This window comes from Hylaeus anthracinus, unplaced genomic scaffold (genome assembly GCF_026225885.1).
Source record: "Hylaeus anthracinus isolate JK02 unplaced genomic scaffold, UHH_iyHylAnth1.0_haploid 5, whole genome shotgun sequence".
Lineage (NCBI taxonomy): Eukaryota > Metazoa > Arthropoda > Insecta > Hymenoptera > Colletidae > Hylaeus > Hylaeus anthracinus.
In genome coordinates, this window is record NW_026535322.1 from 4,060,753 (window position 1) to 4,132,073 (window position 71,321).

Consider the following 71,321-nt stretch of genomic DNA (forward strand, 5'->3'; position numbering starts at 1 on the left):
TACCGTTTACGAGCATTTACAGGTGGCAAACGATCCCTTGACCGAGTTTACGATAATAGGTACAGTCTCCTTCTTTTCGTTGCTCTATAGTTTGAATACTGTTTACATTTGTATATCTGTTCGAACCCAGTGGCCTACAGCTCGGGTACCTCGGGATCGCTAATCTCGTACTGTGGCTGCGTATGCGCATGCTACAGCCCCTGAGGGCTAAAAATTAGGGATTGGCAAGGCTGAACGTCGTCAAAGCTAGAGAAATTGGGATATTATGCCGCAAAGACATTCGAGAACGGTTTGGCAATACGACGAATCCCATGGAAATGAAAGGGAATAAAAATGGAGAAACGCGAGGATGCAATCGAATAAACATCGCGGTCTCTCGTCACGTTGGCGAGTTGAAACCAGGAGAAGCGATGACATTGACAGCGATGAATGGTGTGTCGTGACTTGTTTCTCGATCGTCGCGCATGCATCTTTGCGCGCCATTTCCTCTACAAGAAAAGTATCCTTGTTACGGACACGTATACACTCTAACCGCTCGCTGGCGACCTCTCTGTGTTCTAAATCGATAAACTATAGTTCGAGGCATGACGTTATTTACGTATTTAAATTTACCGAGAGGGAGGCTGGATTTTGATAGACACGTCGTACTCCATTGGTACGTTTGAACGCGAGGACAAGCTTCTAGAGCCTAGTAGCTAGAGCTCTCTACGCATCCAGGCTGAGGACTTGGTAATGACAGCCAGCGAGTACACGCTCTATGGATCCTCGAGCGCGTGAGACTGAACAGCCGGTGGATTCGTTCAAGACACTCTATACCAGGGGTGCACAACTTAAACGACGCCACGGAACGAATCAAGCAACTACACCTCAGAAGCAAGCTATCAGTATTATAATAGAAGATCTAAAAAAAGCTGAACAAAGTGTCGACGAATGAAGGAATTAATAGAACGTTTAAGATTAGGGGAGATCACGAACTTTGAAGAGAAGGGAGTTGTAATGAGGCTTGGCACCCTTTGCACTCCTCGCCATTTCGTTGCAAAATGTGCGAACATCCGAGTACAAAGGGATAAAATTGACGTTTGTATCTAACGGTCCAGCCCAGGCCAAGCCACAACAAACAGAATTTTCTTACTCGAATAAGTTCGCCACATTAAATCATTCGATGGATCGTGTGTTGTGCGTCCCTGCTCGGACGCCTAAAGTACTCTACGACGCCCACGGAAGCAATGAATCGACGTTTTGCGTCGTATCTGCTGACGATGCGAGCAGTTTTTTTTTCCAGCCAGAGCTGAGAAACCGTTGCGTCCTCGTTTCGAACTCGATCGACGTAAAGGGATTTATGCGGACGCTTTTTCGTCGCATGATTCGCGTTCGGTTATCTGCTCGTTCAAGAATAGTGGCGTTCAGGGCTTGAGATAACGATAAACCAATCTATCCTTCCCTCGCGGAAACCATTCTAAAGTAAACATCGAGGGATACGGAAGCCTAAACAAATCTTTCGCCTTGTACGCGTGACGTTTCCTCGACGACCCGCTGAAGTCATCGATCTTATTTCCAACTATCTGCTCCAGGGTTTGCATTCAGTAGCAAATTTTATTTCACCTTCGACATCCTCTGATTCCTTTTCAATTTGATTCACCGTATTCTCACAGAACCGTCTCGAGTCCCTGTGAACCTAGACGAAAACGAGATTTAGTATTACGCAAGAGTGTTCACAGAAATTGCGTTTGTGTTTCTGCAAGCATATCGTGCGGTGACGTTGTTGGATATATACTAGGTCTCCTAGGTGATCCAGTCCATTAAAAGATCAAGCTGTTCCCGCGCCTCGTACCGGTGAATTCCGATCCATTCTTCGAGAAACTGACCTAAATGCCCAAAGAACGTGCTCGATTTAACCCCCTCTGTTGCGGAACAATATCAAGCGATCTTACCACAATAGCAAGCCCCCTAGAATGATTTAAAAGAGCATCGTTTCGGTCTGGTCCGCGTAATTCATCGAAATAATCTCTGAACAAGTTCGATAACGCGGGCGTCAGGGCATCGATCGTTGAATTATGATTTGGCAAGCAGAAACGGCCGCAAGGGAGGCGAGCGTGAATCGCGGTAACGTTCCTGCCGTACGTATCCAAATATTGGTCCATTACGAGATCATAATGCTCCCTCGCCTCACGTATCAAACTCTCCTTCCAGCCTCCGGAGAGTTTGCCCAGGGATGAATAAGGTAGATTGTGTGTACACGCCGCTCCAAGTGCATTCTGATCTAGGCCACGTTTCCTTTTGTGTCCTGTTATCGGCTCTTGCACCTCGTACAATGGGACCCGAACATTGTGCTCCGAGTTCAACTTCTGTTAGCTGTCTCTGTTATATTATTCGTTTTTCGACGCCGACTACCTTGCCTGAATTGCCTGCTGGATTGCCATTTCACCGGAAAAAATCGTAAAAGTTTCTTATCCGGCGTCTCTCATCCTGCGACACTCGACGGATAAGAACGAGTCTTCTCTTTTATTTCCAATAATATACAGAAGAAATATTTGTATCCTTTCAAAGCACTGCCTTCAGAGCCACTTCTCTTTCGACTGTGCACGGGATATCGTGTCCTTCGAACCAGTCTTCTTTTCCCTTCGGATGCTGCACACTCTAGATACTTTCTATTCATTGTTACCCAGACCTTCTATGTCAAGACGGACTTTTTCATAGCATCTTTCATCACTGTATGTGCTCTAGTTTCCAAAAATATTGCCTTTCCGAAGTAATAGAGGGGTTTCAACGGTAAGTAAAAATAACACATCAAGAACGGGGGCCGATCGATCGAAACGATCAGCGTCGTCTAGTCGCGAATCAGTGACTCGTTTCGGTCTCCCATGAATTGGCTCCGGAATGAATAAGATCGCACGTACACGTACACGTAGCCCAGTATTCGTATTCCAATTTAGGCCGTGTTTCCTCCCGTACCGTATTATTGATTTCCGCCCTTTGTGTCGCGTGATCAAGAAAATTGCCGTCGCGCTGGCGAGGAAGCACATCAATGCCGGGAAACGAGCCCGCCCGAAGGAGGGGATGGCGGTGCACCTACCCCAAGACTAGTAATGCACCATCACACAGCGATAGAGAAACTGCACGCTGAAGTCTCTACCGAGCAGTTCTGCTTTACGACCTTCTCGTTTACATTAGCCAATGATCGACGAACCACTCCGTAATTTGTTAGTATCGTCAGGAATTACTTAAATCACCGAAAGATATCGAGTCATTCATTTATTCATTTAATGTTTTTACTACATAGCTACCGATGTAAGGGTTCTTTCATTCTTGTACGGTTCCTACCGCTACATTATATCATTCAGAAGAAGACAGGAAAGAGTCGTGCAAGAAGATGACCAGTTCGTGGAGAACGAATAATCAGAGATGATATTTTCTAAACACAAGTATTAGAGATCTTTCGACCGTGGAGTGGATCGGATTCTAAAAGATTACGCGAGAAGAGGAGATCCGGTGGAGGGTTGTTTCGGTGAAAGTATAGCGACTTAGGGGGTGACTCAAAGGGACAGTACAGTACAAACTGAGCTCTTACGTTTCAACAAAGAGGAGTTACTCGTTCGGTATATTACACTCGGATGACACGTTGATAGTACAGTCGTTCGTGAAACAAAAGGCACGCCTCACGGCCTCTGCCTAGCAATCTAATTGCTTCCTACAATTACAGTCAGGAACTATGGGCGAAATATACTGTTCGACGATAATTCGAGAATTTCATTTCCTGTAGGTATTACCTGGCAGCATGGACCAGTTAGGAACGACGGAAATAACTTTCTATTTAACAAATTGAGCGGGCAGCTTCATTGCGTTACGCGCAATAAGAGAACTGGACAATATTTTACATTCAATCGTGTAACAAAACATGCCTTTTTTATTGCAATTTAAAGACCGTATTGGCCAATGGTCGATATAAAATAAAATTTCTTTAAAAATGGAGGCTTTGAATTCTTTTAAAGAGGGCTGAAATTCTTTTTATCGGGATAGAATTTTGTTGTATAAAGTGGTTATTTAAACGAGTCGATGGCGCAACGAGTTGTTCGGCATCGATGGATCGGTCAAAAGAGCGATCTTCGAAAAACTAACCACCGTGGCAGGGGAGAAACGGCGTCGCAGGCAAATCGACAACGGCAAGAAGAGTAAGCAGGGATGAAACGCGGAATGGGAAGAGAAGGGAGGAAGAAAAAAGGGAAAACAGAACGCGCCGTCCCGTGGGATCTGTTGGGTATTGTTGAGGGGGTTGTTTGGTTCGTCGCCCGTCGTTGGAGGGCGCCACCGTGTTTCCCTCTCTCGCGCTGCCTCCCTATCCTTCCGACCCTTCTCCGCCACCTCTGTCCATTCCTCTTGCTCGTGACGGGGAGGGGGCACCTTTTCACGGGGGGGTTGGCTCGGGTCTGTCACTTGGTGATGGATGATTCTACCCCAACGCGATCAATTCGCCTACCGCGCGTGTACATGCCTCGGGGGTGAAACTCACCCTCGGCTACGGGAATCGCACTGCTTCCGACCGATCTAGCAGAAAGACGAATTTCTTTCACGCGTTGCCGACTTGGATGCGAAAAAAATTGCACGTATCGAAGAGGTTATGCTAAGAAATGACGTAAGAGGACGCAGGGCGAGGGTTGGTAACCCTTTCGTAACGAAATATTTGTATCACCCTTCATCGAACCTCGAGAGAAGAGCGTCCGTGACCGTTTTCATCTTCGAGACTTTCATCTCCACTTTGAAATTTGTTGAACCAACGAACCAACCTAATCCTTAACAGAATAACTAATTCAAGTGACCTACTCTGTTATCCTAGACTGAAAAACGATATGTCGACGACGGTTCGCGTCTCTCCTTTCGAAGGAAATTGATGGGAGACTCACGGGTTCAGGGACGCGAAAATCATAAGGCTGCGTGACGCAGATACGATACACACCGGTATCGACTAGCCCCGGTGATACCTCGTTGGCATCCAGAGTGATCTAGTGGGTTGCACGAGCGATAACACTGACGTGGCCCTGTCAATGCTGAAAATGCTAATGATAACGATTCATCTTTTCAGAGGGGCGACCCGTCTTCCATCTACTCCTCCTTCCCAACGTCGCTCCGCAGCGCAATCTGATTTGCATAGTAAATTTTAATCAATCTAACCGCGAACAGCGACGCACACATGTGCGTACATGTACGAGCACGCGTGTATGTGTTTGTATTTCTCGCTCGTGGATACGCGGTGAGGGCCAGGTACCAGCGCGATCCTACGAGGTCGGGAGCTTGCGCCTCGCGCTCACCACCCCGTAATTACTTTCCTCTGCCGACACACGTCAATTCAAATTGCTTTCGAATTATCTAACGCTGCGCGTTAGAGCCGTGGCGATAGGCGTAGACAGAGACCGTGGAATAAAAAGAAGCGAAATGAACACAGAAAAACGACATACTCTGGGACGAGACGAGAAGGGAGCAAAGAAGCGGAGTAACTTGGGAAAAAGTGGCGAAGCTCCCATGTTTGCGTTGCGATAGGTTTGACATACTCTCAAAACACGTCCTGAGAAACTCCTGAATTCATGTATAACTGGTACGATACGGTACCGTATAGGTAGTATGGAGTATTCTGTCGGTGTTTTATATTGTCCAGAGACCGATATGTCTTATCTAACGAATGTTCTACCTGTCATCCATTCTAGAATCCAAAACAAGGTTCACTCGCAAACAATGTCCAAAACGAACAAATTCCTCCTACACCGACGAGATCGAGGCGTCGTTAGCGCGACGAGCAACGATTCGAATTGTCCAACGTCGTGTCGAGGGACACAGTCAAAGCAATAAGCGCAGACAGGGACCACGGAATAAAGAGGGAAAAAAAAATAGAAGAACTAGAGACTCCCCGAGTAGACGAGACTGGAGAAAAGGGGTAGACGGAAGAGAAAACGACGAAGCTCCCGTATTCGCCCGTTGCTCCTCGTAACAAGCTCGAGAATTACTCGTGCGACGTTATGTTCTCGGTTACATAGCCACAGGCGTTTAGTTTCATCGGCGTTGGCTGCCAGTCGACCCGGCCAAAGAACTGAAACGACGGTTCTTCGGATTATCGTGCGCGACAAAAGATAACGGGCGCTTATCGCGCCAAAAGGGGGAGAAAAATTCTGTGAAAACGCGGCAGCCGTATTGTCGAGCAACGCTCGCTGGCTTACGCCTTCTATTCCGAGTGGCTCACGAGTAACCGGATTTATGTAGGCAAACGTTGCGCGACGGCGATAAGTCGTATTGTGTGCGCTTCAGCCCGCGTGGAATTCACTGATTTTCAGCGGGCAATAAAGCGCCGCCTTGTTGGATGACATTGCCGATTCTTATCGGGCGCGATGCCAAAGATCGACCCCCGCGACTCGTGGAGTCTTCGACTTTTCGCCGATCAGCGGCGGATAGCGTCCCCAGGCTTTCTTTTATTGTCCCTTGCGTAAGTGGAACGACCGTAGTTATCGGTGACAGTAATTGTTTCGTCGCGTGTTCAAGTGATGCTCGATAAATTTCAACTCGAATTCCAAGGGGCTGTTTCGTTTGGACTGTGCGACTGATTCTTTTGCGGTAGGGGTCGGTGACCTTTAGCTTACTTGTTAACTCGTATTACTTGTCATATTATTTTTATCAACGATAAAATTACGTAAGTTCACCGGCAATTTTCACATGCGTAACTTTGTAAGTACGTAGAAAAATAAATATAGCCAAAGTCTAAATGAAGAAGTTCACGTACAGGGAAGTGTGCCACGAGTCATGACGCGGGCAGGTCGCGGAATTATAAAAGAAACATTTACTATCGAAGGAAACTATACCTTGCGACGTAACAGCGTTATTTTTCAAAATAGCGTAAGGACGACTCCGATGAGCCAGAAATAAGAACGTATGTCTCGATTCGGATGAGTGTGAAAGTTTTAAATAAGAAAACCTAAAAGTGACAGAGAGTAACAAAGAAAGAACAATAAGCTATATTTCGTTTTTCCCACCTAACGGTAGTAGTCGACGTGTCAACTTGGCGTATTTTACCCCGGTTCGCCTCTCAAGAATATTTAAGTATCAAAGCACGAGGGAGGACTTTGCGTTCGCGTGATATCACTGGTATCCCAGATCGATTGTTCATTTACACGAAATTACGTTGGCTATAGAATGCCTATCGCCAGAGTTCGATGAAACTCGAAGGAAACGGCAGCCTTCATTGGCGATCCGACAAATTAGACCGTCGCTTAATCGTCATCGTACGTCATTGCACCTCTATTCATGGAATCATCGAAGCTTCTCGACGCTATTTATTCTGCCAGCGTTGCGGTCCTAACGACAGCAGATGCTTGAGGAAATAGCACATTGAATTCTGATAAACACCGTCGGCTGAAATTATCCGTCGCGACGCTTCACGGGCAATTGCCACTCGCGCTACGACACTGAATGCTCCGATTGAAAACACTATTGAAAAACGAGAAACCGAGGCAAGAAACTCAATTCAAGGAAAATTAGTAGCATCTGGTAGTTCCGAGAATCGAAGGTTTTTCCACAGTACGAACTGAAGCTACCTGTAATGAAAACATTGCGTCACTCGTGCCCGTAAACACTGTGTTGTCTTAACTTTCCTGTCTTTCACGAAACTTCCCAATTCTTGTCTTATAACTTCCCTACTTTGAACATTTTTCAAATCATGTGTATTTCCCCAACACAATCAACTTGCACATCGAATTTTACCTATCGCGATCACTCGCGATCAGAATTTCTATCTACCTAAGCAGATCTCTAGGCAGAACGGAGTTATGAAATTCATCTAAGGCGTCAAAATCGTCGCCTCGTTTGTTTACTTAATTCCTTAAAATACCATACTACTCACCAGTAGAAGAGAAGAGAACTCAACCGAGGATGAACCTGAGAGAGTGGAGGTCTCTTTCTGTTACCGATCTTTCAAAATCACCGGAGTCCGATTTTCGGTTTCACCGAGTCCGATTATCGCGCGCGCACGCACACACTGTCGAGATTGGCGAGAAATCGCGATTAGGGGATGACACTCAAGACGGGGCGACCGGCACTTTTGGCGGTGATAGTGTTCGTTGCGTATATATACGTGTCGGTTAACCTTGAAAAGGCAACCCGGTTGCGACGATACGCGAGGCTGTTTTGGGTGGCGTGCCGGTGCAGCGAGAGCGCGACTCTGGTTACGCCTCCTCGTGACTACCATGCGAACCAGGGAAATCGATAGAATGACCCTGGCACATGCGTGGAATCGTGTCCCCTTGCTCAGGGACCCGCGTAGCAGACCGTAGGAGGAAGTGGAAGAAACGGACGGGGACGACGCCGATGGTGGAGAAAGACGACGCAGGGCAAGGAAGATGAAGAAGAAGAAGAAGAAGAAGAAGGGTACTAGACGATGTCTCTCCCCCAAAGTAATGGGAATTTCTTTTCCATTTGCCGTCCCTGTCCTTTTCACGAGTCCCTGCCTCTGTTTCCATCCTCGAACCCTCTGTCCCCCGCAAGCCCCCCCCCCCCCCCCCTTACAGCCCTTCTGTGCGTCCTATCTCCAGTAGGGCTCTTTGCCCGCTGTTGGAACGCCCTTGCGAAGACTCGTCTCTTCCTCGGTCCGCGCGCGCGTATCGCCTAACAAAGCCTAAGAAGGTCTAGGAAACGTCGAGTTTATCTTTGGCGATGAGAATGGCCGCGGTTACTGCCACCTAATCGTCGAAGTGGTTCGAGGCAATGAGCGCTGTTGCTGCTCTCGAACGTTTCATGAACCGTCGCGATACATTCTGTTTCGCGAATCTCTCATGTTTGCTATGCCATTCAGCTCTGGTTATTGGAATTGTCCTACATACTGGCCATCTAATAGATGCTGTACGCAATCCTTCCGATCGCTGATTGTATCATATTAGAGAATATTATTATTACCTTTATGTTCGTAATCGATAATAGAGTAAAAAATTTCTTAGATGTTCCAAGTAATTGTTTATAAAAAATTGCACAAATGAGCATCGCAGAACCTCCGAAACGTTCGGGCTCTTTATCAGCCGGCTAAGAAGCGCTAACGAGCTTGTTTTATTTCGCGTTTACCCCACCTCCTGGAAGACGCCGGCCGCGGAAAAGGGTCGAGGAGAAAGATCTCGAATCGTCGAGCAGCGCGTTTGCACACCTTCGCTCGCGTTTACCTTTCGCGGTGCGAAACCGACCGAATCGTCGCGACGATCAAAGCGAGGCATAATCCTGAAACTTATTCTCGGTTAATTAAACGCGACGCTGAACGAAACGGCCCTCCCCGTGACGAAGAAGAGCTTTAGGTGTCTAGCACCCCCTCCGTCGACTGGCTGGAGGGCTAGACGATGTTTAAACGTAAGACAAACACGAATAAACGTGGCTGGACGAAGTCCAAGAAATTTATCGTTCGGAAAGGCTAGCTGGCCGAGCGAGGCTGGAGCTTGTAAACTCAACCCCCGATAAATCCACCCCTACACAACAGTAAATTTTCATAAGGGCGGAAAGCTGAAACGCGGATTTCTTCCATTATCAATAGCGCGTAGTTCTCTGGGACTTCCATTCGTTCGTAATCCTTGAGATAAAAATTATATCGGAATTTAATGTAATGATACTTATATTATATTTACGACAAAAGTGTCTACACGATCTCGCTAGCATTATTTCTCTTCCATTCGATCCACCCTTCGTGAAATTTCAATTTGAAATGACCATCAACAGAAATCGTCTTAGTGGTTGGTAATAGCAACCAGTCGCGATTTTAGTGATTATTTTGTGTTTGACATCGGTTAGTCGCATTAAAAAAACAGAGTAACCTCTTCACTGTGGGAAGGTTTTCAAGAGTAGGGACGGGTAACCGTGAAATGTGCAGAAAGGCAGGATGTACGACATCGGAAGACGCGGCGTCAAAGGGGAAGGGACTAAAGGAGAGAGAGCAGGACGCTTGGATCGGTGCCAGGCTACATTTCGGAATAGGTAGGGATGTTGCGAGTCCTTGCCAGAAAGAGATTTTGCATCGTGGCTTTAAGCTCTGCAAGCGTAATGGCGCGGAATCGTGTACGCTAGTAAAATTCTCGATGGGAAACGCTCGTATAACATTTCATACACGGTGCTTGTTTTTCTGCTGCAAGAAAGGACCCTGGACCGTGTCGTAAAAGTCCTTTTTCTAGCCGATCCTTCCGAGGGAACAGCTTCCTTACGAATAAATACACTATTGACCGTGGAGCGACATGGCTCACCTTTATATCTCAAACTCTAGCAAAAAGTTCAATTTTATATTGGCCTCAAAGTATTTGATAATAATACTTTGAACACTAACGGAGTGGATAAAATTCTATTAAACTAAAGCGAAACATTTCTTATTAATTCCACCTAAAATCTCATGTCGTTGTACGATTCTTATCGGCCAAATAACAGATCAGATGCTGTTCATCCGTCCCTCCATTCGCTATTAGAAATTTTTATCTAGAGGAGCGTTGCCCATCTTCCAACGAGACTGGCTGATCGACGTCGCGGGTACCGTTTAAGATGAAATCGTGCATTCTATGGCCCGAGTATAATTTCTCTCGGCGCTCCTTATCGGTTTTCCAATATGCCCGGGCAGATGCTACCGTTTCTCTGATAAGATGACCGTGCACGAATAGTGAGCTGCCCCTGGATAGGGATGGGGGACATCGATCGCAGGGCCGATTCTCCTTTTGAAGGAGCCGCCGTTAACCTCGTACGGGCTCCTCCGACGCCGCGATACGTTCACGTTCCGCGACAGTGTGCGTCCGCCGGTGCAAAAGGGGGCCAAAGGCGTTCTCTATCGCGGCGGGTGTTGCCATGACACCATGAAACCTCCACCCTGCTTCTAAATCTTTCTCTCCCGCAACCCTCTTGCCCCTCATGCACGTACACCCACGGGCAACTAGAATTTCTTGCTTCAAATTTGCTGGATTCTCTCGTAAAATACCGTGCGAGTCCATGCGATGCGCACGGTGCCCGAACCTGGGGTATTTATTGCACCTCCGACGTCCATCTTTCAAGTTTCGATTGAGCATCGTTCACCATGTGTCAGGATTTTTATAGTTTGACCGGAGTTATCGGCGAGGTTGATGGTCAGCGATGGCGGTGTCGTTGCCTGATAGGATATGCTCCGTGTGTCGACTATTTGTGTCTCGCGAAAGAGGTGTTCTATGGATTGCCGTATGCAAAGGAGAAGCTTAGCTTGTAACAAGTAACAAAACAGTACAAAAATCATTCTCATCGTTAAATTAATATTTGATTAGGGCTTTACGCCCCGTTGTAATGACACTATAATAGGGCGTGTAACATGACGAAACACGACGTTGCGCATAAAAGTAAACTTCGTACAGCGAGTCACACGCACCGGGGTCTTAAAGTTGCCCGATCGATGCATACATTACGTGTACGAAATTTCATTACCGGGTCTTAATTTCTCGTTACATCGCTCGTAAAATAAACAGCCGAAGACTTTAACGGCACCGTAAAAACAATTTTTAAAGAATCCCTTTACGTGCGAATAAATGGAAATTACTCGTGGACAGAGAGGCGCCTAAAGCGAGGACCTAACTTTACTGGGCGTCGACGGTTAAAAGCCATTAGGTCTGCAAAATTGCGCAGGCCGCAATTAGACTTCAGATGATATAACGCCGCCGCAAAATATGGCCAATGCCCAATTATCGACTTGCGAATGTTGATTCGCTTCAATCTTTGACCCAAACTAAAATTCGTGTTTTATTGTGGAAATTAGGAATTTGTTCTTTTTTTTTTTTTATCGATGGCTGGCGGGAGAAATCGAATTTTCGTCGACACGTGGCGATCGTCAAACAACTTTCGGGATGCGTGAGCGAGGATTATTTCGTCTTCCGTTGGCACTCGAGCGAATTTCGAATTTCGGATATATGCAAGAGTCAGACGGCGTCCTGCGCCTGGGAAATCTGAATTGCAAATCTGGACGCAATTAAAAGTGTATCGCGCAGGAGTTGCAGGGCCAGCCGGTGTACGGGACCTACGGGACCCGTCGGGGTTCGAATCCGCAATTAAGGCGAAACATTATATAACGATCGCAGTCGAGGGGTCGAGGGTCGCCGCTGGCTTCGCGACTCTTGTCCGCAGAAATTAGCGTCCGCTTAAAAATCGCGACACGGGCAATTAATCGTCGCGTAGTGCGGCAAAACCCAAGTAATAGAACTCCGTGTACTTGACGTGTGGCTACGGTCGAGATAAAATCTACTGGCCTCTCAAAACCCCGAGCCTAATCGGGGTAGCATTCGTGCTCTGCCAGTTTTTCTTTCCGCGTCTAATTCATTTCCTGAGACGCCATAAAGGCAGAATGTTCCGATAAAATATTCGTGCAGCGCGGCATTTGATCAAAAGTGGAACTTTATAGCAAAAAAATAATTTCAGTTTCCAAGAAAACTCCGTTGATATCAGCAAGAAAATTTGGCTCGATTGGCGCGGAAGCCACGCTACTAAATTAAATCGGGACATGAAAAAGATACGTGTAGAATGACCTAGATGAATTACAAGTTCCCCTCGAATAGCCGCTCGGAGCACACAAATAGAAGCGTTGTTACGCGAGGGAAGCAATCTTACGTAACTATGTAGTGTCTCTCGTGTCACAGCTTGCAGCAGGAGCACGCTAACTTTAAGCTGTAATTTCGTTTTGCACCGTTAATTGCGCTGAACGCAGACCCGCGAAACAAACTTTCTCAGAGGATTTATGTCGCTATAAATACGAAGCTTATGATGTGAGCCAGCCAAGCGACGAATTCCATTAGTCCGGAAAATTTTCGTTAAGCCGACGTTAATCTAGGCTACGCGTTACCTTTTAACCGGATATTAGGGCGCGAGGATCGATTACGTGAATTCCGGAATTCGTTACACAAGCGATTAGGTTTTCCGGAAAGGATAGAATTTTCGATCCGTAGGTGAACCATCCGCGTCACCTTGCACCGACCACAATTATTCCAGAGCAATCCAGGGGTAAATTTGCGCTGGCCGGCCAATTAAAATCGATCAGAAGTCTGGTGCGAGACGGACCGAGAGGGGGCCGAGTAATTGAGGAGAATTCGATTCCACGTATACCGTAATGACGGTTTCGATGTTCGAAAGTTGTCATCCGACTTCTGGTCGGCCGTCCCGCTAGCCTGATTCACAGTCGCCGTCTCTTTTAATTAATCTATCGTACCCCCACCCTTAGCGTGTTAGCTATCTCAACAGGACCTGGACATTCTTGACGAATAATTTGTAGTCGACAAGTGCTAGAATGTATCCCAGTAACATTATCCTTTAGTTACAGAACATATTACCTCGAATTCGTTATAAAATTGTTCGAATAGTCGACGTTGAAACGTCGAGTAAGCATTCGCGACTGAAAAAATTTAATATCGGTTGGTTATTACTCTCTTTAAAGTATGCGTTGACTGCAGAGTTATTTTTATTTCAGCCGTGGTGTTAAAATCTTTTTGTTCCGTTTTATTTTCACGCGTTTTTCGGGACAGAGTCCAGTAATTATTGAAATTTCTGCGTCGAGTCAGCGGCGGTGCACGGGTCGAGCAATCAATGCGACCCCCGCATCCACGATTGTACGTAGCATATACCGCGAATGATTTCCAAAAAAGTGGAGGTACAATTCGATGGGAGAGGAAGAGAAATGAACGGCTCGACGAGTGGGAATCATCGCGAAAAATTCGCGGCCTTTCCAGTTCAGCGTATCGCGTAGCGTCACTATCGAATGTACATCGTTGTTGAAAGAGCAGCCGGAAACATCGCGACTCGTATTTTCGGCCAGTCGGGTTTTTCAGCGACGCGTAATTTTCCAACAAAATTGTGCCACCAATTGAATCGGCCGCAGAGATGCGCAATGAATTTCGCCGACTGCGATTTATCGTTGAGTTTTTAAACGAACGATGGAAAAAGTCAAAAGCAGAGGGTGGTAGAGGGGTCGAAAGCGATGGACAAACTGTTATTTTTACTTTCATCGAGGACAATGCCAGATTTGCGACTGAAAAGCGTAGGTACACAGGCTATCGAAAGGTTCTGTTAAAATTTTGTAGGTGCAGCGCCAATTTGTGGTGGAATTTTGGATGATTTTTAAAAAAATTTATTTTATTTCCATGACGGTGTAACTCTTTAACACTGCCTCTGCTTCCGGTCTACGTAACTTGGCTTGGATTTGCCCCTGGCTCGTAGTTTCTTTCAAGAAGCCTTAATGGTAGGGTGAATTTCCTATAAATCAGCTGTTTTAACAACCAAGATTGCAGTACCAAGTCGAATGTTTCTCCACAGTCGATGCACGCGGTAAATATATAGCGCTGTTTATTAAAATCTTCACCAAGTACCGTCATTACAACAATACTGAATACCCTTTCTATCCATGGATTGCGAAACAACTTTGTAAAATATGTGCAGTTTTTTGGCAAGTACTTCCGTCTGATTAGGAATGTTCGTGCATGGGTGTCGCGCCAAGGAAATTGCGAAAGTAAAATGAACGACCGAGGTCTTCCATGGAAACACTCTGCAATTCTAGCTGGAACGTGAACTGGAGTTGGCTTTGCCAAAAATACGTCAGACATTCTTTCCACCGAATTATCATTATTTTTCACGTATCCATAGAGACTTCTACGAAGTTGGCGAAACGATACTGACAGTCGATATCCTTTCATCGATCATTTGCTCGCTCGAATCATTGGAGACTCATCGACGCGATAAAAGTTTTTCCACGTTTCTCGTTTCTCGAAAAATGCACGTATTCTTCCTTATTGCGGCTCGTTTCCGCAAAGTTTATACCAGTGAGAGGAAATATGACATTTTGGATGGCGTGTTTACGATCGCAAGTGACGATGGCTAGACGATGTTCCTGACAGCTTTATGACGACGCCTGGAAAATAATCCGCGTTCCCAGATTGGTTTCGCTAAGCTGTTTATTATTCCAACCGAGTTTCAGTGACAGACCTGCGAATAAAGGCTGTATCCCCGAATACGTTTTTAGACTACGAATTAAACTCGAAAGCGATTCGCGTTCTCCTCGACGCTGCGATGGAAATCTTGACGGAAAGTTGAATCACTGAACAATTTGCTTCTGATTTCGCGAGGTTTCTCTCGAGGATCGATAATGCGACGGATAATTCAATTGGTGAAACGAACTCTGGCGGACACTGCTTTTCGCTATAATTACAAGTTGAAAGTTTGTAGCTGTTTAAGACCTAGTGAATTACGTTCGAGTAATCGTGACTTGTGAGAATAAATTTTTAGTTGGGACACTTCAAGACCTCGTTTCTTGGAAGATACTGGGAGAATTAATTGAATTTATAATACAGGAAGAGTGAATTTCATTGAAAACACTGTGAGAGTTAATTTAATTTAAAACATTGGAAGAAGTAATTTAATTTGTGGCAGTGGCGTTAAAGAGTTTGACTGGGATATATTTTTTATCCTGGGTTCTGGATGCTTGGACCGCAGACACGAGGGATGTTTGAGAATTTATCGAGAGAGCTTCTGGAAAAAAGGGCAGCGATTAACTGGAAACCTTAGACGAAGGGTGGTAACCGAAAACCGTGAAACACGTGTTCGATTCTCACCGCTTCGTTTTTTCAAGGTTGATAACACGAAGTCGCACAGTCTGGTGGTAGTATGTACACGGCTTGAAGCGTTTGTCTACAAACACAATCCGTATGGCACACCGCGACCAAAACGCTGCGGTATTAATTTCGACGGGGTTGGAGCAGCAGCATCTGTACGATGTTAAACTGGAAGGAGCAAATTGAAGTTACGATAGAATCTACCAGAATGAAATTATCTCGAGACTTAAGGGATGTACGCCACAGCGAGTTGAGAATGTAAGATTCCATAAGGTATTCCAAAACGCAGGTGTAATTCTAATATCTTGCATTTGAAAACTTGTAAATAACTATTCAGCGATTGACTACCGAGGCAGCTAAATTTTATTTTCTATGATGGGATCAGAAAGCTTCCTATCTGATTGAGTATAAAAAAAAAACCGGTTCATATTCGAATGACCTTCGTATCTCATGCATAACAGTGTCCCGCAATCCACTGTCTCGCGAGAGTAGATTAATATTGGACGGGGAAAAGTTGAGTGCTTCCCATTACCAGACGTTAATCGCTCGATCCTACTTAGGCTCGAGCGCGAAATTGGTAGTCTACGAAGGAATTAGAATTCCTGCGCGGAAAATCAGGAAAGATTATCGCCCAGGCTCTGTTCCTCCGTCGAAGAACGGAAAGAAAGAGCGGAGGGCATGAATGAAACTGCAAGAGAAGGTGGACGGGGTGGGCGAGTAAGGCGCACGGTGAACGAGGGAAATAGGCACTAACTTTGTCGCGTCTTTTTGCAAGGCCAAAGGGCACGGCGGTGAATATATTAACGAAGCCGCGCGCTTTGACGCACACGGACCGACCGCGGCGCATAATTTTTAATTACTAAAAAGAACCATGCCTCCGCTCAACGGTCTTCCTCCACGGGTCCGCATTCACGGATACCGCCAGCACCGACTGTGCCCTCGTATTTATCGCGTCCCGCGTGGTCTCGCCTTTAAATATATGTTCACCGGTAATACCCAAAGCGAATGTACGCGGTCTCGACTTTTTTTCTGTGATCCGCTGTCGAACATACCGTGCACGAGCTTCCGCCTGTCTGCTCGTGTGATAACCAAATGCCCCGCTGAATATAACACCGTTCCCCCTCCCCCTTCGCACGTCCTCATGTGCGGAATACCGTAATTGATGCGGCTAATTCATCACGTCGGTGGCCACGTACCGCTCAAAATTCGAACCGTGGAAATAAAGCGTGAACGCGTGGATATTATTTTTTTTAATTTCCTTGTACATAGACGGGCTCCCGAAGGATGATCAAAGTCACGGATAGAAAAGCTTAGCGTAATGGCGGTTTGAGGAAGATATATAGACAATAAGTTTGTTTCGATTTGGAAAATCCATCGATTCGCCACGTGAGATCTTCTTTGAAACAGTCATTTGTCCCATCGCAGTAGAAATAGTTACAAGTGAGCGTCGATAGGTTTAGTGGTAAATACTTGATTGAATAATCAATTACAGTTGGAATCGAAAATCAGGATTCGGAAACTTGAAGATGGCGTCGGTAAGGTTTTCGTTGACATAGGATGCGGACGATGCAAAACAAGATCGAGTTGAAACAGAAGTATGTACCTAGGTAAATTGCACACTCGAAACGACAGGACTGGAGACACTTTCCAGAAAGCCGACAGTAAACGCCCGTTAAACCGATCCAACGACTTGTTTGCTTTGATTCAATGCAACTCCGTTTGTCGGGGGGCGAGCGTTCGCCAGGAGCCGAGTTCTCGTGTCTCTCAGTGTTTCCACGAATATAGCCGTCGAGGAAAGTTTTCCTTTCCGTGCCTCGTAACCGGACATAAAAGCCGCCAACCATCGATCCGTCGTCGCGTTCTCTCCTCCCCCGATTTGTCCCTGCGCTCTTCGTTTCGGTGTACAGAGAGCCCCGTCGCGAAATCGATTATGAAAATACGGGAAGATTTGATTGATTTCGGGGGTAGTCGGTGCTGACATCCCGCTGTACACAAACGACGAGGAAATCGTCAGATTCTGATTTAAGGAAATTTTTTCTATTTTCATTGAGGCTTACTGGGCTTCTATAGCTCGGGCACCTCGGGATCGCTAGACCCGTACTGTAGCTATGGTGAAGCATAACTACAGTCCCTGAGGGCAGATTAACTCTTTGAATGCCAGAGGAAATTTTCATTCGTATTCGATAAATGCCAGACAATTTCAAGCAAAGATGCACGATTGTAAACAAAAATGATTCAGTTTTTAAATGGAATTTCTGGAAGAAAAAATTGACAGAAGATACATTTTCAGCTCGGAAATCTTCAGCTCAAAGTCTTCAGCTCTTGGGATAGTTTCTTCGAGCGCGAGTCACTCTTCGAATCATAATGGCGTCCCGTTTTTCATCATCGAAGCGAGGCGAGATATCTCGGAGCGAAAAACCGGCGTTTCGCGTGCATCGGTTACAAAGCGGAATGGAAAATTCTGGGTTCAAGCGGTGGGTGTGACGTTCACCTATATTGCCTGGGCGTCCCTCGATCGGGCTCGATTCATATGTGCCGAGCAACATAATACCGGGTAGCTTTATTTGCAGAGTGTGTCAGAAAAGCCCTCGGAGATTTCGCCTTTCATATCAGGTCCGCGGGCGCAATATAGCATTCCGGGAAAGGAGAAAACAGAGGGTGGGAAGCCGGAAGAGGTGGCAAGTGTAGGGGAGACTCGCGAAAATCGTACCACTTAGAGTATTTTATCTTATATTTCCCAGCGATACTCGTTTGCACGCAGATCGGTACTGGGAATTGTAGCTGGAAATTTCGAATTGATACATTGATAAATTTACGCAACACTAAAAGTACCGATGTTCATTTGTAACCATTTGGAAAATATTCTAGACCAGATGGAAAATATTTTAGACAATTTTCACGTAAGGAGGAAAAGTTGCGAAAATTATCCCAGCTTTCCACAGTGCTATAACTCCGTAAGCAGCTCTCCCTAATTCAAAGCAGAGGTAGTCCAAAAGCAAAATAGTAAGAAGCGGTTGCAACGTGAAATTCGTGTAATTTTTGGAAAGCGAAGGCGTCGACCGTACCGAAGGAAAAATTCGCATCGCCGCGGAATATCTTGAAGAACCTTTGGCGCGGGTCTATACGATTTTTCTTCTCTGTGTCCGACCAGGTGTGTGTAGGTGCGCGAACCCTTTGCCCTGGCGCCCTTGCTTTAATTTCAAACAGCGTGTCGGTAATTCCCGCATCGCGGATGCCTGAAAAGTCTGAACCGTGAAATGTCTCTTTCCTTTTTCACCTTCTCGGCTCATTCCCTCTCTTTTTTTTCACCACCACCGCCCCAACCCACAGGCCGCCGTCGCTCTTTCTCGCCGGTTGCAGCGACGCGCCGTTGCGCCGGCGGATCTTGAAAATTCACAGTTCCGGTGTCGAAGAGAGAATTCTCGCAAGGCAACGGTGGATTAAGGGATTAAAGGATGCGTGGCAGGCTTTGACGTTCTCGTTTCTCACTTCTCTCAGCGTTTTACGACAGGAGCATCGCTTTCCCGAATACCTCTTTCCTTTCTTCGCTCGCTATCCCCGATCTCCTCTCGCGGCCCTCATCCATCCTTCCCCCGTTAACCCCTCAGTTTTCCCTAGTTCCTCCACCTTTCGGCCCCGCGACGTTCCTTCGTTCCCCTTTGAGCCCGCTTTTTCTCGAATTGCCTTTGCTCGTTTCGCGTTAATGTTCGCCCCGAAATGGGATGCGCCCAGGAGGCGAGTTTCAAGCCCCGATTCAACGCGCGTCAGCTAGTACTGCTTGTCGGTCGATGAAGGGATCGACGATCGGATGAAAGGCCGAATCGTTTGAGACCGCTAGCGAGTCGACGAACCGATGCTCTCTACTTGCAAAGCGATTGCTGATCGCGCCAGCAGACGCTAAAGGAATCGCAGACTTTATATGCATTGAGAAAGACATCAAATAAGTTTTTTTAAACATGGCGCTTGGGGTAGCCTCCCGCGAATGCGGATTTGGTTAACGAAGACTAATTAAAGGTTATCGAGGATCAACGTTATATTTAGAAACATATACTACTTGTTAATGTTTAATTCGATAACTACGTAAATCGTAAATCGACGTATTTACTTTTTCTGATAGGATAGGTAATTTGAGCTGCGAGGTTTTCCTCGTAATCGATTCTTTTTTAATAGGTACATTGTTCTCTATCTCGGAAGCCCCGTGTGCTAAAGCGATTGCTAATCGCGCTAACAAACGCGAAAGGAATTGCAGATTCGCAGACACGCGACATCTCTCTGGCTCCTCTTTCGACGTGTCCGCCGTGACAAGGGCCAACAAGCCGCTACTGTGCAAGGCGTCGCTTGTGAAACTTTCCCGTCGAATCTTTTCAATAAGATTAATCAATTCGCGGACGAGTGGCCCTGATGTGCAAGGTTTCCAGGACGTCAAAGTCTCTCTGGCCATCCGCGACACTTCTTACGCGACATCTTCTCCGCTAACAATCGCCCCTTCCTTTCATCCTCGATAATTACCCCTGTTAATTACCACCCCCGTCACTGAACTTTCCAATCAGCAATCCTGGACACTGGGATATTGCGGCCGGAATATGGAAACCGATCTTACGAATACGACTTCACAGAGGATCGACGTTCCGCGATCAAAGGCACGGTAAACGCGACGGACACGGATTCAATTCTGTTAACGAAGCGCAAATTGCTGTTATTCTTTTCGATATTGCAGTTCTATCGAGAAGAAAGGCGGAAGCAAAGGCGGATTTAAAAGTATTTCAACGCCATCGTTGATACGTTCCCTTTGCAGCTGGGAGATAAAAGTGACAAAGTTCACCGAGGGATAGTTACAGATGGACCGAAGGAACGACTGACTTGAGAGATCTTCCTCTATTCCCCGATGGAGGAAATGTTTCTCTCGGTTCATCGAAGAATGGAGGGCAAGGAAATAACATCGAAACTTGATCGAAAAGCGTTTGGTTGCTGCCGGACAGTTGCCTATTATACTACTAACAATATCTGTTTTAAACTTGAAGACTCACGCTCTTTTCTCTCGAGACGAAAGGCGACCAACAACTGAGCGACTAATCGAGTTCGATCGAGACGAAGGATCGACAACGAGAGAATTGAGCATGAAATAATTAGGAAATTCATTCGATTGATTCAATGACACGAAATTTGCTTCGGCTGATCACGCAATTAGACGTTTAATCGCGTTTACACGATTGCGAATCTAGACGAACCTTTTCGAAGCTCTAGCTGTTTCCGACTGAGAAATATTTCATCTGGATTTTCCAGCATTCGATAAATTCGCTTCTTCCACGAGCTGGAAGGCAAAGGTGAGAAAGTTAACCGAGAGATAATTAGCGAACGGTTCCAGTCAGCCGTCGAGGCGAACTCGTATTAACGGTCGGTTGGCTAAATACCTGGCTTTGTCGAGCGTGGTAGGAAACGTGTGCGTCTGTACGTGCACAGGTCGTATTACTATCTGCGGTCTGGGAATAGTGGTAGATGTGGGATCCAATCGGGACGTGGCCTGGGGGTAACGAGGGGATCCCCTCGATCGAGGAGGCGTCAGTCGTGAACCGTTTCATTGGTTCCTGACACACGTGCAGACGCGTGCATATGCGATACACGCGGATCGATTCCCGCGTTTGTGCGGAAAGCCATCTCGCCAAGTATCGAACGCGTTTTATGGGGTCTTCTAATTTGGAAGATCAAAAAATTCATAACTCGTTTAACCCACACGAAATACCTCCCAATAAGCTAGAAAGAGAGGTCAAAGAGGTCCCTTCGATGCGGCAACTGGCGAGATGTCTGGCAAATGGATTCGCTTCACTTGCCATGCCTTAGCTACATTGCATATTCGGAATAACAGAATGACATTAGGTCGGTAAGAAATGAATGTCGGTTTTCAAACTTTCGATGATGGAAAGATGATCGAAGAAGTTTCTCGTGTTAGACGAGGCACAAATACGCGCGAGAGCAGCGGTCAACTTTGACGCAATGAATATGAATGAGAGGGCAGCGACGCGCGACGACGTTCTTGAAATTGCAACGGTGAAATTTGAACGCCGCTAGGGGTGGCTCCGTGTCGACGAGCCCCTGGTTTGCGAGTGCTCATGGGAGAGGGTGCTTGTCGAACGCCTCATACCTTCGCCGATATGCCAAATCGAATGTGACGTTATAATGGAACCGGCATTAGCGGTTTTGCCGGCACGATCCAGACTTGAGTCGCCCTGGGAAAACGTCGCTGGAAATTGCTGAACTGGTTTCGTGCGAAAACGAGCGGGAGAACATGGTCGACAGTTCCTTGGAAAAGCGTGAGAATTCTGTCAGGACATCTCGGGGGTGAGCTGCGGGATTTCGATAGACTTGCTGGAAGAATTTTCAAAGGAATCGAGTATGGACGATCATGCGTGTTGTAAGTTACAACTTGTAACATCAACTCGCTAACCATAAGACATACATTTTGAGCGAGATGTGCGACAATTAAAACCCCGCTAGAGTCTATGCCGCGAACTCAGACTGCGAGGGAATTACCGAAAGGGTTGCCTGACTATTTACACAAGGGTGAAAGCAGCAATTCCATGGAAGGAACCGAACGAAAATTTCATGCTCCGCTGCGGAATAATGAAATCCGTAACGAACGATGGGCTCATCCTCTGCGAACACGAGACGATCGCCACGAGAGCACCGGCGGAATATTGGAGTATTAAGAAGAGAATAAACGTTCCCATTACCACCGTCGGGGATCATAATTGTGCCGGTATTCAGCGTAGTCGCGGAAGTACGTTCGAAATCGACAAGAAATAACGATCTTGTAGACACAATGCATCCGCGGGAACCCCTGAGAGAAATTCTTTCGATTCTCCCCTCGGGTAATTGGTCGCCGCGGGTGGTGAACTTGCTCTTCGTTACCGTTCCGACTAGTCGTTACACGTTTCGACGACTCGAGGACCGACAGGACCACGTAGGTCGAGCAGTTGCCAGCTACCAGCGGCGAGAACGATTTCCCTCGGCCTTTATGACGTTAGTTGGCAATCGGATCGAGCGCGAAACACAACCGTTCGCAGAGGCGATGACAACGTAGGGGAAAGCGACGGACGCACGTGTGAGCAGTCGCAAATTAAAAGAAAGCAATAAGAGTCACTTTAGCCCCGGAGACGGGGCACGATTGAAGCTTCCAGAGGACTGGCAGGCTAGGGGACAGGCGACCAACTCGACAAAAATCCAATTCTCCGCTGTTAGGAATCAAATGACTCATTTGTCGCTCGATTCGTCACGACGTGTCTAATCCTCTTCATCGTTCCCAATAAATTCTTTCGTACGAGGTGACAGGAGCCCCCCTTCGTTGCGTCGTCGATGTCGAGACACTGCAATGACTGTTTTCGGGGGAACATCTGCCGAGAACGTTAAGATACCATTCGAGTAATTTATCGAGGGATCTGGGCTCTGGGTGTTTTCTAAGTTTCTGTCGATCATGAGCACTGCCACAATCTCAGCGCTTTGTGTTTGATAGCGATTGATGAGCTTGGACTAAAAAACTATACCTAACTACAGTTCTATTGACCCAAGTTCTCTCATTCGAGATAGGTATTCGACCAGGGTGAACGCGAAGTTGCCTAGTTGCGGTGGTTATTTCATCGCAGGCCATCGATATATCCGTTTTTTGTACGAGTGCGTGTCACGGAGTGACACAACCGGCCACGGACGAGGAAAAAAACGCAGAGCCAGTGGCTCGTCTACGCGGCGCGAGTTTCCATTGTCGTGAAACGTTCGTTCCCGTGTCTCGCTCGCTTCTCTCCATTGACAGTTCGAACAGAGGCGAAGTGTCGGCGATGGTCGGGGCGGCGATTCGAATCTCGTACTCAAACGCGGACCCCATTCATGGAAGCATAATGGGGTACGAAGGAGAATGGAGGGACCACGCACACAGCGTACGCGTTCGTGACAGTGGAGGCTCTTGCACCAGCCTCGCCACGGGATAGCTCAGCAGATACAGCCGTCCGCGAACGTGACTGTGTACGCGAGAAAACGGAAACCTGCGCCGATACACGCTCGCGTTCCGTGCATTGAATTTCCTGTTTACGTCTGCTGATAAATCCTTCATTGAACGTCGCGAATAGGTGATGCGGCTTTCGCGCCGAAAATTAAGCCATTCAGTCAACGTCTAACCAATGAGTCACTCAATTTTAGTTTCTTCTCGTGGAATAATGAAAATAAAAGAAGCGTAGATGCAACGAACGCATGTGCAACGACTTTCAGTTCTATTTCAGTTCGCGGAAAATGTAAAATGATTGAAACTGTTTTCCTGAAAATGGAAACGCATCCAATCAGCGCGAAACGGAATAAAATTTACTGGGTTTGATAAACAACAAGTAACGAGCACGCTGCACGGGCGATTGTTTTGCTAAAAAATTACACGAATAACGGTTGTCGACTGTTTGCTCGCCTATAATAAACGCGTTCGTCAGTCGCGAGAACAAGTTATTATTCATCGTTTTTAGCCGTCGCGCATTATCCGCGCAATATTTTCCCCAGGTGACGCTTTACACGTCGCGATCCGTTCGTACGCTAATGAAATAAAATCCTGTATTCCCGTAAAATTAATTTCACTCTTTTCCTCCGTTCGTTCTGGGAGAGCCGCCACGTCGAAATGAATTCGTAGCCGGGACCAGTTTATAACGAATTTACGCTCGATCGCTTGATTTCGCTCGCCGATTGCCCGCGTATCGAATCGGTCCAGATGTATAATAAATTGTCCGTCCGGATACCGCTGCATAAATTCGCGCGCCGCGTTAAACGTTTACGTTTCGCCCGTTGATTTGCGTGGTTGATAAATTTTCGATGCCGCAACGCGTCAACTTTTCCCCACCTTGAACATCCACGCGAACCCCTGGCCGCGGTTTCACGCGATTGCCTAACTCGAAAATGTAGAAAAGATCCCGCGAGGGAGACGAGGGATGAGTGGGTAAGTTTAAAAGGCTGACATTCAATGAAATCTAAAAAGAATAATAAAGCAACGAGATTCGAAGAAGAATATCGCGAACCACTTGCAAGGATTTAGAGAGAAAACTGAATCCACAAAGGTGGGAGAAACGGCTGAACCAGCGATCTCTGCGTCCACAAGGGACTTTTCGAAGTTGTCAAAGTATAAATTTTACTTGGTGCGGCGGTGGTGGGTGTGAATTAGGCTACTCTCCTGATGGCGGACGGGGACACACGGTCGGTACATGAAACGGCACAAAGTGGACGGTTTCTGAAAAGATAATGGAGCGGACGGGATACGTGAATGTAAGTGGAGTTGCAGGAAAGCGTGTCGAGCATTGTTCCGCGTATTACACATTCCCTGTGTCGCGTCTTTAGAAAAAACCCTCCGCCGGCGTTCGTAAGGCAAGATAGGTTGTGTACACGACGGAAGGTCCGCAATACGCTTTCCCTATCTCTCTTCCGTGATGCGAGTTTTGTGTTTACACCACGCAAAAACTGCTAGGGGAATGATGCTGCCGCTGGCACAAGGTGAATAGGATGCACGAGTTCTCGGTTCGACTACCATGTAACTGCTTGAAAAACCAGCAGCCTCGGCTTCTGGATTCAATTCATCCGCGTAAAATAGAGGATAGCGATCTTCAGTGGGCATGCTTTTATCGCGCGACTGATATCGCAACGTGTGCTCGACTCGGTAAATGAATTCGAGATCGACGAGCGAAAGTGGCCGTGAGGATCGTTTTGGGGTAAAGAGCAAGCATTTTATCTTTCGGGTTGATCTCGCGTAAAAGCGCGCGTTGAACGTCGACCTTCCTTCCAGACCTGTTTCTTTCTTTTTTTTTTCTTTTTTTTTGTAAATAAAATGTCTCACATTTCCAGCCACGAGTCACCTGAAAGCGTAGACCTTGGTGGTGAATATGATACATGTGACGAAGTGATGCACGTTCGAGGCGGAGAGATTTAATAAGATTTTAGTAGGATAACAAATTAGGAGTAGTTTTCTAAGAAATCGACGTATTGCGTTCGAGCTTGGGAAATTGAAATGAAAAGTTTGTAATTTTGATCTTCGCCCTGGCGATACAAATTTGCGATGTCCAGCTTCAAACTTTTAATATTTTCGTCAGTACTGAGTATCAGAAACGTGAAACATCTGTCTGTGTAGTAGATTTCTATAGTTCTGTATAATACCGATCGACTATCCGTCTCTATTATCCGTCATCGTTGGGGCGAGGGGCTATTTCTTGAACCGTGGAATACGATCTTGGATCCGCCGGAGCGACTTAATAATCCTTAACAGGCAGGTCCCTGGTCAGCGACAATGGCGTTGCTAATAATTACTGTTTACAATTGATATTGAATCGCGGCGTCAATTTACTTACCAGCGACTCGCCAACCGTGCATTTTCCATAGATCCGCGGAACCTTTTCAGTTGGAGCCTTGGCGAAGGGGTACAAAAGGGGGACGGAATGAAAGTAGTTTACAGAAATGCTTCCACCGTCAGGGTCAATTTACGCGAAACAGCGGTGAGGGGGATGGGTTCGCGTCTCCTTCATCCGAGACCCTTTATTCACGGTTAGCGAAATGAGGCTCGCTCGGCAAGAAAACTCTTTCGTCTGTGACACCGCTGCGCGAATAAGAACATCTGATCCGGTCAGCCGCGTTAATTAAGTGCCCATTTTGTCCTGTGATAATTAATTTTCGTTTTCTTTTAGCTACGCGCACATATCACGGCTCCGTTATCGTCGAGGGATCGATGCGTCGCGGGAAGCAAGCCAACGGGGAGGAACAAAATTTCCTCAGACGAGGGTTCGATGTATGGAGACACGATTAGATCAAGAATCTCTAGAATGTAGATTTTTGAGGCTAGTTTGTGCGTAGAGATGATTTATTTAGAAACCACATTATTTTTTTTCTTAGAAGCCAACGACAGGCAACATAAGTAAAATATGTTTTGCTCGAGGATATCACCAAGAAAGTATAATAATGCCCGCGACTAGTATTATACATTTCGAATTCATAAAAATGAAACATCCCTTGAGTCATCTTCTCACTCCCGGGATCTCAAGAAATTCGTCTCTGGACGTCGAAGTACCGATTCCCCTCGACTACCAGACAGGAACCGTGTCTGTTTTTGACATCTCAGACGCGAGGACATTTTGAAGCTGAAAATACGATTTCACGTGGCGAACAGCGTCGCGCCGAATTATACCATAAAACGATGCGCAGCGTGCCATCGACGTCGCTATCGATCATCTAAATGACGCCGATCCAACTTTTTCTCGACTTTTCATTTCTATCGTCGAGCGACAATTTGCAAGATCGCAGAGGCAACATTTTCGACGTGGTCTCGACTGAAAACTCGCGAAGGCAATTTCGCGAGGGCAGGCGACGGAGCGAAGGGACAGGAGGGGAGGAATATTTGCAGTGGTCGACTGGGAAATTTCAATTACGCGTGTACCCGGGCTGATTCGATTATCGAGACCGGCTTGATTACCGATTCAATTGTTGAAACGAGTACACCGAGGAATTTGTTCCTGTTTGCGCTACGACGCAATCTATTATGCACCGCGATCACCAAACCAGCTTGTTCGCACTCTTCGACACCTTCCCCAGGTGTACGCAGTCTGATAAATAACTAGACTCAATCTCTGTTATCGTGCATAAATTTAGACAAAAAGTGTTGTATGCACTATAGATCCATTTTATATCGTTAATCAGTTACAATGTTCTCCAAGTGTCACAGCTGATACGTGAGTCACTTATCAACAATAATTGAAAATAAATGCTGTTATTATCTTCACAGTCCATCTCATTCTCAATTTTATAAATGCGAACCACTTCGACAACGACCAGGGTCATATTTCAAACGAAGAGAAAGATCGATGCCAATACGACCATTGTTTCGTATTTCACAGAGTCAGTTGTTTATCAGACGAAATGTATATTATGGCACGGCGTCGGATCGTTCCATCGTCGCGGACGTCCCGTGCAATTTTCCCATCCCTGTTCTCGTCACTTTTCATCGCGGTACTGTTCTTCCTATAACTTTTATTCTCTTCCCGGCCCCAATGCGCCGTATTTCCGAGGACGTTAAACGACGTAATGCGGCAATTTCGTTAGGCGGTTGCAGCAAATTTCGCGGAGGTGCGAACGACGGCTGGCTCTTACACCGTAGGGCCATTAAGTGATCTTTCGCCGATTATTGCCGCTCAGCCGAGATTCCATTTCAACGCTGGAAAAAACTGGCGGGTATATTAACGGCAGGGAAACACGCGCCCCATCGCCCGTGAGAAGACACTTCGCGCGTTAATGTGCATGGTATTACACGGAATTGTGTACGATCCGCGGTAACAGCGAATTTTCGCGACCACTGTTGCGAAACATTCCCCTGAAAACAAAGCGAAGGTGTCGTGGAATCCACGAACGAGAGGAATTTTTCGAAATAAATTTGAAAAGGAAGGTAAATCGTGAAAAAAAGCGGGACAAAATTGTGAACTTAACGCATTGGATACATTCTGTTTATTTACGATACCGAGAATGTAAACTAATGAAAAACTATATTAATATTTTCTTAATTAATTATCTCCTAAATAATACAATGAGGAAATTTAATTTCATTATATCGACAAGCAAATATCGACGTTTTCAGTATTCGATCTATACCGTGATCGCTAGATCAACGATCGATACATGTGCACCCACAGAGCAACGCTTCTGCCTTACCATCGATCGGTTCTACGCTACGCGAAATCGACGATACTGTACCGTGGATCGATACATTTCCTAAAGTCATTTCCAACTTGGTACCTGTAGTTTATCGTTCTCATTGGGTGACTCGCGATACAATGCGGAGGAAGTTAAATGAGAAACATAGAAAGCTACAGCTCATCCCGTAGGAACAGCAGTGGGAAACAACATTACAAATTCCACAGACCCGCGTCAAATTCCGAGGTAATTGCGTACCTTGAATAGAAAATATCCTCGACGAAATTTAGTTATTACTAGTTGATGAGAACTAGTTTTCTAAAGATAGGTCGATTTTCAAAACTCCGATGCTCGGCTAACCCCTTTAAACTTATCAAATTCGCCTTCCGCGTATTTTTCTTGCAAATCACTCCCATGGAACACCTTTATTTCCCGCTTGCCGTAGGAAATACTCCCCTAAAGCGCATCGTTCTCGTTGTTTCCTCGTCGAGCGCAGGAACACGATATTGCTATCAACGCGAAATTGAACCGAAAACACGCGCTGCCAGGGCCAGGAACGGAAACTCGAGTCGAAGCGTCTAAATCGCAACTTGATCTCCCCGAGAACCTGGGGAATCACGGGCGGATCTGGGGAGGCAAAGGATGGGCTGAGGCTGCACAGCGACGCAAATAAAAGGACGATCTCATTTTGTCGAGAAAACTAGGAAGCACCGCATTGCGGCAATATCGCGCGACCGAGCAAAACCACGGGCGAACCCGTCTCGGAAACAAGAGCACAATCGGGAGAGATGCAACGAGAGCTAGGAGGGTCTTGCCTTTGGTACGATTTAAGAGGAACAAAGGGAGGAATGCGGATAAACAGCGCCGAACTCGACGAGAAGACACGCGAAAAAACTGGGATCGAGGCGACCGTAAGCCAACTTGGACGATTCGGTGCTCCAGCGAGGAGCTTACGATGTTCGATGCTCGCGGTGCGTGGCAAATCCTCCTATTCGTTCGTAATTTTTGCTTTCATGCTGTTAATAGTTCATTCAGAGAGTACGAAAACGTGGTACTCTACAAAATTTGAACAGTGAGTCTGCGTGGGTATTTAAATAAACGAGTCATCGACGACCTATAGATCATCTTCTCTCCAAAATTTTGACAAATAATTAGACAATCTTTCCGAAAAAATCTAATCATCCTATTCAATCTCTCATCCATGGAGGATCTCCAAAGGTCCTCGGCGTAGCTGGAAGAAGGCAGCGCCGTGCCGATCCCGCGGCGGATCGGTGCTCCAGAGAGGATCTGGCAACACGGGCTTGGAGGAGGAGTGATCTTGCAGGAGCATTGGCCACGCGGGAATCGGGAGGAGAGGGGGGTGTCCCGTCTACGTGGAAAGAGGTGAGAGCACACCTGAACGCAAAAGAGAACGAGAGGAGACGCGAAGGTGGCGGCGGCGGGACAGAGGCCAGGCCTGGTCCAGCGCTCGTAAAACTCGTCTCGTGCTCGAGAAATACCTCGCAGCGTTGAACTTGAGGAAACTTCCGGCCGAAACGGAGCCTTCCCACCTCCACTTTCGTTGCATTTCTCCATGTGTGCTCGCGGTGGATCTCGCGGGAGTACGTTTGTGTTGTAGAACAACGGGAACCCGCAGGGCAGAAGAAGAACCGTGCACGAGAAACTTTTTCGGGGAACAATGTTTCGCCCCTCGGGAGTGTGAGACGGCGTGGATCGACTGAAAATGCAGTGTTTCGCGCGCGAGGATAATATTCGTCCACGTGTACCACGGAAATACCGGCTCGCTTAGTGTTCTACCTCGAAACATCCCACCGCTCGTTCTCGTGCACCAACCACCAAGGTGAGAATCCTCAAAGCCGTGATTTCGCGTTTCTACGTAGCAGATCGGGTGCAGCGAACCTCTGTTCCCGTTGAACTGACTGGAACGCTTCGATTAGGATGCGACGAATCTGGATTACGTTTCGAGGACCTCTCATCGACTCCACTTTTCGTAAATTGTTTTATTTCACCTGTAGTTTGTGACGTCGCTCTTGTGCACTTTTGATTTCAAGGAGTTAATTAGCTTGGCCTCCGAAGGTTCGCTACGAAGGCAGTGCTGTGACGTAAGTTCGTTGGTAAGAGCGTCGCGAATACGTAGTGTGGAGGGTTTCTATGGCGTTCGGTGAATCAGTGCGTAGTCGAAGTGGCAAACGATTGGTCGGTTGTTTTCCCCAGAATGTGCCATTCAGCCACTGTGCTGCAGCGCACCACTATCCACTTATTGTTCAGTTCGGGTACTAAATAATTCGTGCAGCATTCGAACCAGAATCAAATTTACGCAATTGTGGGTTGAACTACCTCGCCATAAATCTAACTAGCCGAAAACCGGTTGCAAAATTATGTTACGTACAGATGCGTGTATGTCTGTGACTGCTTTGCTCTAAATCTCAGGAGTGATGTATCAGAAGAATCGTACTATCAAAATTTCGATTTTCGAACCGTAAAATTTAAATTAAATCCTTGTTTCTAGCCTCTAAATATTTTTTTTACAACTTCCAAATAGTAACAGCGAGAATATTTGACGAGTCTTGGTGAATTTATCCAACAGTGTCGGGTTTTCTTGGGGTCGAAGATGTTGACGCAAGAGCCTGGGGCGAATGACATTGCGAGACCTGACGACGAAGAGGACCAGTCGTTGGCGGAATTTTCGCGCGTGCACAGACGCGTACATATTTATTTATTCGGACGATATTGAACGCGGCGGGAGCCGATCGAGCTGGCGAATTCAAAACAAACAACCGCTACCGACCGCAGAGCAGTTCGTGCGCGATTTGTGAACGAGTTTGCGGCAATCTCTCCGTGCGAAATACGTAACGAGAGTGTAATTCAACGATTTTAATACCGACGCCAGAATTCACGGCATTAAGGGGTTTAAATGATATACAATTAAAAAGAATAATTCTATTTGCTCTTTTTGAATCGAGTGGACCTGTTGAGAGTACAAACCATTGGAATTCGATGGTATTGAAGTATTTCAAACAATTTATCGTTTTAAAAACGACGTTTCGAGTGGTAGAATCCCTATTTGGGTTTTGAAGGGAGAAACTTTCTCTTGCAACTTTGTAAGTTGATGCATTAATATACCTTTTTTATTAATTGAAAAGCTTCGTATCAAACACATTTAAATAGTTCTTGTAAAATTAATATTTGATGGTTCAACGATTGGAGTGCTTCGATAATTTATTTTAAATAAGTATTATCTCCTCCTGTGACTATCGAAACTCTGATGTTTGCTGGATTAAAAACGTTTCGCGCAAAACGATGGCGAACGCGTCGAATCGGAGCCAGCCAGGAAATTCGCGGCCGTTAACAAATTTTTTACGCCACGCGACTTGCTCGACCGGGAGTAAACAAAACCTACGGACGACGAATGGTTATTTGATCGAATCGCGGCTTTGGAATGCGAGATGCGACGAAGCGAGAAAATTCAGGGAGAGCAAATGACCGGCAATCGGGATTCTCCCAGCCTCTCCCCCTCGCCCCGTTCTGCGCCGCTTCGACGATACGCGGGCACAATCGAGGCGTGACGCGTTCGAAAACTACAAAACCCGAACTAATTAAAAGGGAATCAGCCAGCCGCCGTGACACAAAATCTCCGCGTCGATCGACCAGCCGCGATGAGAGTCAGGGGGGCAGAGAGGCGGGTTGCGTCGCGACGCGGTGCAAATCAAATATTAATCGCGCAATTAGCGCCGATTGTACGTTAATCGGTTTTGCTTTTTTTCCTCGCGTCGACCGCGCACAGGATGCGACTGGAAAATGTTCGGGGGCGAATGACACGCTGTCATCGCGTTTATTCCCATTAATTTCGAATTAACCGCGGATTGCTTGGATTCGACAAACCGGCGAGCGGTCTGGCGATTAGAATAAGAAAATCGCGTGCAAGTTGATTTGTCAATTCGATATCTCTTCTTTTTTATTTAATTATTAGCTGCGAGAGAGGATGTTTAGAAGAGCCTCAACTTTGGAGGTTGTTTTGAATGTCCTCCTTTCCATTTAAGAAAGTGAACGTAAACTATCATTATAGCGATAGGTTTCTTAATCAGGATGTGTTTGGAAGATCCTAGTCTTTCCTCGTAGCGTTACTACACGTTTAACTAATTTCTTGCTTCCTTTGTAGTCGGTGATTCTTGGACTCGAGCATCATGGCAACCAGAGCTGTCTCTGTGGGGGCAACACCGGGGGCGGCAGGGGTGTCCGGCGAGGCTGGTCTAGCCGGTGTACCCAGACTTCTGGAGGACCTCGCCCGACTCTCGGAAGACAAAGACACAGCAGATATTATCTTTTTGCTAGGCCGGGATGAGGTGCCAGTGTACGCTCACAGAATCATACTCCAAGCGAGGTCAGTATTCTCTAATTCGAATTCAGTTCACGGTTGAATCATTCGAAATCGATATCGAATCATCGAAATTCTAATTCTTCGAACCATAGAAGATCTAAATATCGTGTCCAATTGCTCCTCGACGCTCACAATGAGACAATTTATACTATTCTGCCCTTCCTCCTGATATCCTCCGACATCTCCAGGGACGTGAACAACTCCGACGCGTCCCCGCGATCAGAGCCAGTCGAGCCAGAAATTTTATTAAACGAACCACTGTGCCACGTGGGACCGAATTAATTGTTAATCGTAATTTTTATTAAACCAGCTCGTCGACACATCGATCGATCCGCAACGAGTCGGATTTCCTCGGAGACCGTAAACGATCCTGGATATACGAACGAGAAATCACGCGGGAGAAGAACGTCGGGAAACTCGCGCACTCGTATCCACGGGTTAAAAAGGGCGAGATACGTGCACACCCTCGTGAAAAATAAATACGTTTCGCGGCGTGGCCAGGACAACGAGATCTGCTACTTCTAGAAAATGGAGAATTAACGCGGGAACGTGGGACATTACGCTCTGCTATCTTCGCGACGCTTCTTGCAATGGTAATGAAACGGACTCCGCGACCACGGGTTTCCTTGCAACCAGAGACCCTTAAGGAAACGAGGATTCGAGTAGCTCCGAGATCTTTTACGCACAGGGAGGGTAGGAAGAAGTGCAAGTAGCGAATTGGGTGTATTTGTATAACAAAGAGGAAAAGATGTTTCACCTGTTCCGCTAGCGCTTTAGGGCTCGATAGAAACGAAGGAACGAGCGATCTCGAAGGGAGTTTTTCTCGGGAAACAATGTTCCAATCCGACGAACTAGGAAAATTCTTGGTCGAACGACCGGCGGCCAGAAAAAAAATCTCGAAGTCATCGAACTTCCTTCGCGCAGGAAAGAACAGGCTACGAAGTTCGCGGACGGCGATGAATTTTAATTAAGGGGCTGCCGGATCGTTACGGCGAAATGAATCGATCGAACGTTCTAATTAGTCCGACAATAAGGGAAGAGTGGCTACTTGGTCGATTCGTCTCTGGGCGTATTTTTGTCGGATGAATTCTAATTGTTGTAAGAAGACGCCGAGGGGAAGAGGTAGTTGGGTGTTAAGGGGTGCCGAGCGCCAAGGCAACGACATTCCGCGGGACAGGCCGATGCTAATTGTAAAGTCAATTACGATATTTCTGTGAAACCCCTTTTGATATCGGCGCAGGAGGGAAACGCCGGTTCTTTTGTCATCGGCCCCTCTTTTCCTCTCTGTCTCGCTTCGCCGACACCGGGCCTCGGAAAATTAAGTTACGCATGCTCGTGACAGGCGTCCGCGGGAGAAACGAATGGACAATACGCGACCGCACTCAGAACTCTACGCGGTGCTCTCCAGTCCGGTGAAAATCCTGACAAAGAGTCGCGAGGCCGCCCCCCTCGCGTTTCCCTCCCACGCCGCGTTCCCTTGTAATCCTTGTCATTTCGAAACGCGACTGGAGACGAGAACGATGCTCGACAACGGGAGAAAAGAAATTGAAAAACAAGCCCCGAGCTTTGACTACTCGATGGCACTTGAACGCGCAATCCCCGCGTTTGCCTGACGTTCCTGTCCAGATACGCGTTGAATCGATCACCGACGCTCGTGCGCGTCGCTCGTGAGACGCGGAGCTTCGTTTATCAACCGAAATGGGTTTGTACGCTATTTGACTTTGCTAATTAAAGAGTCTTTCAATTGCGGTCATAAGAGATCGGGAAAGTGGGCTTGTAGTAATATAATTGAAACGAATAGTAAGGAATTTAGAATCGGGTTTAGTTCGAGTAGCAATCTAAGCAAAACTGAAATATCTGTTTACCATCCAGGGTCTTTTGAGACCGTTTTTACCGCCGCCATGCTCGGACCACGCCATCAGGGGATCTTTTCACTTTGTCAAGCATAACTAAACAATTCCAGCCACAAAACCCCACGCTGAGCGGGAAGAAACGGAGGAAACATTGGGAGGAAAAATAAAGGCACCGGATGCTTGGTCGCGATAGATGGTACGTGGGAAGCCGTAGAAGGGAGAAAGGAGGGACAGAAAGGCGGGAAAAAAGAGAACGAAGGCACGGAGAGAAGCTTTTCCCTAATCACAGGCGAACACCGCTGCGGAATCAAAGAAAACCAAATATCAGCGAGCGACGCCGAGAAAAGAATAGGGCATCGCGCGTCTGGTGTGTCGGCGAGGTGTCACGGGGGTGGTAACGTTGGTTCACGAGCCCGACGCGGAGAGAGGATGTTAGGGGTAGGGGCCTAGTGGCGCAGGGAAACGAGGGTCGTGGCTGGTTGGTTTCACGGCGGCAAGGGTTGAATGTCGCCGCGGGCTCCGCTACTAACGACCAAGCGCGCGATTATATAGCGGCTCCCGTCGATTTCCGTGCAAAAACCGCCTCTGCTTCCGGTGCACGGGAGTCAAATTCGCGCCCACGCCTTCTTGTTTCCGCGCGGCTGTAAAACGACTGCTTTCTCACCGCGGTCCATTATCGCGATCATTCCACGATCGATTCCAATCTATATTATAGTCGTACGAGTGCGCAATTACGGACGGAGATGCGTGTCGGCGACGATGCCTACGTTTTCGAGCGAATTTTTCCTACCATTCTGGAGGCACTTTAACGAAGGAATCGCGCTGCAAATTGCAAACTTCCACGGATCGGTCTTTTATCTTCGTGAATTTAGAACAAACGTCGCAAGACTCTTAGTGGAAATTATAATGATCATTACAAACCAAACAAGCTGTACCAAAACCACCTGAACTCTAAGTCATGGGTCCTCTTCGCAATAAATCCAAACTAAATGTTGGGATCGAATACATCCGAATAGGAAAAATACTTTAACGTACTTGCAACGAAATCACAACGAGGGTGCCTGGGAAGGGGAACCTTCGATACTTGAATATTTCCCTCTAATTTGCAGAAACAAATGCGCGCACTATCGCTTTGATATCATGCGCAGCCCACGTCGTTACCAAACTGCACGGGAAAGCATAAAGGTCGAGCCTTTTCCGTCCGTTAAAAGTCGATCCAACGGCGCAAAGTTATATATCTATATACGTCGTTTCTCCTTGTGCAGCGCGGGGTGTTTTTAATTTTTTTGAGCACTAGTTTTCCTCTGTCGACTCGGCAACCATGTTTCGTGGGTCGGCCACGATTTTCCAACTTTCGCGCTCTTCTGTCGACGAAGCCGAGCGTTTGTTAACGCGTCGGTTATATTATAATATCAAAGCAACGCCCGTGCATGCCTTTTCCATTTGCGCTCGCTCTTTGACGGAGTTTCTTTTGATTCGATACGAGTCCCTGGTACGCTTTGCTCTCGCATGAGACTCGCATCGCGGTCTCTCCGTTTCCCAGCGCGCGAAATCTTTCTGCGTCGCAAAGCTCAGTGGTATTAGAAACCATTGTTTCGCTCGTCAGTGTCTTCGTAGATACGCGAAAGGCCCGCTTAAGGACCTCTTCTCGTGTTTTCGGTGAAAAGAGAAACTATTTTTTTCTGTCTAGTACTATTTTCCTCTATTCAATTTTCTAAGTCGAGTATCTAAATTCGTAAACAGTTTACGTAGAAAAATAAGAAATACAAACGGATCAGTGTTGAAATTAGTTGCACTCGCCCCAACACTCGGGAAATAAAAATAAATACACAAACGCTACCCGTGCTCGCGATTAATATACAAAGTATTTTCGAAACAGTTTCCGCGGCTACGAAAACGTATAAAAGAGTACGCGCCAGCGATTCAAGCCGTGAAAAGGGTGCACCGTTCGTTTCTAGACTCGTCGATGCTGAAAGCTTTCCTTTTGTGTATCTAGTCGTGGCGCGCGAGGTGGGAAATGGTGTACGACAGAAAAGCCGAGATCGAATGGTCTCCCAATGGGTCATGGGGGATTCACTTCCAGTTCGAGGTGCCAGAAAAGATTCGTTCTCCCGTATTCCTTGTCGGGTCGCCGTAGGGAGAAAGGGTGCGAAGTGACTTTTCGAAGGTCGCCATTAATTTCTAGAGGAACGAAAAACTAAAGCCTCGACCGCGTGTACGTTACGAACACCTCTCGTGGCAACGGAGCCTCCTGACGAAGTCAATTAAGCCCTTTTGTAACAAGAAACACGGCCAGAAGTAGAGTGGTGGCGACGAAAGGTGGTGAGAACCGGTGGATGTTCGTTAGAAGGGCTACGCAGCCACGGCACAATTTGTGCGCGTAGCGTGATTCAAACTACTACTCCTCTTTCATTGTGACCCGCCCCGTCCGATGGTAATTATGACCGTTAGCAATCGATATCACGAGTCTGATTTCCACAGGTGCAAGAACTTTACGGCTGCCAAGAGGATCGGTACACCTGGAAATCCAACCCCTGTCCGTATGCCTCACGCTCATCCGGAAACGTTTCGTCAATTTATCCAATATATTTACACCGGCAAGGTAACTAGATAAAATATGTAGCGTAGAGGCTTCGATAGCTTCGTCTCCTCGTAAGATATTTAATCATTTCACTTTATACAAAACACTCCGAATATATTCTAAAACTTATAAATCGATAAGAGACTGCATAGAATAGTAAGGACCAATTACTATTAGATTCAACAAAAATATTAATTAACTAAAACTCTTCGACCCCCGAAACGACTGTCTAAAATTTGTAATTTACACGCCCGAGTACGTGAGAAAGCATGGTAAAATGACGCTGGCAAAGTTTGTACGAGAAACGTGTGGTCCACCTTGTATAAGAATCCACCGACGAAAGTTTCCCACTGACCCAAAAGCACAGCCGAGTTTCACAGTGTAACTTTTCCATATAGATCATGATGCAGGACAGCGGAATTTTCGAGATGCTAGGACTCGCTCAGGAACTCGGAGTTGAGGAACTTTGGAGAAGTTGCGAGGAACACGTGTCCGCCACTCTCAGTCCTGGAAACGCGTGTGCTCTTTTGACTGCAGCTCTGGATGCCCAAGAGCGAGTTCCTGGTAAGTTATTTATGGCATTTCCATTCAAAATCGAAGCACCAAATAGTTTCCACCGTCAAACTTGCTGATTATACTAAACGAACGCTGAGCATGGAATTTGAATTGCTCGGGAAACGGACGAATAATTTAATATTGTAAATGCAGGGTATAGAGATTTTGAAGAAATAATAAATTTGGAGTATAGCAAACTATTTCTTTTCACATTTGCATACCTTCTTACTTCGTTTCTAAATTATTGTTTGTAAATATCGATCCTAGGATTTAAATGACTTAAAATATAAAATTACTTTGCTTTTGCAAATACAAGAAAATTCCTTACTTTAAATATTTTACATTTAAAAAGTTTCATTTTAACTTGTTCGGTAATTTACCGACCGTGGTATTCACCGTAATCGGCGTACCTCTCGTAGAGGCAGCACGTTATCGGTACATTTTACGTTCTCAGAGGTACCAACATCCTAACTTTTCTCCCTATTTAAACTTTTCGTTACTCGTGTTAAATTTTATAAAACGCAATTTTGAGTATTTATTTTCTTCTCGATCTTATAATATTGGTTAAAAGTTTGCAAAACCTGCGATTATTTTTAAATATATAATTTAAGAAACGGATTAAAAAAACTAGAAGGAACAATTGGTATGACTACGACGCCACACTTTCCGCCGTACGGTATTAACGAAGCACGCGTTTATCAAACGTGGACTGCTAATTTTTGAAAACTAACAAAAATGTCGTACAAAGGACCGCAAAAAGTTCAAAAGGTGATGGTACAACCCATCAACCTTATATTTCGATACTTGCAAAACCGTTCGCGTGTGCAAGTTTGGTTATTTGAGAACATAAACCTTCGAATCGAAGGACACATTGTTGGTTTCGACGAATATATGAACTTGGTGCTCGACGATGCGGAGGAATATCATATGAAGACGAAAAACAGAAAACCTCTTGGAAGGATCATGCTAAAAGGCGACAACATAACATTAATACAAAATACGAATCCAGGGGTGAATTAAATACGAAAACATAACCTCGGAGGACATTCTAGGATGAATGATAAACTTTATTCTCTTCTACTTCTCGTGAACATTGCGTGTGTGGACTGTAAACAACATGTGACACGAAAACATTCGACGAGGACAAAATTAGGTCTTAAGAGTTGTAAATGTCTTGTGTCATTCAGAACACTCGGAGTAAACAATAATTTCCTACAAATGTAATTGTAAACATCGCTGTTGTATCAGTATTCTGGATCGAAAGATGAAATTATTATCGTAATCCTGTACTTTTCGAACAATTTAAAATATCGTAGAACTGTGCGATGTATGTTGTGCTTGTGCAGATGACACAATTTTATACTACTGTTTATCTTTTACGAAATCTATGGATGTAAATATTACATGATAAACAATTAATGTAATAGATACAATAACTTTGATTATCTTATGTTTAATAAATATTTTTGAATCCTAACTTATACTTTATTAATAGTTATTAATTTACCTCCTGATCACATGTTTATCACATAATTTATGTTATAATTAAAGTAAACTCAATAGAACTTTAGGATTGATAAAAGTTAAGTATTGTTTGTAAGAATATATTTCAATATTAATGATTCCTTATGAGTAATTTAATACTTTTTGTTACCACAGGTGGTAAAGGAGCTTGCTCATCCTTTATTGAAAGATGTTTTGCTTTCATTGGAGAAAATGCTGTTGACACGGTTAAAACAACAGCATTTTGCAATCTTCCAAAGGATGCACTTGTGAAGCTTATATCATCAGACTACTTGGGGTTGGAGGAAGAAGACGTTTGGAGAGCAGTTCTAAATTGGGCTAAATACCAGGTTCTTTTTCATTTAAAATTATATTCCGTTTCCGAGTACTTTGAATTCCTTGAATTCCAAGAAGACTTAATGCTCTGACCATGCGTATGTCGTGCAAGGTCTTAGACCTTATGTCACATACGATTATTACCGGGTCCTTGGGTCCTTAGGTTCTTGGATCGGAATTTAGAATTACGAGTTAAGGAACGCTTAACCGTACGGACCACACTCCTAGGCAGGGGTGACGCAGCCTACTCAACACTGGACAGAGGAGGAGCGCGTGAGGGTTTGCCAACATTTATCAGGAGTGATAAATCATGTTCGCCTGCTGCTGATCGACAGCCAGGTCTTTGCAGAGGAAGTAGAACCAACCGGAGCAGTGCCTATAGAGTTATCCTTGGAGAGGTACGAATTTTTCAATCCCGATCGATCAAGTGGCTCGAAATTCATAAGGTACGGTTTGCCAGGAAGTTTTGTTTTTCTTGAAGGCTTTCGATTTTTACGTTTTGTTTTAGGTATAGATATGCAGCTTTACCCAACAAATACGCAGAAATTTGTTCGGATAAGCGGTTACAGCCAAGAGTAAGTCCGTTTCTCTTTCCTGGGTCACAAATTTTATCTCGCGATAAGATGGGTTTTCAACGTCTCCTGAATCAATGGTACGGATCACCAAAGCAAAGTTGGCGTTTAGTGTATCGGTACGTGTAATGTATACGAATTAAAACAAGAAAGTTTACTTTTATTTAATATTATATACTTATTCTGTTCTGTTTTATAATATACTAATTATTCTTGTCGTTTACAGAGCCTCTAGTCATGGTTACTCTGCACCGTCATTTCATCGACATTGTGACGGAATTTGCCCAACATATGTAATTGCACTGGTATGTAAGTCTAAGATTATTAGAATTAAGATAAAAAATAAGACGATACGATTTTTTAGGGAACTCGAGGAGAAATTTGTGGTGGTTTCAGTGATGCACCATGGGGCAAGACGAATGCTAAAACTCACTACATCTTTTCAGAAAAAGCTTTCCTCTTTACTTTAACAAACAATCAAGATGTACCTCCAACGAAATATGACATTGTGAAGAAACCATTTGCAATTTGCTATCATCCAGAGTAAATATCACTACTTCTTTAACAAATCTAAATAGATATAATTGTATACAACTACATCAACTTTGTAATACCATTACAGTATCGGACCAATTTTTGGAGCTGGAGCTGATTTACTTATTTCTAGTAATTGCAATGTGAATATGGAAAGTTACAGCAATCTTCCTCACAGCTACGATGGCGAACATGCTTCCAATACTGTACTCATGGGAGACTACCACTTTTCTGTAGTTGATTACGAAGTTTTTACACCGAGCCATTCAGTTTCCAAATCGACTCATTAATAATAAATAAATATTTCTCATTCCATAAGATTGTACATATATAATTATGCGAGTACAACATAAAATGGAAGTGTACTATTAAGAATTAAAACATAGGAGTGCAATTTGTTGTTCGGTTCATAATTGAAGTAAATTTTATATTCGCACAGATTATATTATGCAGAAAGTTTTGTACTATTCAGAATAAACATAAACGAGTTATTAGGTATTTTCAGTTGCCATTGGTATTTTCACACGATGCAGATTTAATTGGTATGTTAATTTGATGCGATTGGCTCCGTTTACGTTAACGAGGAGGCGATTGAAATCGACCGATAGGGGCTTGCAATTAAAGACTTTGGCACTCGACGGAAATAAAGTATGCCAAACAAAAGTACGTGTTCTGCGTGTCGAACGTCTGATACGCTTCGGTACACAAATCGATTCTCAAGAAACTCGTTAATTCGCGTGGTAAATTACTATGTGAACGGATAGCTTCGAAATCTAATCTGTATTACAGTGGCGCGTTCGAAAGTAAACGTGAAATGTGAAAATCCACGGAAAAATGCGAACTACTGAATACGCATTAGACTATCAAAGGCGCCGATGACACGGATGTAAGTTCGATAAGTAAGATCGTGCTTATTCTACTTACCGTTAGCCAAAATTTAAATTTCTTTCTGCTACCTGTGACGATTCGGTGAATATTTGCTAATTAATTATATGCCACGGTAGTTCACAAATGTTCCGCCTGGAGTGTTCCGATTCAGATTAATGCAGATATTCATAAGAACGCCCTTACCAGTAAGAATGAATAAATGAACTATTGTAATAATGTAATTATCGGAGATATTATTTGTAGAATATTTTCTCCAAGGTATAATTACGTGAATATTTTTTGTTACATCTTTATCGTAATAATGAATATTGAAAAATCAGTTCATCTTTCGTAATTGCCCGCCAAATTGCTTGCTCACTTAGAGGCGTTCTATTCCGATTCCGCGTTCCAGCGTTTGTGGTAGCTACGAAAAATCAAGACGCGGAACGTTACACTCCGAATTATTCGCAAGTTTGACTATTTATACATGGGCAGACGTCGTTTCTACAGGTAAGTTATGCAATAACTATGAATATTGACTTTAGTTTACCCACTGCACGTAATATTTGCGGTCCTCGTGCAAGGATATTGCGAAAAATCGTGTAGGTTAGCGTACTCGCGTGAAACCGCGTTTCGTATTCCATGAGGGAACTACTTTCGCGCGAAAATGTACAACTAACGAAACGACAAGAACACGTTTCATCTAAAGTAACTGATATTTCAACGCAAATCGTTAATATCCTTCGCGTGGACTGCGAGTGTACACGCACTCTGGGGAGAATTTATTCTCCGTACATGTACGTATATTCAGTACGAATATTTATGTTAAAGGGTCGTGTGTCAGCGTCGTCATCTTCCCTCCATTTCGAAAGATCGTCAAACATGAGAATTATCGTGAATTCATCTGCATCAAGGTTTGTTATCAAAAGTAAAATCTTTATTCTTCAGTTTCCAATTACTGCTAATTATCCATTCAAGTGTTATCGAGTCTTGCGAGCATATAAATTTATCAAATGTAACAAAATCGAATATCTTTCAACGATATTTGTCGAATTTCGCGTTAAATTCCGTTTGAAAAGAAATATCCTCGCTAACGTTGCGTTAATTTGTACAAACGAAAAAGCACTCCGTACGATAGCTCGGCCTAGTTTCATGCGTTAACTAGTTCAACGTGGCAGTGAGTGGCTTCCGTAAGTCTAAGGAATCGCTAATTCTACAATTTAATGGTCGATGCATTGCAGGTTCTCACGGTGTCGTTACGAGGAGGTGTTCGCCTGTAAACTGCACATTTCGACCGACGATGGCCAGCCTGAATGCTAGCACCAGCGACGACACTAAGAAACACAAGTAACACGTATGTTTTTCGACCTATGTATTTACAAATATAGGGCCCAGGGATTGGTGGGTTTGTACTTTACTTGCGGAACAGCATGGCTTTATAGTTGGTATATCAATCTGAAGCATAGTTTCAGTAACGTGGACGCCGAGAATTATATTAAGTGTATCAATAATATATTTGTATTCATAAAATTCGTTGTCGCGGCAAAAATACCGCAATCATCGATCGATTTACATAATCGTTTAAAATCGCGAAATACACCGTTCAAGATAATTGCAGGATTCCCTTTTTCGTTTTGTTTTTTTTCTCAACGTTTGGTATGTTTTCCTCGCGATCCTCTAATCAGTTTGAACGATGCAATTCGTTATTCTATGTACAAGTAAGTACTGGCCCGGGTCCCGTTCGCGCAGAAAAATCTTGCCTACTTATTTAACATTTACACTTTTGTCCCCGCCTTATTCGCTAATACGTGATATTTCGGTACAAGATGAAGTGCCCCGTGATTCGCACCCACACGCAACTGGGAATCGAATTAAATAGAATACATCTACAATTGCACGTGTCCGAGGTCGCTACCTAAATACGATCAACAATTATTAACCATAAAATAAAATACTGGCCATTTATTGACTACCTCGATAATCCTTCGATAACAAGAATACCTAACAAAGCATAAGTGTACATGAAATCGCTAACATCGCCTTCGTCGCGATGCTTGCAACGGTGTAAAAAATAAGGGACGCGTTCGACGTTACGCTTAACAAGAATATCTTAAGAAAACATACATATTTACAGTCTCTATATACATACAACAATCGTAGATTCGAGTATACTTAGGGTGAAGACAATAACTTTGTCATCTTGAATATTTCCGTTAGTTGTAATGCAGTGATGAAATTTATCACGACGAACTTGCACTGTTTCGAGGAGCACTTATAGCGGCAGAACATAATTTTTTCCAAGGTCATTTTTTACGAGATTTCAAGGTCATCAATGGTTTTCTTTAACGAAACACTATATTTTTTAAATCTTCTTTCAGTTTTTGAATAAATAACAGAAACATTCAAAGTGGACGAAGTTATTGATTTATCCTGTTTAACGACACGATTGTTGATTTCGTTAACGCTCTGGGGTGGGACGTTGAATACTGTACATTATTCGTTGTATCGAAATTGTCATGGATCACTCTCTTGCTAGAAACAAGAGTCAAGGAGATCTCGGCTAGGATATTTCAAAGGCAGGCCCTATCACAGGGTAAATCAGCCTCAAATTTATAGAAATCTAAATTCTTCTGGGGATGAAACTCAGCACTACTAACTCTTCGCATTGAAAATTATTGCTTATTATAAAAAGAAAGACTTCTTAACATACCGGGGACTTTTAAAAGGGCGTGGAGGCCTCTGAAATGTTCCTCTCCGAATTGAGCGAGCCTTGGATGGTCTGTTCAGCGTGCTAAAAGCAAATCTGTGTTCGAAGCGTCTAGGTTCGGTCTCAACGGCTGAGAAAGTATCGTCCAGGCGTTTACCAGGAAGGATCCCGTCGGTCCGTGAGTAGGAGCACAGGAATTTCACCCGAAATCCCCGTGCTCTCCGTAATCGCGAGATTCGTCATGGATTCCAGCGGATACGGCCAAAGGGAGGGGGGTCGGGGTCGGGGTAGGGGGTGGACAGGTCGCGATTCTCATATCGGCGGAGATTCTTCGCGGCGTCGAGGGCAAATACGCTTGGGACAAAAGCAGAGAAGAGGCGGCGGAGTGGCGGCGACGGAGGCGTTTACATTGGCAGGCGTCGAACGCTTGTAAGATAAAGCGGTTGGCAACGTTCTACACGTGTACGCCGGTTTGTAACGCACGTTCCGAACACGTGCACCCCGCAGTTTGACGTGTTTATCAACCGATGCACCGATGTTGTTCTCCCTCTTCTGCGAACGCGTCTTCTCCTTCTCTCTTTCTTCCTCTCTTGTGCGATTACCGCGCGAGCGCGCGCTCGTTAATTAAAGCGGAGGACTCTCGTTAAAGTCGATTGGCTTTTGCGCAACCAGCCATCGATCGGCGACTCGCGATCCTCACCGTGATTACCCGGAATTGAGACGTTAATCCTTCATTCTTCCCAACCGCCACGGATATTTACGCGAGATTGCGCTCTAGCCAAGCGCATTTAACGATTCGGGCGCGAATGATTTGTCTCCGTGAGAACGATCGGGTAATTCCTGATCGGGCAAGAATGCAGTTAAGGATAACGCACGGTTCTGGGAATCGTTGCGCGACCATCGAGTACCCGCCGAGTTCGAGAAAAACAGGGAATCGTATGGCTACAGGCGCGAAGCAACGCGAATCGATGGATCTCGAGTGAAATACTCGCGTAGTTGGACGCTGGTTGAAAGTTCTGTTCCTTCTAGGACCTCGTCGTTAGGTCTATAGGCGCGGGTTTCCTTTTCGGCGGAGGGCTGTCTCGATCGCTGATGCTCTCCATGTCGATTTCGTCGTCCTCCGTTTCGTCTCTAGCGGGCGTCGTGACGGACTTCATGGACAAGTCCATGGGGTTGTCTTGGGGAGGGAGACAGTCCGTTTCCGCTGCTGGACTGCAAACAGGAGATCCATTTTCGGAACGTCCCTTGACGGACATCGGTGAACTCGCCGCGTGCGTTCGTTGGCTCTTCAACACCGCGTCCAAATAGAATCGCTTGGTATAGGTTTCACCGACATCCACACACGGTGAGGAACTTTGCCTGGATGTCTGCACGTTGTGGTTGTGCGCGTATCTGTCGTTGTTGTTGTTGTTGTTATTCTCGCAGGACTCCTTGTTGTCGAGGCTGATCGTGGTGGTGGTGGTCGTCGTCGTTGTGGCGGAAATCGCGCTGGTGGTGTCCTCGATCACGGGTGAGTGTCGAAGTAGAGTAGACGGGTGATTTGGTACCAACGGGTGAGAAGCTCCGTGAGATGTCGCGTAGAGATGGTAGGGTGAGAACATGGTGAGACTTGGAGGTGGTAGAAAAGCTGGTGGTATCAGGGACATGCCACCAAGGTGAAAACCTAGCGGTAGGCTCATCATCTCTTTGCTAAGGGCCGAGAGATCGGCCACGGAAGGCTGCAGGTGCGAGTGCAGCGGTCTGAAGCCAGGGTGTCCGGAGAAGGCTGCTCGTCTCTCAGATATCTCCACGGAACTGTCGCTGTTGTGCGATTCCGGCGAGCTGATGCTGGGCGATGTCGAGTTCTTGTAGTCGTCCAGACCCAGCATCAGCACGTCGTCCTTTCGTTGACCAGCGTGAATTCCGATAGGCGGGCTCATCGGCTTTCGTTGTTGTTGCGCCAGTTGTTGACTCGGTAGGCTTTGCTGGTAGTGGTGCTGTTGTTGCTGCTGTTGTTGTTGTTGCTGCTGTTGTTGCTCTTGCAGCAGACAGTGGATTTTGAACCAGTTGGACCTGCGACCGTATCGCGAGCCCGACTTCGACATGCCCACGAGGAGACATTTCCTCAAGCGGCAAGCTTTGCAAGCGGTACGGTTTTTCTTGTTGATCACGCACTCGCCGCCATTTTTGCACTCCGAGATGCTGCTCAGATTGTTGTAGGATCTCCCAAAGAAAGACTGAAACAAACAAAGGAAATTGTTTGTTATTACGGAGTAATTTGAATTACAAATTTGAGGAACAATTCCTAGCGTGGTACTCTTAATAATTTCGAAGTAGAGAACTACCCGATGCCTTACGCAATACTAGGCAATCGTAATCGTTAATTATCAATACGCGTTGCACGAGCAGAGAATTTTTTGTTAGGAAGCTTCGGTTCAAATGTAAATTGAGAGTTGAAAGGTTTCGCTAGAGGATGTGCAGCGACTGTATAGCGTTCGTGTAACGCTCGTAACGAGTACAGCAAAGTCGTTAGTCCGCAACAGCGTGCTCTCGTTGTCTCATTCATGTTGTACGACGGGGAACCAACCGGTGTGGGCGCGTGCGGCCTACTGTGCTCGCGCTAATTGCCCAAATGGTGCAATTTCGTGATTCCGACACCACTGGCTTTCGTGTTCGAGCTAGAGAGTCCCCTTTCATTCGCGTACGTATATCCTCGCGTCATTTCTATCTGATTACACCTAAGCGTGTCTACCATGTAAGGTAATTGCAACAGTCGTTGATAGCGCGTCTATAGTAAACAGTTTTTTAAAAGAAATGCGTTGCTTTCAATGAAATAGTCTGGGACTATTGACTATGACAAACGAACCTTTGTTTCGAAAAGGCCTTAGATGCTTTTACCAATTCCATTCATCGAAAAATGTTTTTCGTTTCGACAGAATCATTCGCACCGAGTTATTCGAACTACGTTGGCGTCGTTCGAGCAAGAGAGCGAAACAGGTCGACAGAGTCTTACGAAACGCGTACAATTTAAGACCTCGTTCCTTATAACAGACATCGAATCAGCCTCGTGGCCCGAACTATGCATTTAAACTCCTCGATTGCTCCGAAACACCTACAGCTTCCTGCGCAACCCGATGGAAAATGTCGCCCTTCGCTGTGTAATGATTAGCCTTTGAACGGAGGACGCGACCGACGCACGTCCACTTTCGCTTTTTCTGCTCGTACGCACACCATATTATTAATCGTATCTGGTTCGTTTGTTCCGAAAACGAGCTCTTCCAGTGGCACAGTGGTCTCGATGCGCGAAATCAATGTTTCCTCGCGGAGATCAGCGTCTAATGTCGGCCTAGTTATAGGCAAGGGGACAGCTACGGGAATACGCGCGACGCTTCAGGAGCGATGACACAATCGAGAAAATGCTACCGTTATTACATGCCTCTGGCGTGCCCCCTCCTCGGCATAGAGCACACGCCGGGAGTTATGCAAACGGCTCCACTTTGAAACATCGCCGTCGCGTCTTTTCATCGTTGAACCTTCCAGCGATTGTTACGGTTTCCTTTCGAAAACTCTGACCCGCCGATAAATAGACCGGCTAATTACGCCACGGTGAACTTTCTTGGCGTTAAGAAGCGTATCTCTGACTCACGCCAGAAGAGAAGAGCGAATAAAAAAGAACCGAGACAGGCTGAAATTCGTTCTCAATGGACGTATAACGAACCATTGTATCGTTTCCGCTGGTTTTCTGCTTTTTCACGCTGGCACACGATAAACCGCGAATCGCTCGGTCGAGCTTCGACGCCAAGGATCCTCGTGGCCGCGCTCTTCAAAGTTTCACCTTCTAATACGGACACGAAATCGTGGGACAGATCTACGCGAAGACATTGTGGCAGCGCGAGCACGTGCACGTTTCGTCAATTCGCCTGTTCGTGATCCACGGTCCCCCGCTCCGAGGCGGTGCTTCCGGCGCTTCGCACTTGTCTGCCACAATTGTTTCCGCCCTAGTTCACCGTTACGTCAGCTCGACATTGTTTCGTTTCGTTATTTTCGTTTTCAGGCCCACCGTAGCATGTCAGCTCCCCCTTCTCACCTGCTCCCCACGGCAACGTTCGCTTTTACGCTCGACTCGCGGCCCGTACGCGAGACGCGGAACCTTGTTGCTCGGATATCACCTCGTCCAGGTGTAGGTCCTCGATATCGCGGAGAGAATACACGTTTATCTATTTCAGACATTTATTCGATCAAATCAATAGGAACGTCCCGTTGAGAATCGCAAGATTCGAAATAATGCGATCAAGCCTGGAAGTTTGCGAGATGAAAAGTGCACTCCGACAAGCTTGAAACTTTGTTATTTTGCGCAACGATCGTCGAATGGCTTCACCAAATGCGGTTGCTTTCGGGAGCTCGGTTGACACGCATGCCTAGTCAAACGTTTAACCTCGGCCACGAAGCGGTTCGTGAAAGCGATCAGCGTTTCTCAGTTTTACGAAATCGCGGAAAAGATCGCCGTTAGTGACTCGTGTTTGACGGAAAAAAAAAGGAAAAAGCGCACGGGAAAATTCAACAGAAATTACGTTTTTTCTTCTTAACCGCTGCCATTTATCGTTCCTATCGTATCGTCCAGAACATCGAAAGAAAGGCTATTTCGACAGTGACACGATTAACAGTCGAGCTTGCTCTCGAGTTCAGAGAAATGAGTTTCGCTTTATTTACCCGTAAAAAAATAAAATGCGGGAGTAGACTCACCTTGCAGCCCTCGCAGGTGAATGCACCAAAGTGGAAGCCGGCCGCGGGCTCACCGCACACCTTGCACTGTTGGTTCATCTGCAACAGAAAATAATGGCTTTCTTTGAATGTCTGTCATAAACGAACGAATGCTTTCCTCCTAACAAATTTACGAATAATACAGGAAACAGTTTTGTTATCGAAAGATAAAACGTTAGCGTGTACACGTAGACTGGGCAATTCATTTCGAGCGAGGGTATCTGTGTTTATACTAGTATTAGTATGGTAACACTAGGACTCAGTTTTCATCTTTGAAATCAGTCTTTTTTTAAAACTTCATTGTGTGAGTCAGTTACTCGGAACTTTGATTCAGATGAGCCGCGCGTAATAATTTTGCCAATCTCCGCCCCGGGATTCGTAATTCCAGCGACAATTACAAGCGTCCGTTACGGTGAACGACGAAACCGAGGGAAAACAACAAAATCGCGTAACGCCGTGTGTATATTTCTAGCGTTCGACGAAATCACAATGCAAGCCTTATCGTGCGCCTACGACCGATCGCATGATTGAGAAAGAGAAGAAGCTCGTTGCGCAATCCGTCGGTTTGCGCGAATCGCTGGATCGTGGCAAAGCGATGCGTGTTACGTTCAACGAGCGGAAAACCCTCCGTGCACTTGCTCTTTCTCTCTTTTTCATTCTTTTTCTGTCTCGCTAATTCCTTTCGCCTTCTTTAGCCGCTCGTCCGGAAAACAGACCGTGGTCTCGTTTTCACACCTCGTCGCTTTTGTTCCGCGGCTCGTTCTTCCTTTTGAACGGCCAAAAGTAGGCCCAGTATCCCCAAACTGTGAACAACGTGAAGAACTACTGGTCAAGCACTGGGTGCTTCGATACTTGAAAATTTCAAATCAGAAGATACATCACGGAATTCTTAGGTCTCAATCTTACGCAAGAAAATAGTTGAAAGATTTGCATGCTCTTACAATCAGTTCATGGTTTGGTAATAGTACCAGTTTTGTTAGAAAGTGCAATACCGTTGCGTTTCACCAAGGATCTAGCAAATCCTGTCTCAGTGGATTCTGAACAACTTATTCAAATGAGATGCGTACTAATAAATATCATGTAATTGGAGACTGTTCAAAGGATTGATTGTACCACGTCTGAAGCAGGATCTGCAAGAGAAGCCTTATCGATCATAGCCGCTTAGGTGGATGTAGAGCCCCTCGGAGATCTAGAGAGGTCCCAGACTGCTTTCCTCTTTAGTATATTAAAATAAACTTTCCTCGGTAATACGTAGGTTTCTTGGTACAAAGCGCAATAGTTTCTTACATCGATTCCATCGACAAGGCATATCTAGGAGACCACGTCTCAGGCGTCGTACCGTTAAGTCATCGTTAAGCGTTTAGTACCAAATGATGCACCGGTCATAAGAGCACGTCAATTCTTCAGTTATCAAATTTCTGTGACTTTGAGGCCGCCTTGCAAGTACGAGAATTAGGTCGAACAACTTGACCCTACTTTTAGGTGAGAGCGCAACCTTGCATAATATTTCGAGCAACGCGTTACGGATTTTCCATCGGTCGTCAAACTACCTGTTGCCCGATACAGTTTTTACGACCGTCTCTGCACCGAGAATCCTAATGAACCTTTGGAATATGGGACAACAGCGGTAACCTACATACGTAGCCCGCGGGTGAGCCGTGTCACCTGCGGCGACTTTCATAGATGACAGACTGTCGCTAAATGGGAAAGTAAATCTCAGCTAATGGAAGAGACATCGATTGTTTGATCAACGGAGTCTCTCTTTCCTGACCTACACCCCACAGTCGTTGACTCTTCTCATTCGCGGACGCCCGACGCCTCGACGTGCCTACGCGTACTTTTAATTCCGCGTTCGATTCCAGCCTTTCTTCCCTCGACGCTTCAGCTTCCTCGTCGGCCACGACTTTCCTATCGTCGTCACACGATTCGTACGCTTCTCCCATCGTCAAGTCGGCGAGCTAGATTTACCGTGCAATCTGCCCTGAAAAATCTTGCCGTTACGCGTTTGATCCATCTTGGCGGTTTGACCATCGCGTTGCCGCGCGTTTACTATGCAATCCGGTCTGAGAAATCTTGGCGTTACGTTTGATCCACCTTGGCGGTTTGACCATCGTGTTGCCGCACTCCTTGCTGTGCCAACTTGGCCTCAAAAGCCTCAAAACTCTTAGTATTGCGTTTGATTCGACTTGATGCCACTCCTTTGTTCTAATATTCTGGTTGGCTGATTATGCGGTGGAGATGGATTGTTCGTGCTACCTTGTTTACAAGGACTTGTCCGTAGTCTTCAATGTATTCGTTAAATTAAGAATCGAGTTGGATTGCAATAGAGTATCATTCCTCTTCGCCTTTTTCTTTAAATTCTGTTTTTGTTTGCAATCTTGATTATCCAAATGTATGTTTGGCACAAAAATAATTATCTTTAATGGTGCTGAGCCGATTTTTAGAGAATATTCGATCTGTAAGGTGGCACGAATACATCGGTAATATCTGGATTAATCCAAGGAATGAAGTCGTTAAGAAGGTAAAAAAAAAAAAAAAAAAAAAAAAAAATTGAAACGTGAATCGAAGCAAGAAACAACTTCTTCACGGGATTGTGCCAGCAGCCGTTGCTAAAGAGCATTTTCGAATCGAGGGGAAAAACTGGCGTATCCGTGCGATGAAGCAATCGTCGCGGTTTGCTCGTTGGACCTCGACGGGCTGCCCCGCGCGAAATCGAGCGGGCGGAGAGGAAGAAAGAGAGAGCGTCGGTTAATTGAATTTAAATGACGACGTATTCTCGTTAAATATAGCCTCCAGGCCTCGTTGATATTTGAAGGGTGGGGGGAGAGCGAGCATCTTCGCGTCCAGATCGGGCACGGCAGAAGGATTGTTCTGTGCTATTAATTACCGATAGATGCTGGCGGATCGATAGCGCTGGAGTCGAGCAACACTTCTTCACGGTGCGCCCGAGGTATCGCAACCTGCACTGATTGCAGGTGTGCATCCGGTAAGCCATTCAGGGGGTGCCTGCATACTCGAACGTTTCACGTTCGAGCCGCAACGTTTATGCCGTGTATATTGTTACGATCGCGTGTCGCAACCGCGTCGTTGATACCGAGAGTTTACGGGGCTTAATAGAATAAGACGACGCGAAAAGAATGATAGATGATTTAATGTTCCCTTTAATAAATGACTTTTAATTACGACCTCTCCGCGGGCACAATGAGACGGTTGATTAATTAAGCTCGTCTCCCATTTGCGTCCGCGGATCGTGTTTAGGAGTTACTTAACGAAAATTGCTGCTCCTCCGTGGCTAATGATCGGAAAATATCGAGACGGTAATTATTCCTGACGAACGCCAGCTTCGTTCGAACGATCCCTCGCCATCGATGACGGAAAATGTCAACCCTCCTTTGCGAGGATCCTATTTTGCTTCGTTGTTGGCGGTATACCGAAATTATCCCCTGTCGAGTTCTCTATGGGGACAACTGTGCAATAAAAAGGTAACCCGCTACCCTAGTGCTTTGTTTGAGTACGATTCATAAAATTCTGTAACTTTTATGTCTGCCGTGTTATGTGGGAAGGTCGCCAGTCGACCAAGCCGTGAGAATCGTAACGAGTCACTGCTTGGTCGTAACTTTCAGCGCGATCGGTTTGCTCTCTTGTGATCATCGTTGATTCCATGGAAAGACACTCGAACGGGGGCGAAGGTGCAATCGTCGAGCACGTTTGAACGTTCAAAGGGATCAATCGAAGTTCCTACGTTGCCGCTCCGGCGATTGTCCTCCTTTCTAGAGCTGACCTTCTCGATAAAGACACTTACCGCCTCTGATCTTCCGCTTTGAGAAAAGAATGGCATCGATCGACGATCTTGGCAAGCCGCGATCGATCTCACCTGCGACGCGAGGCGTCTAGACGCGGCACGGAGGTTCCTTTCGAATTAGCGGATTTTTTCCTTCATTTGCATGGCGCGTGAAAGTCGCACGTTGATTTAGCGGAACTATTTTAAATGACCGACGCCTCGTTACTTTCGTCGCGGCGGCGGCAGCAGGGAGACGAGAAATTTTTTCTCACGACAAGCACGGTTCCGTTTACAAAGATTCAGGATTATGCTCGGACGATTCCTATTACATTTTTGATTGATTTTTATTTATATCGATAGTCGAACGTTACAGTTATTTATCATTTCGATTCGATAATTCTTCACGCATCTGTGTATAATTCACAGATGATACTTCCGCGATTTGTTTTCAAGACAGGTGATTTTCTTATTTTAAACGAAGATTAGAAATAAACACCACGCTTTTCGTGTTTACTTTTCAACGTTGGATTTTTGAAAAATATGAAATCTCTTGAGTGGTCTTTTAAGCTTCAAGCTGCGTACCTACGACCCTCCTCTACTCCCCTAAAGATTGTAAAAAAATTCCGAGCCGATTTTTTGCCCTGCTAGACCGTCATTCGCCTTTTTATTGGCGAAAAACAGCTCAGGGGTGCTGAGGCAAAGTTGTCGAGCGGATTTCGAGGGTGGCCTACAGGTCATTTTTTTACTGCTCACTGTCAGCCATAATTCTCGACTGTTTGTAATAAAAACTACGGTCGTTCATACTTTGTCTTGTCCGTGCTATTATTTTTTCGATTATATTATTAATATAATGTACTCTAGATATATTTTGAAAATAACTCAGTTAATGTCACGTTGCTTAATTTCAGTCTTATCTTAGACGAACGGGGTGAAATCGTTGGCAAAATCGATAAGAAACTTTAGTTCTAAGCTAATCGATGGTTGCGCTAGTTCAGATTTGGCGTAACCCGATCTCATCTTCTGGTGGTAACGCGATCCAGTTTACAGAATGCAGTTTCCGGTCTTTCGAAACGAAACGGCGTTCCGCAACGCGTGCTCCGACGATCGGCCTTCGCGCGATGCAACGTGGACCGTTTGTTTCCGATGCAATTCTATTATTCTCGTGTCCAACGGCAAAAGTACTCGAATGTTTATGGGTTATGGTTGTCGTATATACATGATAAAATGTATTGGTATCAAAATTCCACGGCAGTGTATACCACAACTGTATAACAATTCACTGGGAACATTGTGTTCGATATCGTCGAGAACACGCGCTCGATACGATCTTTCAGTAGCGTTTAATGAATTGAATAATTAATCTAATCAGGACACCCGAAGGCTGACAACAGAGGCGACCTTATCGTTCTCGCGAATTCTCATGCCCGACGTGTATCGTTGAAATCTTGTCCAACCGTGACGCTTTTCGCTCCGTGTCACGACCAAAGACAAAGAAATCGGTCGGCTACACGCGCTGAAATTATGAAACGCACGCGTCCTTCGATTCGTCTGCTCGTAGGCGTGCGCGATACATTTTTACTTGCTCCATGAAACAAACGATCCGTAGGCAAATCGCGACCGCGTTCGAACAGGTGCCGTGACCAGCGTTCAGAGGCGGCCAAATTTATTGATTTATTTTACTTGCCTTTGGTAAAGGAGTTGTTTACAAAATAAACGTGATCAGAAAGTAAACAAGGTGGATACGTAGCGAAACAATAGAATGGAACGTAAGTTATTTAAAATTGAAATTAAATACCGAGTAATGCATAAAATATAATGGAAGTAGAATGACACGTAGCTAATAACAAACAACAAGCTGATACGTAAAAAAAAATGATTTCTTATTTACTTTGTACAAAAGTTAGCAAAAAAAAAAAGAACTATCTTGTCGAAAACAAAATACTGTTCGAAGTAAATGGACACAAACGTATATAAAAAATGACTACACGGTCTTTTCATTCATTTATTATTCGAATAAAATTTTGCCCACCTCTGCGCGCAGTGCCATTCGCGTGATAGCGTTAGAAGTCCCCGGGTGTCAGATTCGGGAACAGGTGTCACAATTTTGGATCCGTTGCCCCTCGTAAACAAGAGCACGTACCTTGAATGCGACGGTGGTGAACGTTGCCAGAGAATCATCAACGAAACAATCGTTAGCAGTCCCCCTTTTAGGTAAAACACACTATCGAGCACTTTGTCACCATAACGTATCGCCGAACCGTTGCGATCACAGATTCGCGACACTGATCACTCCGATCGCTGTCACCGTCGGGTACCGTGAACAGTCCAAAAGTCTTTACAGTTTCGACGAATACACTCCGTTCCCGACGAAATCGTCTCAAAACACACGCCAAGCGCGAATGTCCATCAGTCGTCAGTCCATCAAATCGAGAGAAAATCCTTCTCGTCAGTATACGCGGGAAACTTCAAGTCCGAAGGTTGAAGGTTCCTCTCGACGAATCTTGCGTTCACCTCTTTCGAATGTCACTCTCGGTTGCTGGGATTGTTCTCGACAGCGAGACAGATCCACTCCGTTCGGTTGCAATCCAATCGTAGAAACAGAGTTAGCTTGTAATAGTGGCGAACCAATTTCTTAGTGTTTATCTTCACTGGCCGAAGAGGACACCGGCGAAAAGGAAACGAATCCTTTGGGTCCGCGAACCGGATAACGGAAGGATACACGGAGGAAAGAAGAAGAAGAACAAGAAGAAGATTCTTGACGCGACGATGACCGTTAGGTGAATGACTTTGGAAGGCGAGGGTGTCCACGTCGATTCTTGAATCAGCCCCCACCTCCGATTATTTTCTGCGGTCCCACTTCGTGTCGGACGATCGGTCGGGGCGCTCGTTCGTTCGCTGCCACGGCTCGTGCGCTCTCGTAAGTATACTTCGAATGGGCCTTATGGGCACACTGTGCGTCGGATCAGCGGAGAAGCGTGCAGGGTCCATCCGCGGCACAGGTGGGCCGCGGGTCCTGTGCCATGGCTTTGGTGGGGGGTCCTGCTGGACGACCGGAGGGATCCTCTCGGGGCCACGGGGAGGGGGCACAAGGGAGGGGCCTCAAAGCGCTACCCTCTCTTCGCCTCACTTCCTCCTCCTTCGACAGAACCTCCTACCCTCTCCGAGATCTCGTGGACCGATGAGACGCGGGTTCGCGCGCCGGGGCTGACGGCGTACGATAAGGATCCTGCGGTTTCGGGGACCTTTTCTCTTCCGCTACTCTTTTTCAGTCGTCTACGGATCGTTCGCGGGAATGAGATTCATCGAATTTCTGAATCTTAGACTGTGTAAACGAAGAGAGGAGCAAGGTTGAAAATCACGTATCTATCTTGTTTAATTAAGACGTGTTCTATAACAAATTACAGGGGGTATTAGAAAGGTTCCTTCGCAATGCGGCTATCTGCTAATGAATCATCGACACTTGATCGTAGCTTTTCAAGGCTTCGATGGGTTTTAACAGATAGCTACACAGAACAGGAACTTTCCTAACAACGATTATGGGGTCACTAAAAATAGATGCATTAGATAGAAATTGACATGAAAATGAGTATGCCGTAACCGTGGAAAATAACCAAACGGAAAAGTAGAAATTTAAAGTCACGAATTGGATTTATTTGTTTTTGGTTAGATACAAAAATTTGCGAACGTTTTTCACACCTTTGCATCGCAACGCAAAAAGGAACAAAATATGGCAGATCGAGATTCAGCGGATAGCGCTGTCGTAAAGTTCATTCCAGGAATCAATTTCTCGTAGGTGGAAATCGTATTGAACAGCAGATTAACCTTGCCTCTTCCTATCGTCGGTAGTTAATTTTTTATCTAAACAAGGCACAAAGTATCTATTCGTATTACTCACGGCGCAGATCAGTGCTAAAATTAGTTTAAAGAAATAATACCCCGTACTTGCGCAGAGTAACACAATTCTCGCTACGTGTCCTTGAAGATCCAACCACGGCTGCTCGTAGATCATAGAGATCTTAATGATCGATAAGAGCTTTGGGGTTTGTGTTAGTGATATATGGAAGCATGTTCAAGCATTCCACCGTCGCCTTTCATTTATTCCATTTTAGTTTCACGAAACTAAACGTGTTACTCGCGTTCCCCGAGGAGGGAGAACATATTTCGGAAAGTTCGTATTTTCACTGGATTATCGATAAACACGGCTCAGACTGGAGACACGATTGCCCTATGCCAATTAGTAATAGTAATGAGTGTGTTGTTGTATGACCGACGGCTAAAGTGCAATTAACCGAACTCGATGGTTGGAACGATAATTAGAACGATATCAGAGTCATTTTTGAACAAACATCACAAAAATTAATAGTAATCTCGTATTATTCAGGTTCTAAGTAGCACAGAAAGATAATTACAAGTTGTTAATAAGGGAAACAGGGTTATTATATCTCAGCGTAACTTTCCATACAAAGTCATAACGTAGACACTGATAAAATTATTAACGAGCTTTCTAATTTAAAAGCAAGGAAAGCAACAGTTTTGAAAAGGTTGTATCTACGTTTAGTATTTATATTTAGAGTTATCAATTTTGTACTCAATTGTAGACAAACGTTTCGAATAGTATTTATTATTTTCTTCGGCACCAAAAAAAAAAATTGTTAATCCAAAAAAGCTTCGATCATGCCTTTAGTCATGGCTGCCATTAAATTAAGAATTATTCATTACCGAAGAGCACCGTAAACACTATTTACTAGTAATTAAAGAACGATCATGCCTGGATTGACATTACGTATAAATAACTTGTGAAACATGCATACGCGCGTATATTCGCACCCCGACGCATTAATATCCAAGGAAAGTCAATTTAACTACATGTTAAGCATCGGTAAGATTAGCGTTCTCCAGCCAACTGCGAAACGGTTTGTAAAACACTCGTAAAACCACTTTTTATGAGTAGATGAAAGTTTGATCAGGAGTGCCTGCGGAAGGTACGAGCTCGCTCCCCTTTTCCGAAGACTAGCCAGAGGTAACTCCAATCGCCAGGGAGTTCCGCTTTTGTTTCCTGGAATATTGAGGGGATTTCTACGAAAACGCGGTGCTTTACCTAGAGCTAAATGTGTGCTGAGCTCCCCTTCCCCAGAATCGTCTGGGGCCCCGAACTGGCGTAGACGGTTTATGGCCAGCACGGAACAATAGGGGGCGTTATTTTGTTCTGTGCGAAAAAGGACAGTCGTAAAGTAATGATGGTGGTCGTCGAATCGCTTAATCGGTCCCAGGGTCCCCGAAACTCGAGCTTAGCTCTAATTAAAAAGTATGCGCACCTCTTGGCAGAGGGCACGCCGTAAAAACGCACCGTTATAAAAACTGTCGCAAAAATATCCACGATTTTCGTCGCTTCGCTCGCATTTTTACGACAGACCATTTTGTTAATCTTTACGAGCGCAAAGTGCCCGTGTTCTATTGCACGAAATCGCCCGTCCCTCGCGCTCGTTGAAAAAAAAAAAAAAAAAAAGGAATGGGAAAAAACCGAAAACGAATAAAACAGGCCCACGCGTTGATACGCGCCAATAAAATTTCGCCGGCCAGGATGAGATCTGGGTGCAATTTTTTCGGCTCGCTTTGGTTCGCGTCGACGGCCAGGAAATTTCCGTTAATTCTTTCCAGCGGGAAAGAAGAAAGCGCGTTTTCTCGCTGCGAGCGTACAACGCGCGGCGTTTTACCTTGAATAACAATGGTCATCGGCCATTATCGCGAACGTGGCTCACATCCCTGCGGAAAATTCGAGCTTTCGTTTTCCTGAGAGATCCTGCTTCCGTTCAGGTCTTATCACATCGCGGATCGGCTAGGACTCGTTCTATTTGAGCTTTACACTTACGTAGGTTTGGAATTTTTAAACAAAAGTGATCGTAGTTATATTAATTGTTAATTAACTACTCTCTCGTTACTTAGTTTGAATTTCCTATTAAATTTGGCTATGAAATTCATGGAACTAATAACAATATCAATTAACAGAGAAGGTCACGCGTGCACAATTAATTCCAGTTTCTATAGACAGGAAAAGGGGTGAAAAATGATAAAGGTAGTACACGATTGTGGTAAACCTTTCCACGTGGGTCTCGGACAATGAAAGTGTCCATCTCTTTTTGACCTTTTCTCAACTTTGTTGCGAGTTGCGACAATTCACGTCCAGGATCATCTCGCAGCAAGATTCCTGCTGGTCGAAGCAAAGATGCGAGTACTTGCAAGCGATCGCAACGCTAATCACGAATGCAACGTTTGTACCACAGGTGGCGCCACGTGCACCAACTCCAAGAAACACGCCAGCCCGGCCCCCATTCAAACGAGCTAATTAAAGCTTTTTCTTTCGCCGCTGCTGATCGAGTTTCTTCCCAGGGTGGCGCGGAATTCTCACTGGCGGGGCAAAAACCGAGACGACGGGTACGTTCGGAGCCGATCAATTAGGGAAACGAGACGCAGGAATGCGTATCGCAGACTTTTTGCAATCGCGTTTTCCCGCCTGAAATCATTAGGGCGACCGATCGTCTAGACCAGGGGTTCGCAAACTTCTTAAACGTTGATCTAACAGCAAATGTTGCCTCTTATTAAAATATAGATGTACACGAATTTAAACGTGATTGGTATAGAATTTGGATTAGATCTGGATCCTTTTGAGTCAAATAACCGACTTAAAAACCCCCACAATAGCGCCGAAATAATAGTATTATAGTAGTACACCACATTCTTGAACTATTCGCATAAAACCATACGTATTTCCATCTATATGCGTATGCAAAGATAAATAGTTTTACACGCGTTATGTTGCTTGAGCGGAAACATGGCACGTGGTACGTTACCGTAATCGATGATGATAAGAACTATCGGGAGTACCGATTCGCAAATTTCTGCAAAGTTAAGACAATGAGAAACAAGTCGGCTCGTTGGTCTAGGGGTATGATTCTCGCTTCGGGTGCGAGAGGTCCCGGGTTCAAATCCCGGACGAGCCCGCGGAATTTCTTTACTTTTACTTTTTACGAACCCGTACACTTTCACGCCGTGCGAGATTCTAAACTCCGTCTGGCGGTGTAAGCGTGTGCAGTAATATCTCGTCTCGAATAACATTCGAGACACAACGTTTTGCGTTGCCTCTAACGGTACGCTCTTCTTTTTCTAATGCTGATGCTCGCCTCTTTTCACAGACAACTTCTTCTTTCGCACGTCGTTATGATAATTACATTCCGACTACGAGACAAGAGAGTGTAAATCCTCGATGATAGGATAATTTCTTTATCTTCCTTGTGTATAATAGATTGTGATGATCAATGGTGCCAAAGGGAGAGGGTGTAATTTATGAAATACAGTTTATAGTCGACGACAATTGCATAATCACAACATTCGACTGGTATCGTCGTACAAATCAAACGAAATCAGAAATTAAAGTAGCAAGTATTTTGCAGTGATCTATCCATGACATTTACAGAGAAGGAACAATAGACGGTATTATAAGACTAAGAGATCGCGCGAGTAAAAAAGATTAGAGAACGCAGCCCTAGCCGATGGTGACATACTAGAGAGCCAACATGCATTTTGCAACGTTTGTTTTACAAGACGAGTCAGAGTCCTCCTGGCAATATTTACTGTGTAAACAATTTGGACGTCCGAGGCCGCGTTCTGTTTTTTTGCCCGCAAATGGGACAGCCTCGAAGCCGTCGCTATTGTGCATCCAGTGGGTCGCGAATCGCGCACAATCGTAGTTAATTCGGGGCAAAAGCGTTTCGACACGTGACAGGCAGAACCAGCGTGAAGAGAAAAAAAAAACTGCCGTTCGTCGTTACACAACGATCTCGAAGACGCACGAAAAAGGGGCCATCCTCGGTTCTAAAAGTGAACGTTTGTCCAAAAATGTCCCGAGCAAACGGGGCCACAGCGTCGCCATCTACGTCGCGGCGACCATAGTTCTGGACGACCCGCGTCTCTTTTGGATCGTGGGTTCTTTTATCGCCGACAGAATGGAATCAGGATGCGCTTCCATTCTGTACGCCTCTTTTTTCGGCCCTGGTGATTAAGTAATACGTAATTAATAAAGGCACCATTTCATTCTGATTTTTTATCGTACACGAGAACACGCTTCGTGTAATTACAGCCCTCCCTTCCCCTCCAGTTTGCCCGTAATCTTGTACACATCACGCGTACGACAGGGTCGGTCGTAAAATTCTGAACGTGCAATTAGGGCCAAGTCGTTAATTTATTTTTCTCTACGCGAGGCCTACACTTTCAGCACCGTCCTCTTATCGTTCTGTATCGCGTCGGGGCCGCACGTCGGCCCTGCAAAAGCGTTGCTAATGTTTATGGATCGCATATCAATAATGCGAGCGCCATCGGGGTATATAAAATATAATACGTAATAAATAATGTTTCGCGTTATCTTGATCGGAGGTGTCTCGATTTCATTTCGCGTGGAATTAAGAGATACTGCAAACGGTATTAAAGTAATGTAGGAGTCATGTATGACATAGTAATGATAAGAAGAATGGGAATATTATTTAAGAAGAACTTTTAACGTAATAACCATTGTAAATGGTTACACGCTTTAATAAATAACGGAACGGACAGCGTAAAAGGCACGAGTTATTAATTATTATGCGAGGTAGTTTCTGGAGTTCCCTAGGTGAATTTCTCCTATTCAGTGCAAAGCTCCACGCATGACCGCACGCTCGTTATTACATATGCTCGGGTAACTACTGGCGCACCTGCACCTACGTAGGAGCGAGCTGCTTGTGGTCACCCGGACGCTCCGCGGCCATCTCTTTCAATTACCCGGGTCAGCTCGAGGTCGTTGTCGTTTATGTTCTTTTTAAAAGGTCCCTGCGACCAGCCACCGGACCGTTCAATGATAAAATATCGACACTCCGACATTAAACAGTTTTTTCGCAAATAAGAAATCCTCCCTTGTGTGGGTTAACCGCAACCACGTTTTGCATCTTAACTTCTCGATCTCGAGTAGCTTTGAAGCTCTCTAAAGAGTTACGACAAGGTGACAGGATGACATGGTAGCGTCTGGATATTCTTTTCGAGGACCACATTTCTGCAATGCGTTAACAGCCTTGTACGATAATATGTTTACTTAAAATATGTGTACGCGAAGGCTTGTTGGAATTGGAATAATTTTTTTTTCAGTAATACCTAACATACATCCTATTTTACAATTTCTGTAAGGTTCACAAAAATTGCTTCATATATTTTGTTTGACAATAACCCTTTCTTGACGAAGCAAGGAGTCTCCAAGGAACAATAAAAATAAATGATACCAGGTTTCCTGGCATCCCTTAAGCAACAGTGGGAATCGATAGTCTAGCATAATCGCGATCGCGAAAATTTTCCAAGAACCTGGACTCTCAAAGGCGCGCCGCCAGATGCTTCTGCTCGAGCTAGACTTCTCCAGCGATCGACGCGTAGCAAACACGAGCTAGAGCCAATTTGACCGCGCTAGAGACGTCTCTGGTGTAATCCCCGTCGGTGCTCGATGCAACGGAACGAGAGGGAGCCCCAACTATCCCAAGTATCGAAGAAGCTCCACCGTTCTGAGCATCGAGACCCGCGGTGCGTGGACGAGGTAATGTGGGAGAGGTCGGTGCGGGTCGGCTGAGGTCGACCGCTAGCCACGCATGCCGGAATACAGGGTGCTCGTAAAGTTCCGATTAGAGAAGACGAGACGAGACGATCGTTCGTTGGCCCGTGCACCGCCACCACGGAAGATAGGATTCTCGGAGTTCCAGGTAATATCCGAGCGTTTGGTCTCCGGTCGAGGATCGATACGCCGGGGGTTTCCAGCGTGGCGGGGACCCTGGGGTTAAACGTCGAACGTATCTCAACACCGCCAGGGGGAAGTCGTCGTGAACGCACACGTAATAAGTGTACGGACCCCAGCCTCGGGACGACTTGGCCAGTTTTGTGATTTACGCAAAGTAATCCCATTACGGGTCGCGTCGCTCGTTAACGTCACTCGAGCATCTCTACGAGGTTGAACGACGTTCTTGCCGCGGGTTAACGCACCTTATCCGAGTGCAATCTTGCTCGGACGACACGGGGAAGGGTATTATTAGACGGTGCCAAAACCTCTTTTCTCCTTCATTAGATATTGCGTGTACGGTTGGTTACATTTATTCTTGGTCATCTACAGGGGAAAGTCACTAGAGTTGGTTTCTCCTTGGAGCAGTACCGCTTCGTGGGATCCTTTCCCTCTTAGAGGAAAATAATGTATCACCTTCCTCCATCTTTCCTCTGTCTCGAAAGACTACAACGCCTTTACCCTATCAATTAGCTGAGCTGTTCGGAAGCGTTTGACAATATCGAATGATCGGAGCGAATCATTCCAACGGAGACGAGAAATTTCGATAACGTCGCGGTGCACTGACTAGCAGCAGCAGCTCATGAATCCTTAACGTGAACGTCGATGAAATTCCAAGCATGGGTGGTCGTCGAAAGAAGTTCACGAACCGGGTCGTGAAATCCCCGTGTTGAAACTCGAGTGGTGATTGAATAACGTTAATAACTGCTTCGACAGTCTGTAGCTTTGCTCCTGGTCGGCGTATTTCGTGTAACTCCTGCTAGAGAGACGACGCTCGTGGACGTTTTTACACCTTCTTTACGCGACGTTGGACGTCCATTCGCGCGAGAGCCGCGAGAACAGGTGGCACTCCCTTCGAACGCGATAAAAATGCACGTCGTAACGATTCAAACGATAAAAACGACGAAGATACGACGGAATGTCGCGTCAACGTTGGGATGTTTAACAGCACTATCTCTGCGTTTAATTTGCCGTACGCCGACGGCGTACGCGTTACAATGTAACACTTGATGGGGTTAAAGTGTTTACGGCGGAGCCATGTACACGGTGTTCGCGAATAACTTGGCAGATTGAAGAGGAAGACGTCAGAAATAGAAGTCGTAGATCAACCGTTTCTAACGAGGAACGTTCGCTGGTGTTACTCTCCGTTTAAAAATTCGGTTAAGAAACTTGCTTTCATTAGAGGGTGAGAGTTTCGCGATCATTCCTCTACATTTGCATCGTAACGGCAATATTTAGGTCATGTTTGCTACAACGGTTTCTCGAGTATTTCAACCAAGTAATCCATCGGAGGTGGTGCAGGACGAATCGAAAGACACCCAGTGTATCGAACGGGAAAGCCGTCTCTTGGCTGAATTTTCCGGCGCCGCAGCGTAACGTTTGGTAATGGTCATGCGAGGCGACAGCCGGGAAAAGCATATCTCTGTCACGGAGGTTAATATTTAGCCAGGCATCTGGGAAAACAAAGTGAAAGGAGCACGTACCATCATCATCCTTCGACGATCTTATACGACGACGGCAGTGCCTGTGCTCGCGGGTTATATGGCCTATGAATCACATGCCGCGATGCCCACGTTTAGCCTCTAGAGCTAATTGAAACTTTTATTCGTAATTACGCTTCTCTCCTCGTTTTTTCTTAACACGCTTCACGGCATATCCTTGCAGGTAATCCCCGCCCCGTGTGTATTCCATCGTTTGCAAAACAGCGGCCGCTCGAGACGGTTCGCCTTAAAATAGCGTCTGACATGTTCGTCGGTATCTGCACTCTGGAATTACTTCGCGTACACTTTACCGCCACTTCTGCCGCGAGTAATGAGCATTCGCTCATGCGTTTCAGCCGCGATACCCGATTTTACGGCGTTGACGCCGAAAGGCTTCGAGGATTAGATCGGACGTGATTAGCAGTGGCATTTTTCCCGGGAGACGTTTTCAACTATCTCGCAATAACCGTATACCACCTCGCCACGCATCGAAATCACCGGTAACGAGGATCCTTCGCGCCTCCGAGTCCCGATTCTTTCGCGTTTGTATAACTGTTTACAACCTCGTCGATCTTAAATCAATTTCACGCGTGTCCCGCGAACGACAGCGGGGTATCTCAAAGTTAATCGCGCGAATTAATTGCCACTGAGCAGCGTGCCGTTCCGAATTCGAACGGTTGACGGACGCACGGATCTGCGATCTCGATTCATCCGTCGATCGCGATTAGCTACGATCCCCTATCGGTCGATTCGCGCAAATAGCCGTGAAACGTGGAGTCCGATGCAATGGGAATCGGTTAAGTTGAACGGGAAACTAAGTCCAGACTTTTTCTGTATCTTCTACCAATTTGTTTCCTTTGCTTCTTCGGCTAAACGGGCCTTTTTTTGAGTTTACAAAAAGGCTTTCTACTGCCACCGCGACGGTTAAAATTCGTGGACAACCAACCTCGAGTAACCGTTTCGTGGCTAATGAACATCGGTAACCCTTCGACTCGTCTGCTCGTCAATCGTTTCCAGCTGGATTTCGCACTTTGACCGCTCGTCGTGTTGCCTCGGCTTCGACCAAGATGGAGATATATATCAAGCGTGGAGCGCGAGCGGTCAAGGCTCACAGCTACCCTCCGTGAGGTCTTCATCCGGCTACCGCGACATTGAGGGATATATTTCCCTCTGCACCTATCCCGTAGACCCTGTTGAGGGATGGCCTCGACGTAAAGCGAATCAGAGCCGATGCTAATCACTCGCGCCGTTCGCCGCGGCAACCAAAGTTGCATTATCCGCGCGAAAAATAAGAGGAGCTGCTCCTCTGGCTTCATTAGCATACGCTCACCGCGAGCGCTTTCGTTCGTACGCTCGTCATTAGCACCGAGACGCGATTAATAATTGCCCACAGTTAACAGTCGACGCTTAATTTCTTCACGGTGCGTGTACGCGCCTCGACGCCTCCTCGTTGCGTTGGGGCAGGGCTGAATTAACCTCCTTGGCTCCGAATTTTTTCCTTTTGGCCGAGCAGAATGCTCTTCGTGTTCCTCGAGTACAGCGATATATTTTATTAGTTATATTGAATATAATTATTATTATGATAGAATTTTCTTATTTTTCAAAAAATAAGTTTAATATTTAAAAAAACACTTTAATATTATCGAGAGCCACGCACTATAGCCCAAGAGTCTACTAAAATCTTCATATAGCGCTGCGTCAGAGCCGCGAGTAATCGTGGGTAATTAGCCCGTGGAATCCAGGTATCTTTATCACCCACGACGGGATTATCCCGGTCGTTTAGCGTCGCGAGGGTCTTTTTGCCGCGGGTACGTTTTCATTTACGGCTGACATTATATTTCACTCGGTACGGGCCGCCAGTAATTCCAATTGAGACGGATAGGCCGATGCAAGACGCCGTTAAACGCTTCTCCAACGTTGATTGATGTGTTCGAGCGTTTCTCGGAAAGTCGTCGCGTGATTAGAGAAGCCTCGCGCGGATGTAAACGGCGGAGAGGAAATTATCGATGCAAACGAGGCGTCTATCGCCGCCGATCGTCTCCACCCATCCGAGGAAAAAAAAACCTAAACAACGTGCAACAACGTGTTAACCCTCCGTAACCCAAATTATGTTTAGCTTCTGAAAGGAATTCCACGATGGGAGCATTGATAAATATGTGATACATTTGCCTTTGAAATATATATTTGCAAAAATCAACTTAACTGGAAACGATAGACCAAGAATTTCGACTCGGGTTTTGAAAAGTCGGATAATTTATGAATCCTCCAGCCGAGACGCTATCGTGGAGATGTTTGACAATGGCGTCACGCGTATTTCACGATTACGGATACCGAGAGAACAGTCAGTTCGGAAGACACGAGAGTCGAAGTATTTTTCTCATCTCGAAAGCGAAGCGCTGCTACATCCGGCTACGTTTCTCGGTATACGAATCACCGCCCCGCTTGAATAATGCCGTCTGGGACACGGGCTGTCCTTGCTAAGTTCCAAGGATGTTCGAGCTGAATCCAAGCAAACGAAATTCGTCGTTTCCAACCAACTCGAGTACGTGTAAGTGGCAGTTGCATCAAGAACACGAGAGCATACATTGTAACGAATTATCGCACAACCGAGCGGCATCGTAATTAAGAGTTGCGCAACCGGGTAATTGAGAAACCAGACGCCTTTACAAAGCGCTACCTCGTCGACACGGCGTATCGTATCGGGACGCTTAATAATAATATGGTTCCGGCGATGATCAAACGCGCGCACGCTCTCGACAGCGGCGTAATTCCCTGACGCGGAGAGGATCGCGCTGAATCGATTCCGTCCCTCCTCTCGAGCTGACCCCGTGCCTGACGTAATCGCGATTACACCGATGTTTTTCGATCTCTCGTGAATTTATTACCTCGTGATTGAACGGAGAAAAAACCGTAAGTGCCATTTGAAAAAAAAAAATTGTTTTCCATGAATAGGATTGCCATAGTTCACTGCTATTCGATTAGTTTCCAACAGTGACGGTGATGTCGGATGTTCCAGGAGAAATTGATTTTTTTTTTCATTTACAAAATAATTTTTAGCGGATCTTAATAGACAACTCTCTGTGGTCATTGCCGAGAAATAAAGGTGGACCCCCTCGTTCTTGAAAGCTGTAACGATACCTTTATCACTCAACTAACATTTATACTCGAGATGTATACTTTTTGAATTTGTTGTTAACGCATGATGCAACATCGTGGTCCACGAGAGGGTCCATTTAATGGCTACGATGATATAGGCGCGGCAGCGTCTTCGCAAACGCGCCTAGGCTCGCCTTTCTCTTCCGCGAAACAGCGTTTTAATTATTACTCGGCGCATTAACCCTCGCGAACCCGCGGCCACGCACCTGCATGGAAGCGCGTGCCCCCTTTGCGTGGGCGTGCGCGAATCCGCGAAGACGGGTCGACTTTTCCGTGTCGTGATTTTATCGCCAGATCTTGCGGTCGTATCGCGCGTATAGTCGAAGGAAAGTGTGAGAACGTCGATTAAACTGCGTTTCTGCGAAGGCAACGACATCGTTCAAGGGAATTCAAGCTGGCTCCGCGATAAGGACGAGTCAGATAATTCCGCGATACTGTCCATTTCTTAACAATGACTATGCTAATTAAAATTTCTTCGTAAGTACCAGAGTCTTAGGAGTACCTCACGCGGACAGTCTTTCTCCAATATTAATTTCCTCAAAGTTCTTCCGTTCAACGCTCATAATTTTATCGTTCGAGTCTTCCTTCCGGTTACACCATGCTCCTCAACCAGGCTCTGTACCAAATGAAAAGACTGTAAACGCGTTTCCAAACATCTTGCCTCACTGCCGCGACAGCGACGACCGCGAGTCGAGCTACAGGCAAGGTAAAGAGGCAACCGTCCGGTTTCCTGTCGGCAATTACACGATCATTGAATCCACTAACCGTCGACTATGTTAAACAGGTCGCCAATAAACGCCCACACAGTTGCGAATCGCCGTCGTTGCACTCGCGCGCGCGCACGATCGACGACACCTTCCTTCGAATCGTCGTTCTGTCGCGAGCTTGGCAAGGAGGAAGGAGGAAGGTACATAAACTGTTAGTCCAGAGCTTTATAATATTTAACAGTTATTTTAGGGGGAGTTCTCGAATGATTGCCCACTGTCTGTGCTTTTACCTTCCTGGTACTCGAGCCTCAATTTAAATACGGTAGTAAGCGACAGCGGATTTAGATTCGCCGGTGTCATTTGTTAGGGGGACCCTTTTTCCACTCGGATAATCGTCCTCTCCGGGAGAGAGATAGCCAAGCCCCCAAGGTGTAGTTGAAATGGTAGCGGCTGAATGGAGCACTCCCGACATGAGCTTGTTCGTTTCCGAAAGAAGTCCGCGGCCGCAGAACACGGTGGTCCGTGCCGATGCAAATGCAAATGAGCCGCGCCGGCCCATATAGCGGGCGTGCATAGTGGGTCACATTAATCACCCAAGGGGACCCGGCGACCAAATCACTCGCTTTTCGGGCCTCCCTTTAACCTATCCCGTCCGCTTTAGCGGTGTCCAGGCCACGGAACGGAGTGTCGCAAATATTATCGCGGATCCTGGGATTCTGCACGACCGGTTCCTGTCGTCCCTTTTCGAGATAATGGCAACGAGCCTAAAACGACCGGGCCCTGCACGACGCGGTTGTTCGTCTTCGCGAAAATACTTTGTCTTCCGTCCACGGTCAGTTTTGTAACTATTTGTTTCGCCTCGGTCCTGGAATTCTTATTTCTTCCCCAACGGGATTCCTACGGGGACACTCTCGACGCGCGCGAGCCACCCGAGCGTCTGTTGTCAGTTCCAGAATGTCGATGGGGTACCTCGTTAAAGGACCTCCGTCTCCTTTTTTTTTCGCGTAGACAACCTCCCGAATTTCATGCGACAATTACGCGGGCAAATTGTCGGGTTCAAGTGGAACCCCTTTTTTTTTCCTATCGACAACGTAAGAGTACGAATTTCATAAGTAACGAGTATGCTAACGTTTTACGTAATCAATAGATAGAACATTCCTCAACCCTATCATCTAACGAACGCGTACAGGAAGACGATCGTTAAAAATATTTCCGCTTCGTTCGTTAGAGACGTCAGAATTTAAGAAAACGTCGAAAGTGGTCCAATTATGGCAACCTTCCCCTATGCCGCACCGCGAGCGAGCAGGTTGTGCTTACAGGACCGTATTCGGCGCCACTTAAGCGCCGACAAACTTATCCGTAACTACTCCGCGGGATCGGCTCTCTCTTTAACTTCTCCGGGGGTACTGGCCGAACACGGGGCAACGTATCGAGAGCAAACGGCTCTTCCGGAAGTCTTATATGGTAGAGAGTTAAGTACGGACTCGTACGGTTGGGAATAACTCTCGAGAATGGGCCCTCGGGTGAGTATCGAGAAGGAGTCGCACAGTGGAAATCGGCAGAGAGGAAAATGATGCTTTTAACGAAGCAATAACCTAGGTAAAGAAAAGGTTATAGACTCGTAAGTGGCCACTCAAGACGGTAAATGAAAGCTTCGCCACCTAACGGTCCAGAACTTCCAATCGCTGAATCGAGAAATGATTCCACGTCGATGATTCCAGGTTTAGCTTTCTTTATGCATTCGCTTTATATAGGGTAGGATACGCTACGTAGGATAGATTAACAAGACAACACAGGCTAACAGTGACCTTTAATAAAATTTCAACGCCCTATATACATAAGATTATTTACGATCAGAATTACCTATTGATATGACCTGGAAGGTGTATATTTTCTCAACTACTCAAAGCTCGAAGTTCGAACTCCTCTTTGAATAATAACAAGAGATTTATACTGTCGGAATCATTTCCTTATTTGCTTACGAGCTCTATCGCAAAAGATCGTTGAACTCGTCTTGCCAGTGGTTATTGCGTTCCAAGATAAATATCATTTCAATTAGAGAAATGACTTTGACATTTACGGCACTGTTACGCGAACGAAGAGACACTGCGTTTAAAATTTCGTTCCACCTATGCCTGGCTTATTTCTTACACGCGTTTTTCCCCCCCCCCCTTACGGTAGAATTCTGCGCGATGTTTCCAAAGATACTGAAGACATTGACGATAGTTGGAGCAGCGGGGTGCCTCTGATCATCCTGTTGGTTACAACACCACATCTTTCATTAGCTGAATAGAACGTTGCGAAATCGTGATTGAAACGATGCTAACGCAAAATGAAGGAATAAATATGATTAAGATAACATTCGTCGATGCTCTTATGTTTATTAGATTTTCAATGGAATAAGGCAAACATGCGCGATGCCTCCGCGTATTAAATTATGATCTTGCAGAAATAGTTTCCCAGGGTGATCTTCAAAGAAGTAATCATGCATGATTGAATCTGTCCGTTGGAACATCGATACTGCGAAAGTTGTGCACATGTTCGGGGAGCGGAATTTACACGGTTACTTACAAAGAAACTATGTCATCGTGTCAAGGATGGACAAAGCTTAAACAAAAATTTGACTGTTCGATCAAATGACCATCACGAATAAAATACTATTTTCGAAAACCGACATTAATTTCTTACCAACGTAATACGCATTATTTAAATAAAATTCGCTTATGTTGGGCGCCTACATGCAACGGTGCTCGCTCTGGGTAGTGTTCGGTTTCCCCGAGGAGTACCTCCCCATTGAGGGCGACGAGGTATCGCGCATATTTCTTCAGTGTCCATTTCCTAAAGAATCCGTCGACATCGTCCCATTATTCCCATTCGCCTTGCTGCGAAACAAAGCGTTCCTTTCCCCCTTAATAGTCGCAGATCTGATTGCGAGTCCTACAAGCTCGTTTCTCCGTGCGCTCGCTGCAAACGATTATTCCAAAAAAGTCCCTTCCGATTACGCGCACTTAATAGGCTCGGACTCGCACGGTAATTGCGAGGTTAACTGATTTTTAATGACGGGTCTGTCGATTGCTACCGCGACCGCGCGCTTCTTGTTCTTCCTCTCCTTTCTGCTCCACCTTCGTCTGCCTTCTACCTACTTTCTTCTCTTCTCGCATCCCCTTCAGCGAGATTCTCTCTCACGAGTTCCCGAATTTTTTCTCTCGTCCATCTTATTCCCTCTGGACACATTTACATAGATAATTTACATATGGCGGAGGAATAACTATTCGCACCTCAGATATCTTCGAAACTATAAGTTTCACAAAAATATTTGCTGAGTTAAAATTGCACAGTACGAGGAGGCCATCCGGTGGGGATAATAGTTTTTTTTTTTGCAGGTGGAGGTACTTGGAATATTTGCTAATAGTTAATTGCCACTCTGACCACTCTGAGAACCACTCTGTATAAGATTG

The 71,321-nt window shown here is 45.7% G+C and overlaps 4 protein-coding genes, 1 long non-coding RNA gene and 1 other non-coding gene across 10 annotated transcripts in view; 4 read left to right on the top strand and 2 right to left on the bottom strand.

Moving 5' to 3' along the window:
• Positions 1–8,148, bottom strand: part of LOC128895946 (frizzled-2-like) — a 96,650-nt gene extending 88,502 nt beyond the window's left edge. The window contains exon 1 of the mRNA XM_054158987.1: positions 7,877–8,148. The gene's annotated coding sequence lies outside the window, so the exon portion shown is untranslated. The remainder of the gene's footprint in view (positions 1–7,876) is intronic.
• Positions 8,149–29,790: 21,642 nt separating this feature from the next.
• LOC128895947 (serine-enriched protein) lies at positions 29,791–41,098 on the top strand. Of its 4 annotated transcripts, none has more exons than XM_054158990.1 (10): positions 29,791–30,114; positions 32,434–32,655; positions 36,987–37,107; positions 37,485–37,650; positions 39,301–39,494; positions 39,709–39,926; positions 39,989–40,171; positions 40,279–40,357; positions 40,417–40,595; positions 40,675–41,098. In XM_054158990.1, exons 2-10 carry the CDS (start codon positions 32,459–32,461, stop codon positions 40,874–40,876), a joined length of 1,539 nt encoding a protein of 512 aa, XP_054014965.1. In that variant the 5' UTR covers positions 29,791–30,114; positions 32,434–32,458; the 3' UTR covers positions 40,877–41,098. The 4 variants fall into 4 exon arrangements, with proteins under 4 accessions (XP_054014965.1, XP_054014967.1, XP_054014964.1 ...); XM_054158992.1 differs by lacking the exon at positions 29,791–30,114 and adding an exon at positions 30,465–31,375 and having other exon boundaries at positions 39,709–39,878; positions 39,962–40,171; XM_054158989.1 differs by lacking the exon at positions 29,791–30,114 and adding an exon at positions 30,467–31,375.
• Positions 38,283–39,122, top strand: LOC128895949 (probable small nuclear ribonucleoprotein E). The gene has a single exon (XM_054158996.1). The coding sequence runs from the start codon at positions 38,377–38,379 to the stop codon at positions 38,659–38,661; it is 285 nt and encodes a 94-aa protein (XP_054014971.1). The 5' UTR covers positions 38,283–38,376; the 3' UTR covers positions 38,662–39,122.
• A 607-nt stretch (positions 41,099–41,705) lies between the features above and the next one.
• LOC128895950 (uncharacterized) lies at positions 41,706–45,145 on the top strand. Its single transcript, XR_008461892.1, has 3 exons — positions 41,706–41,963; positions 42,285–42,367; positions 42,695–45,145. It is a non-coding gene; the product is annotated as an uncharacterized LOC128895950 (long non-coding RNA).
• A 25-nt stretch (positions 45,146–45,170) lies between these two features.
• Positions 45,171–55,597, bottom strand: LOC128895948 (knirps-related protein-like). 2 transcript variants are annotated; one of them, XM_054158994.1, is made up of 3 exons: positions 54,711–55,597; positions 48,883–48,960; positions 45,171–46,376 (listed from the first exon to the last, which is right to left on the bottom strand). In XM_054158994.1, exons 1-3 carry the CDS (start codon positions 54,726–54,728, stop codon positions 45,186–45,188), a joined length of 1,287 nt encoding a protein of 428 aa, XP_054014969.1. In that variant the 5' UTR covers positions 54,729–55,597; the 3' UTR covers positions 45,171–45,185. The 2 variants fall into 2 exon arrangements, with proteins under 2 accessions (XP_054014969.1, XP_054014970.1); XM_054158995.1 differs by having other exon boundaries at positions 54,822–55,596.
• Positions 55,598–59,607: 4,010 nt separating this feature from the next.
• On the top strand, positions 59,608–59,679 carry Trnap-cgg (transfer RNA proline (anticodon CGG)). The gene has a single exon. It is a non-coding gene; the product is annotated as a tRNA-Pro (tRNA).
• The last annotated feature ends 11,642 nt before the right edge of the window (positions 59,680–71,321 follow it).

Coding starts and splice junctions, on each gene's coding strand:
- LOC128895947 (XM_054158990.1), top strand. CDS start 32,459: ATGGCAACCAGAGCTGTCTCTGTGGGGGCAACACCGGGGGCGGCAGGG. Junction 39,927..39,988: donor AGTGGCTCGAAATTCATAAG/GTACGGTTTGCC, acceptor GTTTTGTTTTAG/GTATAGATATGCAGCTTTAC. Junction 40,172..40,278: donor AGTTGGCGTTTAGTGTATCG/GTACGTGTAATG, acceptor TGTCGTTTACAG/AGCCTCTAGTCATGGTTACT.
- LOC128895949 (XM_054158996.1), top strand. CDS start 38,377: ATGTCGTACAAAGGACCGCAAAAAGTTCAAAAGGTGATGGTACAACCC.
- LOC128895948 (XM_054158994.1), bottom strand. Junction 46,377..48,882: donor TCACCTGCGAGGGCTGCAAG/GTGAGTCTACTC, acceptor TGTTTGTTTCAG/TCTTTCTTTGGGAGATCCTA.